Source organism: Tasmannia lanceolata, unplaced genomic scaffold (genome assembly GCF_043159265.1).
Source record: "Tasmannia lanceolata isolate RefF3 unplaced genomic scaffold, GAP_Taslan_0.1 ptg000006l, whole genome shotgun sequence".
Taxonomy (NCBI): domain Eukaryota; kingdom Viridiplantae; phylum Streptophyta; class Magnoliopsida; order Canellales; family Winteraceae; genus Tasmannia; species Tasmannia lanceolata.
In genome coordinates, this window is record NW_027518683.1 from 50,149,297 (window position 1) to 50,220,515 (window position 71,219).

The 71,219-nt window shown below is 38.7% G+C and overlaps 4 protein-coding genes and 1 pseudogene across 9 annotated transcripts in view; 2 read left to right on the plus strand and 3 right to left on the minus strand.

The window, feature by feature from the left end:
- Window positions 1-7,644: 7,644 nt before the first annotated feature.
- On the minus strand, window positions 7,645-31,984 carry LOC143880474 (uncharacterized). Of its 2 annotated transcripts, none has more exons than XM_077383518.1 (18): window positions 31,671-31,984; window positions 30,436-30,505; window positions 29,730-30,326; window positions 29,467-29,640; window positions 29,230-29,343; window positions 24,244-24,302; window positions 23,984-24,050; window positions 23,746-23,797; window positions 23,550-23,642; window positions 23,111-23,194; window positions 22,575-22,996; window positions 16,662-16,723; window positions 14,827-14,896; window positions 11,117-11,197; window positions 10,833-10,934; window positions 9,056-9,192; window positions 8,807-8,906; window positions 7,645-8,188 (listed from the first exon to the last, which is right to left on the minus strand). In XM_077383518.1, the coding sequence occupies exons 1-18, from the start codon at window positions 31,712-31,714 to the stop codon at window positions 8,075-8,077; spliced, it is 2,442 nt and encodes an 813-aa protein (XP_077239633.1). In that variant the 5' UTR covers window positions 31,715-31,984; the 3' UTR covers window positions 7,645-8,074. The 2 variants fall into 2 exon arrangements, with proteins under 2 accessions (XP_077239633.1, XP_077239634.1); XM_077383519.1 differs by lacking the exon at window positions 31,671-31,984 and adding an exon at window positions 30,710-31,575.
- Window positions 31,985-37,345: 5,361 nt separating this feature from the next.
- On the plus strand, window positions 37,346-40,574 carry LOC143880475 (pentatricopeptide repeat-containing protein At2g37310 pseudogene; annotated as a pseudogene).
- A 3,830-nt stretch (window positions 40,575-44,404) lies between these two features.
- Window positions 44,405-59,705, minus strand: LOC143880477 (mitochondrial-processing peptidase subunit alpha-like). Of its 5 annotated transcripts, none has more exons than XR_013251711.1 (16): window positions 59,556-59,705; window positions 58,270-58,346; window positions 54,006-54,245; window positions 53,589-53,885; window positions 53,325-53,492; window positions 53,038-53,205; window positions 52,814-52,894; window positions 52,609-52,675; window positions 52,258-52,355; window positions 48,859-48,931; window positions 48,696-48,766; window positions 48,527-48,576; window positions 45,103-45,215; window positions 44,889-44,997; window positions 44,641-44,695; window positions 44,405-44,507 (listed from the first exon to the last, which is right to left on the minus strand). XR_013251711.1 is itself a non-coding variant. In XM_077383520.1 (14 exons), the coding sequence occupies exons 1-14, from the start codon at window positions 59,563-59,565 to the stop codon at window positions 44,948-44,950; spliced, it is 1,563 nt and encodes a 520-aa protein (XP_077239635.1). In that variant the 5' UTR covers window positions 59,566-59,705; the 3' UTR covers window positions 44,709-44,947. The 5 variants fall into 5 exon arrangements, 1 of the variants encoding a protein (XP_077239635.1); XR_013251712.1 differs by having other exon boundaries at window positions 44,845-44,997; XR_013251709.1 differs by having other exon boundaries at window positions 44,405-44,695.
- Window positions 59,706-66,955: 7,250 nt separating this feature from the next.
- Window positions 66,956-67,706, minus strand: LOC143879126 (uncharacterized). The gene is made up of 3 exons (XM_077381311.1): window positions 67,366-67,706; window positions 67,203-67,266; window positions 66,956-67,108 (listed from the first exon to the last, which is right to left on the minus strand). The coding sequence occupies exons 1-3, from the start codon at window positions 67,704-67,706 to the stop codon at window positions 66,956-66,958; spliced, it is 558 nt and encodes a 185-aa protein (XP_077237426.1).
- Window positions 67,707-69,386: 1,680 nt separating this feature from the next.
- Window positions 69,387-71,219, plus strand: part of LOC143878685 (protein IN2-1 homolog B-like) — a 7,112-nt gene continuing 5,279 nt past the window's right edge. The window contains exons 1-3 of the mRNA XM_077380943.1: window positions 69,387-69,542; window positions 69,726-69,786; window positions 70,027-70,113. Of these exons, the coding sequence (XP_077237058.1) occupies window positions 69,472-69,542; window positions 69,726-69,786; window positions 70,027-70,113 (219 nt within the window). The 5' untranslated portion in view covers window positions 69,387-69,471. The remainder of the gene's footprint in view (window positions 69,543-69,725; window positions 69,787-70,026; window positions 70,114-71,219) is intronic.

Consider the following 71,219-nt stretch of genomic DNA (forward strand, 5'->3'; position numbering starts at 1 on the left):
TGAGCCCCATGATGCATCAGAATATCCTTTCAAAACAGGAGGATGACCACTATAACAAAGAGCATAATTTTGAGTACCCTTAAGGTATCTCATTAGCCTCATAAGGGCATCCCAATGCTCATGGCCAGGATTACTAGTAAAACGACTCAGCATGCCAATTGTAAAGGCTATGTCTGGCCTAGTGCAACTCATAGCATACATGAGACTACCAATTAGTCTAGAATAATCTAACTGATTCACACTGTCTCCTTCATTAGAGATCAGCTTCTTGGTATAGTCAAATGGTGTCTCAATCGGTTTGCACTCACTGGATCCCCATATAGAAAGTAGTTTTTCAATATAATGGGCTTGGCTAAGGTAAATTCCTTGCCTCTGAAAACTTACTTTCATACCAAGAATGGTGTCAACAATACCCAGATCTTTCATGTCAAATTCTTTACCCAAGGTTAGTTTCACGTCACTCACTACAGAGAGATCGGAACCTAGAATCAACATGTCATCTACATACAAGCAAATAATTGCGACCTTATTCGACACAAAACGATAATAAAGGCATTTATCGGAGTAACTTGACAGAAACCCAAAGCTCTTTACTACTTTGTCAATTTCTGATACCACAATTTAGGTGCTTGTTTAAGACCATATAAAGATTTGTTTAATTTACAAACTTTATTCTCAAAACCTTTCATGATAAACCCTTCAGGTTGATTCATGTAGATTTCCTCTGACAGTTCTCCATTGAGAAAAGCTGTCTTTACATCCATTTGATGCACAACAAAATTCTCAATAGATGTCAAAGCAAGAAGAATTCTTATCGTAGCCAAATGACAAACCGGTGAGTAGACATCAAAGTAGTCTATCCCACTCACTTGAGTATAGCCCTTAGCTACTAAACGTGCTTTATATCGAGCTATAGATCCGTCAGGATTAAGTTTCTTCTTCAATATCCATCTACAGCCCACAGTCTTGGCCCATTTTGGCAAATCGACTAGTTGCCAAGTTAGATTTTGTAACAGAGAGCTCATTTTATCATCAATGGCTTCTGCCCACAACAAAGAGTCCCTAGATCTCATCGCTTCCTTATAGGATGATGGATCATTCTCTAAATGGTAGGTCACAAAGTCCTCACCAAAATTTTTGGGTACTCTATCTCTTGTAGAAACTCTTACAGGAACTGACTCAGATATCAATTTGGGACAAGTGTCAGAAGTAACTGGTTCAGACTCAACCGGCAATTCTGTAACCACCTCTATATCGCCTGGTATGGTCAAACCCTGATCTCTGAGAAATTTATTCTCAAAGAAAAATGCATCTCGAGATTCTATAACCATATTGGTTGATAGATCCAAAAACCGATCAGCAGCACTATCTTCTGCACCTCCTAGGTTAACACAAGTGTTTGTTTTAGGTCCCACTTTAGGTCTCCTAGGATCTAGTATCCTTACATAAGCAATACAACCCCAAGTCTTAAGAGTATCATATCTACAAGGATGTCCATTCCATAACTCATAAGGAGTGGAGGAACATTTTGAGTGTGGCAATCTATTCAGGATGTGATTTACAGTCAAAGCTGCTTCTCCCCAATAGGAATTAGGCATGCCGGTTGTCAATAACATGGAGTTTAACATTTCTGTTAACATCCTGTTCTTACGCTCAGCTACACCATTAGATTGAGGCGAGTAAGGAGCAGTAGTTTGAAGTATTATGCCCTGAGAGGCACATAATTCCTTGAACTCTATTGAAGTGTATTCTCCTCCTCTATCACTCTTAACTCTCTTAATTTTCAGGTTCAGTTGCAATTCAACTCGATTCTTGAAAACTTTAAACTTAGCAAAAGCTTCATCCTTTGATTTTAACAAATAAATATGACAATATCTGGACATATCGTCTATAAATGTGATCAAATACTTTCGACCACCTCTAGTAGTAAAACTTTTAAAGTCACAGAGGTCAGAATGTATGAATTCAAGAAGTTGTGTGCTCCTAGAAACCTGACGAAAAGGTTTTCTAGTGATCTTAGTTTGAGCACAAACCTCACACTTGTCAAAATCATTTGACATATCTAAAGGTATATCATAAGTTTTAGCAAGTTGGACCATTTTCTTATAGTTCACATGTCCCAGTCTGTTATGTAACAACTTAGGAGCAATCAAAGGTGAACTCACTTGACTAACAGCCTCATTTTCTAAACTCAATCTATACATACCATCTATCAAGAAAGCACATCCAAAATAATAAGAGTTAACTGTTAAAGTTACTCTACCACCCAAGAAAGATGTACACATGCCAGCATTGTCAAGCAAACCAATGGAAATCAAATTCTTTTGAATAGTAGGAACTACTTTAACAGCTTTTAAAGTTAGTATTTTACCTGAAGAAAGGGCCAGGTTCGCAGTACCAGTGTGAGTGACCTCTACATCTGCTCCACTAGCCACTGTAACAGTCTCCTTTACTTGGGTAATATCAGTGAGAAGTTTCTTTGAGTTGCAAACATGACAAGTGGCACCTGTATCTAACCACCACTCAGAAGAAGTACTGGCCTTCCCTTTGTCCAACATGGCAACAAAACTTTTAAGCTCAGCCTTATCTACCATCATAGTAGCTTGCTTCTGCGGTGTGTCAGATTTAACCCTTTTAGGTTGCCTACAATCTGCAGCAAAGTGACCCCACTTCCCACAGTTGTGGCACTTGCCCTTCTTCTTCTTAAAGATAGGCTTTTTGGCCTCCAACTTAGAGGTATCACTTTTGGTTGACTTGGATGACTTAGGAAATTTCTTGGGATATATCACAGTGTTAGCAGCTGACTATTGCTGTCTAACAATTTCCAAGTTATTCCTAGTTTTATTCTCATCTTCGATTCGAATGAATCGTTTGAGATCATCCAGTCCCACTTGCACTTTCTTTCTGTACATTTCGGTTTTAAAAGAGTGCCATGCAGATGGTAGCTTGTATATAATTGCACCCACCAGAAAAGCATCAGGTAAAGGAATGTTTTCATTGGCCAATTTAGATCTCAAAATTTCTACATCAGATACTTGAGGAGTAATTTCCAGGTTCTCTTGGAACTTGAAATCCATGAATTTGTCCACAAGGTGAGTCTTGGACAATTCCTCCTCTTTTTTGAATTGAGTATCTAAATGATCCCAGATTTCTTTAGCGGTGCCAAATTTGCTGTAGGTTTCTGCAAGACGATCTGATAAACAATTCAATAAGAAGTCTTTGCAGAAATCTTCATCCTTTTTCCATTGAAATTCATCAACATCTTCTCCCGTATCAACAAAGGTACTCAGAACAGTATAGAAAGCATTCACATATTTCAAACCGAACTGAGTCTTTCGCTTCCAGGAACTGAACTCAGATCCTTCAAAGGATTGAAGTTTGACCATCTCAAAGGGAATAGCAGTCTTTTCCATTTTATAATCACAAAAACATAAATTGGAAAGAGTGCACCTGAGCTGAAGAACCAAATCGCAAAAGCCGAATCGCGAGAATCGAACCGAACCGCGAAACCGAACGCGAAAAAATGTTTGCTAACCCGGCGGCAAGAGGAACCCGAAACGATTACCAAAATAATCACTCAACCAGAGAGCCAGCCACAATAAACAGCCACAACCCACGGCCAAATTTGGGAGAAGAGAAACCCACGTTCAAACAACACAATAATCAGCCACAAGAGGGTTCGGTCAACAAAGATGGACCAACAACGATGGCCACGAACAAGAGCCAACCACAAGCACTCAGGCAAAAGACAAAATCCTCCTCCAAAACCTTCAACCCAACAAACCCCTTTTTATTGCCGAGAGTCTCACACCTCTCTGTGTGTGAATTCAACACAAAGGGGTAAGAATTGGATGAGGGACCGTCCACAAGAACCGAATATCAATCGTGAAATTCGCACCCTTCTTCCTTTGTTGCTAGGGCAAGAAATTCCCGTAACTGGTTTTAGGGTTGCTCAAAACCACTAAAAATAAACTCACGTTACAGTTAGAGTCATCCCAATCGATGGGTTTCAGCCACAAAGAAATCAACGTAACTTACTGGTTCTTGTGAGAGTAAAAAAAAAAATTGCTTCAAGAAATGTTGGAACGGTGGAGAAGATAACCTGGTTGTGCTTGAAGCATTGCTAACAAGCCATCTGGTGTGGAATAGAATGCCAGCTACTCCCAGCCCCTATTTAATCAAGTTAAATATTAAAGGGTTTTAAAAGGCTAATGGGCTCCAGCCCATATGGGCCCACTACACCTAGTCCACTATCTATTGGGCTTTTACTTAGAACATAACATATCCAACAGTCTCCACTTAGAGAAAACGGGCTCTAAGTCCTGGGTGTGACTACCTTTAACAGGCCTAACCTATATGGGTAAGGGGGCTTGGCTATGAGGCCGGAAGGTGTCGGGCACCACCTCTGTCTGATCCAATGATCGACCTTTACTTGGGAATATACCTTGTTCACCATGCATAACTTAGTTCCTTTTGAATTTTAGTCTTACCAAAACCAAAAAAATTGTGAATGTTTAGGGGGGACTGGTAGGAAGGTTCTTGGGTTACTGTCATCCGACCTCGTCTGATCGGCTCTCTAGTGATGGCCGATTGGATGACCGTTCGGGTCAGCCAGCATCAAGAGGTCTGACTGGCTTCTCCCCGACAGGCGTGAGGAAAACCACACTAACTTTCTGCAAGTCAAACTTTCTTTTCACAATCACCAAAAGTTTAAATGAATTTTTTTAGCAACTGACGAAATGCGCCTTCTGAGTGCAAGGCCCACACCCAATTAGAGTTAAAGTAGGACACCCGTGACCCTAGGTGTAACGACGGTCACATGGATAGGAGAAATGATCAGAAAGGGTCTTCGATGCTGAAACCAAAAGGGGCCGCTCCTTCCCATTCCCTATCTAGGACGACATGCCAATATAGGTGACTGCCATGAAAGTAAAGAAAGAAAGGAAATGAGGTTAACATGCACTGGATTGGTTTTCGATTGCACTCCTCAGATCGTCTGTTACGTGCTTATTTGGGTCCCACAAATAAACTGGTTGAGATATTTGTTATTTGATATTTGCTTTGTAGTTATTTAGTTAGTTAGGAGTCTTAGAGAGAATGCTTATCTAGATTAGGGAATTTTAATAAATAACTTGTACGCAGCCTTTCTTGCTCAATGAGACTTTTACCCAAAATAGTGTCTTTGCACACAAAGGAGGAACGACCCTTCCCTCGAAGTATGTCAAGAGGCTGATCTTCCCTCTGAGAGGATCAAATGGATGAGACGATAAGAGAAATCAAATGGCACTTAGCTTCCATGAATGCCAAGTTCAACAAGATGGCACTCTCGCTTTGCGTGAAGATAGAAGAGCTCCTATGTTTGAAGAAGTTGAATGAAGCATTCAATGAGAGCATTGTTGAGAAGGTTTCTGTGACAAAAAAGAAAAGAAGAAATAGAAAAAGGAGAGGAAGGAAGAAGAGAGAAATAAAGCAGATAAAAGAGGCGAAGATGACACAAAAGAGAGGTCATCGCCGAAGAGCCCACCGTTCATCTTCCCCTCAATCTGTCCAACGTAATCGAAAAGATTCTCACCCACAAGCATTTGTGCGCTATCATCTAAATCATTCCAAAAAAACGCACCGAATGAGCTTTGGTGAACAACACGATGAGATCGTTTCGAAGATGGAGTTGTCTCAACCATTGATGTCAACTATGTTTTTCGTGAAGATTTGGAACTCTGGCGGAATAAATTATCTTCTCCAATGATCCAACGTTGAGGAGAAGGTTGATTTCAAGGGGGGAGGAATGTTACGTGCTTATTTGGGTCCCACAAATAAATTGGTTGAGATATTTGTTATTTGAGATTTGCTTTATCGTTATTTAGTTAGTTAGGAGTCTTAGAGATAAGGCTTATCTAGATTAGGGAATTTTACTAAATAACTTGTACGCAGCCTTTCTTGTTCAATGAGAATTTTATCCCAAAAATATTATTTTTTTGCATAGAAAGCAGGAACGACCCTTCCCTCGAAGTGGGTCTAGTGGTTGGTCTTCCCTTTAGAAGATCAATCATGTTGCAAACCGATTCGGGTTAGTAACATCGTTGGCCAACAAGATCACTTGTGAGGATCCTGATTGAGAGCCTGATTATGTGTTTCTCGAGCTAGCCGCAATTCTTTTGTAGGGGAGGGAGAAGGGCATTTTTTGGCAGATTTTCCTCTCTCTCTCTCTCTCTCTCTTTTCTCTAGGACTGATCTCTATTTTTGCCATTTTCTAGCTATCCCTTGATAACTTCTAACTTCTCTTTCTAACGGCCTTCGAAACATCCTCATTAATGAAGTGGTGTTGACCCCTATTTATAGTTGCTAGAGGAGGGAAAATTTGGAAATGTTGGGGCGTCCGATTGGTCAGAGCCCAATTAGAGTTAAAGTGGGGTACCCGCGGAGCTCGTGCTGAGGATTGTTCGACCCTAACCTACGCTCTTCTAACCCGATTTTTCCAAATTGGGCCGGGTTTGCCTAGGGCATAAACAGATAAAAAAAAAAAGGGGAAATGATATCAGCACAACCATGTTTGGTTATATTGCATCCTGTCTTTTAGTATTTAAAGAGCTGTCAAAAGGTCATTACAGTTCCCAGAAAGTTCACCATTCAAAAAAAAAAAAAATTCCCAAAAAGCTCTAAAAACCCTTCAAAAAAGAAAAGATATGCCAGGACCGTGCAACTATTAAAACATGGTTGTGCTGATATCATTTCCCCAAAATAATGATCACACTACCAAGATTTTGAAAATCAGGATATAATTAGGAGACAGAAGTAAGGTTTGGATCGGATCAGGTTATCCATGGCATTAGCCCCCTAACTCTAGTTCTTTAGCAGACCTAGAATGTTGGCTCTAATGTCTTTGATGGAGCCCAAGTACACGCTTCTTATGAGGAAAGGAGGAGAATATGTGAGAGCCTATCCTAACCCAATCCGAGGAAATGCCAACCCAACCTGCTGTTGAACCCCATCGGTTCGGGTTGAGCCCTACCCAAATCGCAACCCTAAAATCAGTATATGCCCACAAGTTACTCTGTTTTCTTCTTTCTTAGTTTTTTCTCCCCTTCTCTAGTCACTTAAAGGCCCACATGCTAGGCTGTTTTCATTCTTTCTTTCTTCTTTTACTTCTATTCACTTAATTCATGGTAGCCAAACGTGCTCAAACAGTCTTTAGCCTAACCTACCTCCTATACTTCAATTCCCTTTAAATGCAGTTGGAGACTGCTGCTCCATTAGAAAATTGTATACATGTTACGAGCAGATTCCATATAAAAATGATACTGATATTGGCACTACCCATTATTTTTTAATTGGCTTCTGAGAGCCTCGTAGCAGTTGTAATAGTTTTTCAGAGCTGGTTAAATAATAAAAGACAAGGTGGGTTCGGTCCATTATTAAAACATGGTAGTAGCCAATAAAAGAAAACTTTAACTACATATTATTGTAACACCACAGTAAGTAAATTAATTTGTGGGACTAAATACTGTCATACTTTTTTTTGGCTATTCTACCTTTTTTTTTATATCTCTTCTTAGAAGATAGATTAAGTGATCTCTTGCAATCAGATATCAGGGGGTTGAAGTAAACATGGCTGATGAAAACAAAGAACAAATTCAAGGAATCGCATAAAGATAAAACACCACAAGTTTTTTTCTCTTTCTAATGGAGGATAAAAGGTGAAAGAAAATTGAAAACATTATTCATCCATGGATGGGATGTAGAGACCCAACATTCAGTCATTTCCTAATGTTTTTTTTTTTTTTTTCCCATCCTTTTCTGCATATAAATCACTAATGGATGCCCCAAATGCTTTTTTTCTTATATTGAACTTTTTTTTTTTTTTTTGAACAACATCTTATATTGATCCTGTTAATGAATTATAAACAAGGGAATTGCAGAGCCTATTCTGAATTGCATTTAACATAACAGAACAGGGGTTAACTAAACTTACCCCAAAACTTCTTGTAACATACAGATCTCCAGCGAGCAGAATATGGACAACGGGCAGAGTGTTTACTCCTTCGCAGTTTTCCACTGATGCACCATGTTTTCTTTTCTATTTCTGAGACTCTTGGTGACCATTTATGTCTTTCTGTAGAGTTTCTGGGTTCTGTCTCTCCTCATTGGATGTTTTTCCTTCGCTGGCCTCCTCAGCATTGGCCGGTTTCCCCTGCATAGATTTGATGGAACTGAACTTACTCTAGAGATGAAAAGAGCTCGAGTTTCATCGGATAATATTTGTCCTAATGATTTAAATATGGTTAATGTACTGTTTTCTGGTTGTATAGTGAGTTCATTAAGTTCCGATAAGAGGATGGTAAATGAACTCAATGGATGGCTAACAAACAGGAGTGCCTGAGAACCTAGGGTAGGTAGAAAATCTTGCCAATCAAGAAAAACTGTTAGTTTTTGGACAAAATTCACAAGAAAAAACGAAAGATAGTTTACTTTCTCTGGGAATTTTTCAATTTCTAAGTAGACAAAAACTACCATACATGCGGCAAGACAAAGATGCAATGCCTTCATTAGATTCGACAGGGAACCATTTTAAATTTCCATTTTTTTCCGGTAGAGCCTTTTAAATTTACTTCAAAATGCTTTTACCACCAAGAAGTCCTCTCTAATTAGCTGGTTAATGGGACAAAAACACTGCCTATCACCTATCCTTGCTTAAATTGATGGCTGGTCTGAAATATCCCAATTCCAGTGACTTATCCTCAAGATTTCGCAATGGCATAGAGGTACCTAAGGGATTTCAAGGAAAATTTGTATAAACTTTAAATTTTACCTTATTCCGGTCACGCCAACCAAGTCCAAATGGCCTAGAGAGCAAACCAATTTTTCTTGCAGGGATGTCCGGCTGGGTTGAAGGATCTGGATGCGCAGCTCTGCACAGAACGCATTTAGATAGAAAGATATGAATACAGAGGGATTTTAAGCCCAGTAGAAGCCAACCCATGCAAAAATAAGAACATAGAAGTAAGACACGTAGGCACATATAGAATAACCATTTCAACAAAGGAATTGACATGTATACCTTGGAGATTGAAGTGAAGGTTGCTGTGCCTTAACTTGGCTAGACTGGTACTGCAATGTAGCCTCCAACATTGTTTCTGCCATAACCACCCTTTTCTCCATTTGCGCAAGTGAAGCCATGGCCTCTTCATATTTTTCCTGCAGATAGCAGATAAGATTCGATAAAACACGCAGCACATCCAAAATAAAACACGACAATCAGGTCCTAATATCTCAGTAATAAACAGGGATTTAGCTAAGCATATATTACAGATACAAGTGATAATAGAAACTGGAACGAAGATTGTGTTGCAGGATTAAGATTTAGAATAACGATTTCTCAGTGTGAATAACAGGTCTGCAGCCAATAGGAGAGTGGGTATGATAGAAAGTTCCATACCTGTTTGTAGTCATGAACAGAGGTGGTCTCTCTAAGAATGAAACTAGAAAATTTTCACTAACTGACCTTGTCCAAGATTCGTACTTACAAAAATGGATTTAAATTTCAGTTACGATCCCAATTTCGGTCTTGGCCGAAATCCAGTAAAAATATAATTAATTAATCATTTCGGTAATTTCGGCCAAAATTTCGTAATAATATATATATATATATATATATATATATATATATGAGAAAACGGTTGGTGAGCTTAAGCGCACCAAACCTATGGTGCGCTTAAGCTCCCCAATCACATGGGGGCCCACTTTGTTAGGTGATCCAAAGCATTCATTTTAAAGGCCTTATGATAGATAGGGGGTGTACCAAAAATCAGCTCCATAGGATCATCCTAACCCCTTCATTTGTGGAGGACAAAAATGGGCAGATTTGTGTGTCCATTTTTGTCCTCCACAAATGGAGGGGTTAGGATGATCCTATGGAGCTGATTTTTGGTACACCCCCTATCCATGTAAGGGACTTTAAAATGAATGCTTTGGATCACCTAACAAAGTGGGCCCCCATGTGATTGGGGCGCTTAACCTCACCAACAGTTTCCTCTATATATATATTATTTTTTTTAAAGGTTGAATTTCTCCCGTAATTTCGGCTGAAATTTTGGAAATCCGATATTTTGAATTTTGCGAAATTTTGGTTTCGGTCCCAACCGGATTTTCGGATTTCGGATGAAATTTAAAACTATTCTTACAAACACTCACTATACTGCAAGGGCGACTTACCAAAATCAAGAATTGAGTACTTAGTCATGCCGCAAATTGCAATCAAAGGTAGACATCCTATCCTATGAAGTTCTTGCCTTCTAAGCGACAACTCTCAGATACTATTCTCAAGAATGAGCGTTCCACTACTAACTAACTACATCAGAATCCAGTTAATGCTGGTTCTGATGAACTTAAAAACATTACGTCCGTTATCTAAGACACTACAACCTGGTTGTAAACTCTGAAGACTTATATTCAATCAGAACTTGCGCCTAGACCCTGAGAAAGATATGGCGCTACATATATAAACTAAATTATCATCAATCATCAGATATGGAGGCTTCCTCTGCAAACTAGAGTGTTCCAACTTCCGACAACTGATACAATTTATCTGACTTCTATACTGATTTGGTTAACTGCTCTTTGGCTTCACAGCTCAAAAAATGAAAAGACATGTTCAAATGAAAATTGAATCTTAATGAATCATTTGGATACATATCATTAGAGAAGCTCCATTTGTTCATTCCTTTAAGAAACAACCAGAATTGCACCCCTACTAAGAGCCTATTTCTCCAAGAATAGAACTGACATATATTTACAATCATTTCGAGTTTAACTGAAAGCCCAAGACAGGAAAGAACCTGAAGCACTGTAGCAGCATATCTTTGAGCGGCAGCATCTTGCTCAGCGAATCTGCGAGCATCCTCTGTTACCCTCTGTTCTTGCTCTACTCGCATCAAGACCTATAGTGATTTTGATAGTGTAGTAGTTAGCAAAATTATAGATACCATTAGAAAAACCCATGAAACGCCAAGAATAAGATGGAATAAAAGATAAAGAGAACAGCCTTCCCCAAATAATCATTCAAAAAGGAAAAAAAACAGCATTGCCCAAATAGTGTGTACAGAAAGTATGAAAATGAGACCTGGAGCATGGCATGTTCTTGTTCCTGCTTGTCTGCAAGGGCTTGCCGCAGCTCAGTTACCTCCTGTTCCAACTGCTCAACCTGTAAAAGGGAGAACAGACACTAAGATGTGTTTTTTTTTTTTTTTTTGAATAGCAGACACTCAGATGCTTTAAGCAAGAACAAAGACTTTCAGAGTATGCGAGTTGAGGTTAAGGAAACCTACATGGAGCAGGCAGCCAAGTCAGAACAAAACACTAGAGTATCAGTTGCTCATCACATAGACAACTTACTTGATGGTTCAAAAAGTATCTTAAAGATCGTTAACTAGTGAAGATGCCATAAGAATTTTCATAGACAGATAAAGCTGCACAAAACCTTAGATCCATACTGAAATGCAGTTCATGCTGTTCCCAACAACCCAAGTAATAAAGAAATACATAAATATGGGAGAAGGGGAATCACTTACCTAAAAGGGAGCCATCCTAAGGAATTACTTTAAAACATAGTGGTAATAAAATGGTTATTCAACTTCGGTTGATTTCAAGAAGAATAAGAATCAAGTTTCAGGTAAAACCTCTATATAACCTATAGTAACCTCTCCTGCCATTTTTTCTGCTTTGTAGTTACAATTGAATGTTTTTTTTTTTTTTTTTGAGAAGTAACTAATCACTTTATTAATGCAGAAACCGAAGTACATTGATTGGGGAATGAGATGTCCCCCCACCTTAGGCACCTAACCTGCAGCCCACCGAACTTGCAATCAATCTGTCGTTACCTAGAATCACACGTCACCATCACTTTTCCACTCCTTCCGCAAGCTTGTTGGCACGATCGTTTGCAGACCTCCTCATATGGATAAACTCTGAGCAAACTATCGAAGAAAGGTCTAAGATTTCTGATAAAATACTTGCCAGCTTCCACAGGCTAGAAGACTTTTTGCATGCCCATGCCAGCACGTTTGCTGAGTCACCTTCAATAATTACACTTTTTCTGTTTATAGTTACAATCGAATGCATCAAAATTATACACATAAAGTGCAAAGAAAAATATGAAGAGATTATAGGACCCTGAACCCTGACATCAGATATAGAAAAGCCATGACTATCCAAACTTTGGGAAGTTCCATAAACCTCCTTATGAACATAGAAAGCCAAGTGAGACATCACTTGCCGGGTATATCAAAGCATATAAAAGGATCTATGCCACTTTCATGTTAAAGACCCCGTTAACCCATATATTCCAGAGTCCCCCCTTAGCTGTGTAAGGAGCAGCTTATTCAGACCTATCTCAGAGCCTCCACTCATGCATTGAAAGAGTCTACAACACCCCATGTAAGCGCCTCTACTTCTGGTCTCAGAGAGTCTGCATCTAATAACATGGTGCTATATGCATTATGGAACGCACCCACCAGATCACACCTGAACACCCTCAACCATAGAATCAAGATTGTCTTCAATATTCCGGGAAGAAGTACCAATCACACAAGGAGAGGGCTAACACTCCATATACATCAATGGCCAACGAGATAAGCATGCAACATGTTTAATTTGTTAGAAATGTTCAAGAATATATAAGGAGAATACAAGAATACCCTTATAAATGAAGAATAATATACAATTTGAGCTCTCATAACTAATGCTCCATAAATTTATAATCTCTTATATCCTATGCTTAGACCAGGAAGTGACATTGTTCCTACATTGGTAATTTATAATCTCTTATTTCTAACGCTTACTAGAAAAATCTAGTGATATAAGATATAAGAGATCATAGGAGAAGCTGATATATCGACCTTATGGTCGTTAGAAATAGGTTCAGTTTTGATCATCATTATCATATATCCAAGCGTGGATGAGTACCTATGATCTCCTTTCCGAGCCAAGCCGTCTCCATTGTTACAAGTACAAGCATTGAGGCAAATTAACTTTAACTTTCTGCTTATTCGTAGAGAATTTCAGATTATGAAAATTTTCATAACTATTATGGTCAAGAAAACACCGGTTAAATCCATCCATCTTTTGGCCCACATTACTCGAAACACAGATAAAATATCTTTGTTAGAAACAATCAAAAGGAAATATCCGTGTAGACATAATCAGAAGAGAAATTAAGTGTTTTCCAAACCAAGGGGTAGAGATGATTGACTTGTTTTCTAATACTTAATATTCTCTAATATTTTATATAAAATGACGCCACTGGGAATATAAAATATAAGACCTCCAACTGTAACTTAAAATCAGAGAATAACATATTTACCTAATCTGTTTGATTACTTTAGAAATGTCTGATATCCATCTGCTTCAAAGTATTCATATGGTGAACAATGAACATATCTATGGTGGTTATCTATCTACAAGCATCCTCAACTTCTAAACAGTAATTGATGGAGCACTGAGCATCACGAGTAACAGTTTAAGTACAGAGCAATAAAAACACAAACTCGGGCAAGGAAAAAAGGAGTCAACTCAGGCAAGTCAATGATGCGATGAATTTTTAACTAACTTGTTTGAGTCAAAGGAGTTTTAATCGGACTAATTGGAGCAAAAATGAGACCCGGATGAGAACTTGGAAAAGGTAAAACTGATTTGACTTGGGTGAGTTGATGATTGATTGAGCACACATTTAATATGCATAATGCAAGCATATCCCTTTTGGAGTATTTGTGCATAAACAACTAAGTGAAAGTTCCCTTCTCGTGTTTGAAGTTTGAACATGGTGGGAATCTCATTAGTAATTAGTAAATTATCATTTATTTGTCAATGAGGAGTGAAGGCACCCTAATAAGGGATCTGGGAGTAGAGGAGATGTACATGAAAAGATGGGGCATAGGAGGGTGATTACCATTATGAGGAACTTTAATGAGTTCATTAGTAGGAATGTACTCGTGGATTTACTGTGCGTGGTAGGGAGGTTCACATAGTCGAAAAATATAGAGAATCCTCTGTTAAGTTGTAGCCCTTGACCATCTCGGTTGAGGTTCTTTTACAATTTCTTAATCAATAAAAATCAACAGCCAAAAACAAAATAAAATAAAGGATTTTTTGATGGCGTGATTGGACAATTTCCTAGTATCTCGGGATTGGGAGGAGCATTTTGTGTGGACTAGTCAGAGAGTTCTTCAACGACTGGTTTCAGATCACTTGTCTACTATGTTACAGGATGGAAATGTACAGAAAGAGTTGACCTTGTTTCCTTTTGAGAACATGTGGTTAGAAGTATACAGAGTCTCAATTCACTATACATGGCTAGAAAAAGAACTCCTGACATCTTTGAGATTGACCACCAGAATTCAAGAAATTGCTATTTCCTCTCAGAGCTATAGAGACAAAATTCCATATCAGTGGAGGGTCAAACTGCACAAAAAACATAGAAAAATACTATAAAAACCAAAATAATTATAATAGAAGTAAATTTAGAGCAACATGAAGCTCTAATTGATCCAATCCTTCCCTCGCCAAGGTGCCCCATTACATAAAAGGTGCTCTCGGAATGTGCTAGTGGGGGATGGTTCCCTACTAAGATGAAAATTTCCAAAATTACATAAGTTAACATCCGGAGATTTCCTCCTTGTGGTTTGAGCTGAGAAAAGAGAATGAGATTAAGATTAATGTTGTTTTGTACCATTTTTTAAAAACCAACTGAAGGCATATTTCTTTGAGAAATTAACTGATAAACACTAGAAGCAGATAACAACATAGCAAAGGCCATTTTTTTTGCAGGCGTACTACCTTTGCACTCAAAAGCCGTCTATTATCCTGCTTGACCATCTCCATGAGTGCTGTCTCAAGCTCTTCAGCCCTGCCAAAAGAATCAAATAAAAAAATAGAATTTGAAAGTATGAAATTTCTGCTTTGTGGCAAGATAATCTGTAACCAAGATCATTTATAAATTATACTGAGTATAATGATCTTCTATATTTTTCCAATCCATAAAAAATAAGATTTCACATTATGGAAGTATTACATGTTTCCAGAGTTCCCCATTACCGTTATTAACCATTTCAAAAAAAAAGAAAAAGAAAAGGAAAAAACATGTTTCCAGAGTTCCCTACCTGTTACAGATCCTTAAAATAGTTCACGTTGCCAGAATTCCCTACAACTTACAGATCCTTATAACATTTCACGTTTCTAGAATCAACTACCATTCAAAGATCCTTATAACTACCTTTCAACTGTTTGATTCCAGAATTCTGGTCAATCAAACCTCTCCATCTAGATATCATCAGTGGTTCTGATATAATTCCTGATGGTTCAAGGTAGCCCTTTAAAAGCCTACCATGTCAGAAAAGCAATCATATGAGACAAAGGAAGTTCTAAAGCATTAGGGAGACTAAAAACTGCATGAGGTATCCAAGATCAAAGAAGCATAGCCAAATATAAGTAATTGAAGTAAAATTCCTGGTTAAACTAGGGGACTTGTTCCTGTGCAGGGCTGTTGGTGGGATTTTTTTCTCCATTAACGAACACTTTATTAAAGCAAAAATACACAAATTATAGAGGGCACAGACTTTTCCCCATGTAAAATGAGTCCCTGATCACACTGCCCATAGCAAGACAATCAGCAATTTCGTTCGTGATACGGGGGATGCTGGAAAAAGAAATAGAAAAACTAAAACTAAAAATTAAAATTTCATTTACAATCCCAGCTAACCTCCACAGACAGGTTTTCTTCGCTCATGTGATGTCGTTTTAAGAGCCACCCTACACAAGTTTTCCTTCCAGCTTCTCATCTACAAACAACTGTAGACCGATGATGCGGGCCCGAACCTCTGCCTCATTAGAGTTAGTTCTTCCCAGTGGACAGGATAAGCCAAGAAGGATGTCACCACCATGATTCCTTAAAAAGCCCTCAACACCCATCGGCCTAGGATTTCCAACAGCAGAACCATTGAAGTTATACTTGAACATGCTGATTTTGTGTGTAAACGCACGAGCGTGTAGAAGAAAGGGTCGACCATGTTTCCTTTTGAGAAACAAGAAAACAAGATTCGAGGCATTAAGGGGCCGTTTGGATACACGGATTTTAGAATCTTGGATTTCCTCAAAATTTTGGATGGGACGAGAGAAGGAGATCGTCCGCCGTTATTTGATTTCTCGGCCTTCTTTCTAACGAGTGAAAGAGTAGAAGATCGTCCCATGTTTCCGGGTATTAGATATCTTTCAGTTTTAGAAATCTCAGGATGAGGGAAAGATTAGTTGCACCAAAGAAACCATGCAACATAGATCGTTATAGGTTCCTATTAGTTGCACCGATAGAAAGGTGCAGAAGTCCATTCCAGAACCTCTACCAGGGAATTGAAGTGGGCTCTATAAATACGGTGAACTGTCACTCACTCTCAATTTGATCCAATTCAGAGGTGTAATGCCAAGTTTACTAGGTAAGTATATGGGCGGATTTTTAATTGATATTGGTTTGCCCTCCTTTCTTACATTTGAGTATATCAGCCAAAACGCTCTCATTACTCTGAGTGAGATGATTTCCGTCATGAGCATCTCACCAGACATAAGGAAAGTAAAAAGAAAAAAGGGGAAAGATCCAAACTTTACATCATAAAAATACCAACCTGAGGATAGCGGATCTTTTCTCCTCGATCAGTCTGCATAACTCGACTTTCAACCACACCACCTGGACCCAAAATGTTATTCCTTAAAGATTCAGAAAAGTTACGGGGTAATATTGACAATGTCATGCCATTACGATTGATACACTAAGAAAGATACCATACATCAATTTCTTTGCAAAAAGACTGTTATTATTGAACCAAAAGCAAAATCAGTGAACGCATATGGCATATTGAATATATCACTCATCAAAGTTTCTTGTTGGCGCTAATCAATGTCAGAGAAAATGTGTTGAATATGATAGGGTTTAGTATAAAGTACTGACTGATAAACAAAGCCAAATAATGTCCGAGATCTACAGTCCGTGATTTTTCTATGTATACATGAGTATACATACATATAATATATGTGTGTTGTGTATTATATGTATATATGTGTGAGTGTGTGTGTGCATATGAAATGGTCTCATCAAAGGTAACACCCTTATAGAGACCCTGAGCAGCCTATCATACACAACATACGTACAAGCTGATAGGTACCACCCTAATTGAGCACCCCACAATGCGTTGGACACATCCCAAACTTACATTAATCAAACAATCCCGAAAAAAATATAAAATACGATAGTTCCCTGAAACATCAATGTTCTGATTGAAACATTTCTCAGAATAAATTACGGAGTTTCGAGAAACATCAATGTTCCAATCAAAACGTTTTGAAGCATTTTGAAACACAAAGGGTCCCAACGTGCAAAATGTGATATTTTCGTGAAACATCAATGTTCCAATCGAAACTTTTCAACAAGACATCCTGAAACGTGTTTGAACGGATGCATAATAGATCATTCAAATGTTATGCATGTAAATTCTGTCTTGGTATGGGCCAAGACTGTCATTTAGTCGAAAATGAAAAAACTCATCTGCCAAGTTCTTAAACCTAGCATGAGAATATCTACCTTTCCCTAAATTTTCTTGGATTGACCTACATCATGAGATAACATGCAAAACGAGTTGGTCTTGACATGGTTTTGATCCACCCAAGGAAAGAGGAGAGAAAGAGAGGTATACACCATCAAAAAGAGGGAAAAGGGCGAGCAAACTCCAAGTGAGGATTCAAATATTTTTTACTCAAAAATAACTCCCCAAACCCTAACTTGTTTCTTCTGGATTCTCATTCATTCATCTTATTAAGACGAATAATAAAAGTCTAAAATCTCTTACAAGTCATGTGACACTAGATTCCCTAGAAAGAGCCAATCAACCCATTTCTAAACAAACATTCCTAAAAGAACCCACCTTCCAAAGAACTAATTTTCCTAAAATGGACTAAAGACTAAACATCATCTAACCTATCCCAAAAATAAAAATAAAATACTCAACTCAACAAAGCCTTTATCCCAAACTAGTTGGGGTCGGCTAAATGAATCCTTTAGAAAAATTTCATGAAGAAGGTGAAAGGAATCTACGCGACTCTAATCCTAGCTCTAGTTGGGTTCGTCTACATCTATGTTGCATGGATTCGGATTCGTGTGTCGGGATCCTACACGGATTCAAGGTCTTGGATTTGGCAAGCCCTCAAAAGTAGGATTCAGATTCGGTAATTTTTAAATAAAATAAAATTTTAAAATTAAAAATTTAAATATGTGTATATATATGTATGTATGTATATCCATATGTATATATATTCATGAAAATTTTCGTGTATCGAGGCACTAGGGTTTTTATGAAAAGAGTATGGGTTGTGGTTTCATATAAAAAAAGGCTAAGAAAACACATTTAAAGGGAAAATATATAGGATTCACATTTTAAAAGAGACAACGATGAATAGGATTCATGCAGAAAAATGACGGATTCGCCCGAAAAAAACAGGATTCGTGCGGGACACGGCTACAACAAGAATCCAGGTGTATCCCACGTGAATCCATGTCCGATTCGCATGTGGAGACGTGTCAACACGGATTCGGCATAGGGAGGCAAAGAATCCATGCAACATAGGTCTACGTGGATCATTTTCTTCCATTCTATCCTATCCAAGATCATGTTCTCTATTATGTTCCTAGCTATCAAGTCTTTCCTCATTGTTTCTACCCAAGTTGTTTTCGGTCTGCCCCTACGTCTTTTTACTCCATCAACTTGGCACGAGTCGCCTCTTCTCACTGGAGCATCCAAAGGCCTACGTTGGATATGTCCAAACCATCTTAAGCGGTGCTCTCTCATCTTCTCCTCAATTGGTGCCACCCCCACCTTTTTAAGAATGTCTTCATTTTTAATTCTATCTAACGTTGTGTGGCCGCACATCCATCCAAGCATTCGCATCTCCGCTACACTCATCTTATGCACATTTTGTTTCTTGGTGGCCCAACATTCTAAGCCATACAGCATGGCTGGCCTCACAGCTGCCTTATAGAACTTTCCCTTCAACTTGGTAGGGATTTTGCAGTCGCACAGAACTCCTGAGGCAAGCTTCCACTTCAACCAACCTGCTCTTATTCTATGGTTAACATCCTCTTCAATCTCTCCTTCCTAATGTAGAATTGAACCAAGATAGCGAAAGATATCCCTCTTAGGTACCTCATGTCCAGTCATATTTACTACATCCTCGTCCTGCCTCCTTACATTACTAAAGTTGCACTCCATATACTATGTCTTAGTCCTACTCAGTCTAAAACCTTTGGAATCCAAAGTAGTTCTCCATAACTCTAACTTAGCATTTACTCCTGCTTTGGTTTCGTCGATTAATACTATGTCATCTGCAAATAACATACACCACGGCACCTCAACCTGGATACCCTCCGTAAGCTCATCCATTAACTAGCATAAAAAGATAAGGTCTTAGAGCTGATCCTTGGTGCAGTCCTATTGTAATTGGAAACTCACTAGACGTGCCACCCGTGCTTCTGACACTAGTTACTGCTCCATCGTACATATCCTTAATCACATGAACATATTTAGTAAGCACTTTTTTCCTTTCAAAGACCCACCACATAACACTCCTGGGAACCCTATCATATGCTTTCTCCAAATCAATGAAAACTATATGAAGGTTAGTAGTCAACCTAAGGAAAAACTATATTTCAAATATGACCAAAGCAATCTAAAACATCCATATAGTTTCCTAAATATACATGAGAAAATATAAATACCTACCGTGGATAGACAAATCCCAAAACTCTTCATCAATGGATGATCCTAACCATCCAACATGTAAGGCATTTTCTCTTCGCTGATTAACTATTGGCCATTTTTTCTTTAAGGGATTTGCTAGGGACCATCGTAAAAGGCATTTTGCAGGGCGGTTGTTGCATGAGAGAGCAACCACCTCATGAATAAGACAATCTGTTGAAAAATGAGCCTATGTGAGACGGCCAGTTATTCCAAACCCTCCTCCCTAGGGGTGTGCATAAATCGGTTAAAACCGAAATAACAGACCGAACCGAAGTTGGTTGGTTATATCGGTTGGGTTAGAAGGTGGGTCGTTTCCGTTTCGGTTTTAAAAATATCCAATATTCGGTTATCGGTTTCGGTTGCGGTTTTCGTGGGAAAAAATCTCGGTTAAACCGAAAACCGATGTAGGGGTTCGTCAAAATTACGGTTTCACTTTTCGAGAACAGAATAAGCTGTACAGCACTAGAAAACATAAGGAAAAGGACAATTATTTATTGCTCTTCTTCTCTCTCTCATGCATTCATTACTCCTTTCTCTTTCAAAAGTCAAAAAGCATTCTTCCAGTCGTTGAAAAAAGCAAAAAAGCATTCATTACTCTTGCTTTCATCCTAGAAAACCTACACGTGTTTTTCATTCTCATTGTTTGGGGGAGTGTCAATATAAAAAGCATGGAGCAATAAATGGCATTTGGATGGTAATCTGCAGCCCCCAACACTTCTATCAAAAGATTCAACTTCAGGTAGAAGAAGAAGAAAGAGGAAGAAGAGGATTTGGGCATTTTTTTATTTTTATTCTTCCTCGGTCGCCTCTCGCCTCTCACCTCTCTGTAAAGAAAAGGTTAAGGCATCAAGAGCAAGGTTATTTACTAAGATAAGGCATCTAAGCAAGGCATCAAGAAGCAACTAAGAAAAGGTTATTTTTTTCGTTACTTTGAAACTACAACTTCTTCCTGTTGCTATTTTTTCCTTTACTATGATTCTCAATAACTCACATTAAAATTTGCACAAACTTAATTCGGCTATAACCGAACGAACCGAAAAACCAAAATTATTATTCGGTTTCGGTTCAGTTCGGTTATCATTAGATCGGTTATCGGTTTCGGTTACCATTTTAGAGAAACCGAAATTTTTCGGTTCGGTTAATTTAGGACTATTCGGTTCGGTTTAAACCGAATGAACAGCCCTACTCCTCCCCCTCGTGAAATGTCGGAAATGGTGCGGCGATTGACCAGCAAAGGGCTTTGGAAGGCGTGGGTCGCCGGATCTGGGGGCCGTGTTGAGTGGCCGAGGTGAGGGTAGCCGAAGATAGCGTTGGGGTTGCCGTCTGGAGATTGAGGGCTAAAAGATGGTTTTGATCGGGGTGCAAGGTTAGGGCTAGAAGGGTCGGGGTGCTAGGTTAGGATAGGTGTTTTGGGTTACAGATAGTTAGCTGGAGTAGTGGAAGGTGGTGGCTGGAGAGGTAGTGGTTGAGGGTGGAGGTAAGACTAGGGTTAGTTGGAAGGTAGGGTTGGGTTAGGTCTTAGGGTTTGGTGGAAGTGAAGAGGAAGAATGTTAGTGTGAACAATGGTGGTCTCTAGGGTTAGGTGGAAGGAGCGTAGGGTTAGGGTTTTAGGCTCTGGTGGAGGTGAAGAGGAAGAAGTTGGGATGAATAATGTCGGTCTCTAGGTTTAGACTTGGGTTTTTTGGAATGGTGGTTTAATGGGGATCTCCCGGGACAGGCGGTGGCGCAAGGTGGAGGCCGCCGATGATCGGATTCGATGGGTTGGCTATCGTGCACAATTAGGGGTGCACAATAGCATCAGGCCTTTGAGCGGGATTTTTGAAAATCGAATTCGCCAACTCGAAAGTGGTGGAGAAGTCTGTGTGGCGAGACAGGTCACACATATGACCTGATAGGGCCCACAAACATGGCACTTTTTGTTGAATTCGAATCAATTGAAACCATTGGGCAGTGTAAAAGAAAGGAAGGGGGAATGGTGAAGGTACTCTCGACTGTGGTAGTAGATGAAGAATTTGAAATGGAAGTGAAATAGTTATTATGCATGGTGGCAGCGTATGGAAGTGTGGACCTACCTGTAGCGATTGACCTAGAAGATCTTTTCTTTTGGTTTTTACTGGCCTAGGAGTATGTTCCTGGCCACCCTTAATTGATTCTATGTAATGCAAGTAGGGACCCCTTGTCCCCAATGTAATCTTCATAGCATCAATGAAATTGTCAATTTTCAAAAAATATATATAAATACCTAACGCACCCTTCGTACATTTCCCTGCATAAAATGCACGCCAAATCACTCTACGAAACAAAGTGAAATCACCATATACTTAATAAAACCAAGATTTTTCAAAGCCCTCATGATTCAGACCATGTTAAAAATTGCTGACATCACACACCGAAATGTTGATGTCCCATATCAAGAAATAGAAAGTGCAGAAATCAAGACAGAATTTTCCCTCTTAGGTATGACCAATGCTTTCTCACTGAAAAAATTCTTAGATTCACGACCTGAGCTCCAAACTTTGAAATCCTAGGTCAGGAGACAAATACCATGTTAAGCATGATTAGGGAGTAAAAACCTAATGATTAAGGATATCCCAGCATGAACATAAAATTAGAATTATCTAAAATGTTCCTGAAAGTCAACATTAAATTATATAAGGACCTTCAAAGATCATAAAAAATATCAGATCAATTATTTTCACTTTCCTGTTTTGAAAAACATAGAGATATCCTAATGAAGAACTCAAAAAGTACCTGTTCTTGGAGATCAGGTACAGAATCCAAATCAGCATCTCCTCTCAGACTATTAAGAAATTCATCGATATTATTTGAATGAGACTCTGAAATACACACATCCCCATTTGCATGGTCACCAGATCCTTCTGTTGGATTTGTTTCTGGTATTAGCGACCCCGGGTCGTGCTTGAAACTATATAACTTAGATGCGAGACCCTGGGAATCCCGCCAAACACGAAGCCCTTTAGACCGCTCCTCCATAGCCGCAATTATTGATGGTCGGTGTTTTTTCCTAAGCTCTTGCAATTTTGCTTCATTTACAGCTTGATAACCCATGCAGGCAGTCAAGACGAGTTGGCTGCTATCAAAGGTTGAGCCAGCGAGAGACTGCAACAAAGTAACTGCATCACCAGCATCCTTTGTTGTAACCAATGCGGGACCTACAAATAAATAAAGGAATGAAACTGGGTTAATTAACAGTTCAATACTTCAAAACCAATATGCCCTAAAATTTATTATTCTGATCATAAAACCAAATGTGAATTACCCAGTACCATATAACTCCATCAGCGCTAGCGCTGTCCGGAATAGCATAACACGATTTCCGTCGAACAGAAGCACATCCCACATGCGAAGAACTGAAGAAAAAAGCCCATCAGAACTAGAGATGCTTTTTTGGCATTAGATACTATCACCCCACATCTTGAAACACATGCAAGTGGAAAGATCAATATGATGACTGAGTATTCAGCACATTAACATAGAATTATAGTCATTAGTTAAAAGAGAGGAATGCTAAACTCAGGGGCGCCCTTGCAAAAATAAGCTGAAAGGGCACCTCCATTGGCTGCATGGCACCAAAGTCTTTATAAATGCACTTTGGTGAGGTGCAGGCAATAGGGGCGCCCTTTCAGCTTATTTCTGCAAGGGCTCACTTGAGTTTAGCATTCCTCGTTAAAAGATATTGCGATATGAAATAAAGTAAAACCTGACCGCTTTCCCAGGGAAGCATATTCACAAAAATGGAGAGAAACCAGGGTCCGGTTACCCATGCCACTTGCACACCCAGGTAATCCAGATGATTAACTGCACCAGAAAAATAGAAAATATGAAACTACTCAACTGGCTCTGAATGAATTTTTTTTTCTGATAATAAAAAACACACAAACTAAAATAGCAAAAGACAAACCCAATTTGGGAAACCTCTCGCGCACTAACTCCTCAAAAACAAGTTGGTCTACCTGAAGCAACAAAACAACTTATATTAAAATTCTCTAACTCCATAAGATTAGCCATTTGCAGTCATCCAGTTCACTGGTCTACTTCACTGACAGCTCTAGTTCAGAAAGAGAGAACATAAAAGAAATTAGAAACTAATTGCTAGAAAATCTCAACTGTAAATTCATAAGCAACATAATAAATGTGACCTGAGATTCAATCATTTCCTCTGAATAGTAGCCATCGAAGTAGTCATCAATGATACCCACCAAAGCCCTGAAGGACTCCATCAGAATTAGGAACAATATAACAAATGCATATATATATATATATATATATATATGAATGCAATTAATCATCTTTTAGAGTCAAAAGCCATGTCTGCATCATTCTAACTGTTCTTCAACAAAGTAACTCATGACACACACCAGTTCAAAAGGGTTTATAACGAATAATGCTGCAGAATTACCAAAAAGCATTTTCCTCGGACATTAGCAGCAGTAATAAGCCTGCAAAGAAATTCATGGCCTGCATGTGCATAAATTCCAAGAAAACACCACCAGTAAGTCTTACAAGAGGCATACTAAAAATAATATAAATGGATATAACAAAGTGCTGACAGTTGAAGAAATTAAAAAAAAATATTCGCATAGACCTTATTTCATAGGTATGCCACATTACAATATATATATATATATATATATATATATATATATATATATATATATATATATATATATATACACATATGAGGAAAGTGTTGGTGAGCTTAAGCTCACCAAACTTATGGTGAGCTTAAGCGCCCAATCACATTGGGGCCTACTTTGTTAGGATGATCCAAAGCATTCATTTGAAAGGCCCTTGCATAGATGGGGTCTGTACCAAAAATCAGCTCCATAGGATCATCCTAACCCATCCATTTGTGGAGGTCAAAATGGACAGACATTCTTTGTCCACAAATCTGCCCATTTTTGTCCTCCACAAATGGAGGGGTTAGGATGATCCTATGGAGCTGATTTTTGGTACACACCATATCTATGATAGGGCCTTGCAAATGAATGGTTTGGATCACCACAGAAAATGTGGGACCCACGTGATATTTTTATATTCTGGCACATATCACAAACATATAAAGTTATAATGACCCAGCCCAAACCTTCTATGCCTGTTTTTTAATTGAAGTATACATGTACAGACTATATGCATAAAGGAAACAAGTGGACACATTAACAAAAGACTATGCATAAAAGAAACAGGTGGACACATTAACAACTTTTTTTTTATTTTAATACAGCAAAAGAATATTGTATCATAGAAGCTTGACATTAACAACTAAATGCATGACACAACTCTCAGAAATTCTAATTAGAAAGAGAACTCTAATAACATGACTTGAGACAGTTTACACAAAATTAGCAGTGTGAAATTCAGACAATGGCTGCTTGAGAAAGAACCTGGAAAAAACATAGAATCATCAGACCCACATGCTGAGTTGTGGGTACTAGGGGTGCTACTCGGGTCGAGTTGGGTCAGGTTGAGGCCAACCCGAACCCGACCCGAACAACCATTTGCTCAACCCGAACCCGAACCGAGTTCCAACCCGACGAGGTTCAGCCCAGCCCAACCCGACCCGAGGAACCCTTTTTGCCAACCCGAACCCGACCCGACCCGAGATTTTTAGCTTAAAAATTAAAAATTTTATTAAAAATGTCGGGTTCACCTGAGTCGGGTTGCCCAAGCCCTCAACCCAAAGCCGAACTCAACCCAACCTGACTTTTTCCCAGGTTGAACCCGTTGGGTTCGGGTTGAGCCCACCCAAGTTGCACCCTAGTGGGTACTACTAAAAATACAAACAAAAACTTAATTACATAACAACACGGTCTTCTCCTAGGAGAAATAATTAGAATTCGAGGGAAGAAAGAAAGGGGGGGAAATGTTGCCACAATCCTGAAAAGTACAAATTGGCGCTGTCAGCTTTTCGGGGTAATTTAATTTATGGTTTGGAATCATAATAGCGTCTAGTGGCCAGACTCTTGGTTGATCAGGTTGGATTCTTTACTCAACCGAACTTCTAACCACCATTAAGAGTCGTAGGAATAACTCACTAGTGCTATTATAATGCAATTCTTAAGCTATCTGAATGCAAATAACTAGAACTTGGGTAAAAAATATACCAAAGAGAAAAAAAGTGAGGGGGATAAAGAAAATCACAATGTTAAAGATGAAACAACATTTTACATTAGCTCAACGTTAAAGGGAAGATGGGCTGGTCGTCCACAATATTTTGCTAAGAGTCAGATGCAATAGTGCCCGCTAACATGTTTGTGGTAGTCTGGTAAATACTGATTTCCAAAAGTTAAAGGGGAGATTGGCTGGCAGTCCAATATATATTTAGTTAGAGTAAGAGGTACAACAGTCCCCGCTAATTTTTGGCTGGGCCCTTATCGCCAACGACTGATACCTCAGGGTCCGTTTTATATTTAATGGCCCATGAGGGTTCATGCCCTTTGCCTGTTTTGAAAATTGGGACGTCTTGTCCCCGAGGCTTACCCAACCTAATCGACCTATCATATTCCCCAGTGGAGAGAAGGCAATGTTGCGACCCCCCAAAAATGCTCAGATGATCGAGACCCTTCCAAGACAGTTCGATGATCCAGCCATTCTCTTCCTTTGGAGGCAGAATGCTAATAACAGACATGGAACTGTTTCGGCCCAACCTGCAGATTTTTACGATGGAGTCCAACTCTGATGCAATTCGTCAACATCTTCCAGTCCTTCTAACATCCTCCATAAGTGGCCCGGTCGATCCAGGTACACATATCATCTTGCCCATCTCGGTAGATACTTTTTCGACCCTTGTTTCCCAACAGGATAGAATTGCTAGACATGAGACAACCTTCCCATTCATAAAAAGAGAAGTTATTGGTGAAAAGAAGACAGATCGATTGTACTGCAGCTGAGATGATTGCCCAACAAGGTGCAGATGTGGACCCAAGTACAAACGATGAAGATTTCAGAAAGGCTAATTGAAATTAGTGATAGAATATGATTATCCAAAAATCTCTAATCTAGCTATGACTTTGGTGGCAGAAGAAGACTATATTCCTTTAAAGTGGAGGGATTGTGAATGTTACGATATAGCAGACATAAGTTCTGAGGAGATGTTTACCCCTGAGCTCTGTCAAAGAGGTTTCAGATGGCAGACCATTGCCTTGGAATGTTTCCAATGGGGAGGGAATGCTGATACACTGAGCTGGGGAGAAATCGGGGTGCTTTCGTGCCCTGGATTAGATTTTGACATGGTGCGATACTTGCTTGGAGTGATTGGCCCTTGAGGAAGTGATGCAAGATACACTGGGTTGTCTCCAAAGGTCTCAGAATCCCAATGGAAAAGATTTTTGGGGGCATTGGTTGCTTTGAGCATGCTTTATACAGACCCTGTGGGGAAAGATGTACAAATCTTTGGTTATTCGGGAATAAAAACAACTCAACTCTGCTGGGAGGACACCGAATAAATGTGTTTGGAAGACTCAAGGAGTGCCCAAAGAATTGATTGATCCCTCACTGAAAGATTCAGAGAATCCACGAATGAAACATTAGCGAAATGAGCCGAAAACGGCAGGAGTTCCAGGACCCCTTGATTTGAATAGTGAGCTTGCTAGAGCACCACATGGAGAGAGACCAGATGAGGGATCTCGAGAGTCAAGGAAGTTGAAATGTAAGTGTGGCAACCCAAGAGCGGGGGTAAATTGGTTAATTAAAAATTCTTGGCTTAATTAGAAGTGGTAATAAAATTAATTTACCAATTACGCAATTATTAATCTAACCCTAGTTCAAATATCAAGATTATAAAATTAGGGTTTGGATATTACCAATCATTTATATTATCTAACCCTTGTTCAATTAAGTATAAACACAGAAGGGGGCGTAGAGATAGAAATCGATCTAGGCAGATCAGTTCAAGAAAACCCAACGCGAGGCTATAGTTCCTCGTCAAAGAACTAATATTGGGAGGAGATTTAACCATTTTTTCTCACCATTCCAAGAATCAGAATACCACCCCCTTGGGCAGGAAACAAAAGGCGCCAAATATTCCCTCATTTTTTTCCGATCGGAGTTAAGTATTGTTTCTCATTCCATTTTGCAAACGAAACCAAATGCCGAAATCGCCTAAATTGGAATTAGATAACGATACCGATTCTCGCAATCCGAACCGAACGGACCCCTGGTGTATTGGAGGGGATTTCAGTGACTAGCTTTATTGAAGGGTTGAGATGCAAATTATAAGCCCCATAAGCGGCATATGTGCCCATTAGGACTTTTACGAGTTTATTTTCATGTTATTTAATTTCTAGAACATTTATTTCCATGTTATTTAGAGAGGAATTTTGTTTTCATGGGATTTTATTTCCATTGCCTTTATATAGGCCACATGCATTAGAGATTTTAACTTTTGATGAATTAATGAATTGAGAATACAGATTTATTCCCTCTCTCTCTCTCTTCTTCTACCATTTCCTCTTCTTCTTATTCTTCTTCCTTCCCTCTTTCTCCTCTACTCTTCTCTTCTTCTATTTTTCTTCTCTTCCTCTCCTTCTTCTCTTTCCTCCTCTTTCTCCTATTTCCCCTCCCCCAGGATCACATCAGTTTTGGTATCAGAGCCTAGGCTTTGCATTATTTGGTATCAGAGCAAAAAATCCTAACTCTAAATAATATGGAAATAAATGTCCTAGAAACTAAATAACATGAAAATAAACTCATAAAAGTCCTAATAGGCACATATGCCGCTTGAAAGGCCTACAATTTGCATCAATTTCTAAGTTCTAACCCACCACCATGCTTGGGACCACTAATACCTTCTTCCACCATGAGGACCTATGAGATTGGGCACTAGGCTCAATTTTCACAAGTCAAGATAAACCAGGACATGAAGCCCATTTCTTAATCCACTTACGTTCACCTATTCCTGAGGCTTCTGGAGGTGGGAAAAGCACTGGAAACCATTAAAATTAACAAGTTCAAGTTAGGAACCGATTTATGAGAATGGTTATGGTTTCCATGCAGCCTTTGGATCAGCATTTTTTGAAGGAGACCAAAATCAAAACCCATGATTCAATTTGGAACAGATCATATCTTATCCTCTTACGAAGAGTATGGTTAATTCAAAAAAAAAAATTCTTATATTGATTACAGAAATGTGATACTGGTAGTAAAATATTCATAATTAAGCACGTTATCTTTTTTCCTACTATAACAAAAGAGAACATAAAAGGCAAATGCATACATAAATGAGCTTAGAATTTAAAGAAGTCTGAGAAACTACTTCATCAAGTTGTGTACAGGGAACAAATTTGAGGCAATCAGTGCTCCTATACTCTTCATCCACATCTAAAAAGGAACAAGAAAAAAATTGCACGAAGGAAATGACACCTAATTGCTTCAACTACCCAAGTACCTGACAGTATCCCACAGATGGATTATGCCGAGCATATGCTGTAAGTAAACGCCTCAAAGCATTTCTACCATCTTCATCCAAAGCAGGATGACCAGGGAAAGTTCGAGGCAGATCCTGAATCACAACATATAAATCAGGCCAACGAGAAACTTTACTAAATTTATCATCCAAACCAAGGAAGCACCAATGAATTCACAAGATCGAACTTTTGAGTTGAAAGTCCATGCATCTAATGACCTTCTCAATCTGCCCTTTCCATTTCTCGGGGCGGTCTTTCTTTGACTCCTTGGTGTTATTTGGAAGTAAACTATCTCGCTCCTTGTCACCATCAGCATTGGTGTCTGGAGCCAGCAGATCTTGGTAATATTTCTCCACCCTGCGTGTCTTCACTCCCACGAAAGCTTGCCATAGCTGTATTACAAAGAGAAAGGAAGGATAAAGCTTACAAACCAAGATATAAACTTGAAGAGAAGTGGCAAACCCAATGTAACTGAATTTACCTCTCCTCTAAGTGCCATTGGCACTCCTCCGCGAACAAGGCACTCCAGCTCTTCCTTCCAAGGAACGAGGGGTTCAGGAGAGGCCGTATTTGACATTGTGGATACGCTCAAATTGTCACTTGAGGGCGCCTCTTGAATCAGATCTGATCTCTCGACATCATAAAACTCTTCCTCAGAATCATCTTCGGAACCCCCCTTCAAGGGTTTTGCCTCTTCAATCGTTGCAAGATGGTTTCCACTAGGGTAATCCTGCTCATTTTTCGAAAAGCTTTTCCTCTTCTTGACACGAGAACTCATCAGATGTTCAATGCCACCAAGAGAGGGTCTTATCTGAGCCCATATTTGGAGCTTATGGATTCTTTTTACCTTTGTCACTGTCTCCTCTGAAACAGTTTTTTCCAAGCCAATGCCATTTTCCACACTCGAATTCTCCTCTTCTGCATCCTTCCCTACACTTTCCACTTCCTGCTCTTCACCCTGAGGCTGCAATGCTGCATTGTCTTCCTCCACAGATAACCCATTGATGGGCATCTGAGCAAACTCTGCTTGTCTATCCAGGAAATCCGACCATCTGTCCGATCTCTCCTCCTCTTCTTCCTAAAAGAGCAACATGAATAAATAATCACAAGAAGCAAACCTATTGGTAGGCAGCAAGTTTTCACCCAAAAGAAAAATGAAAAGTAAAAAGAACAAATCGAGGTATTACCTTGTAGATAGTAGCATACTCTCTATATCTCTGTAAGTGTTGAGGCCTCACTGCAAACCCATATGCATCCCTGCAAATTCCAAGTTCATCAGAGTTCGAAATCTGGCTACAAATTATCCTATGTACACGCCTCTCAAATACGACAAGAAAGTGAAAGTGAAAGTGAATGCCACAATATTAGGTCCTTTTCTTACAGGAATTAAAATTTATAATAACAGAGAAAATCAGAAACGAAAAGCTGGCATGTTAAAGATGACACTAAGGGTCATTTTACCTGTACTCAACTGCCATAGAAGGTCTACTGAATTACAATCAGCAAAGAATTCCAACCCTAATGGACAAGGCAGCCGCTTGCATTGCCATTAATCGAATTCCAATAGTAAACAAAACCAGATGCAGATCCCAACCGAAATGAAAAACAGTAGCTCTAAACCCTAAATTCCAATCCTAATACACAAGGTGGCTCACATCACCATTACGCAAATCCCAGTAGTAAACAAAACAAGACACAGATCACAACCGAAATCAAAAGCAGTAGCTCTAAACCCTAAATTCCAAATCTATAATGAATTACAATCTGCAAAAAAAAATCCAATCCTAATGCACAAGATGGCTCGCACCAATCATTACCCAAATTCCAGTAGTAAACAAAACCAGTCACAGATCGCAACAGGAATCAAAACCAGTAGCTCTAAACCCTAAATTCCAAATCTATACTGAATTACAATAGACAAAGAATTCCAACCCTAATCCACAAGACGGCTCGCATCGCCATTACGCAAATTCCAGTAGTAAACAAAACCAGACACAGATCCCAAAGCAGTAGCTCTAAACCCTAAATTCCAAATGCATAATTCGACAAAACAGGATAATCTTCCCATGCCTAATAAAATAAAATAAAAACTAAACAGAACTCTCGTCTATCCGATACTGCCTTGATCAAACCCTAGATGGTGTACGAATAGCAAAATCACCATATGCACGAAAATCGATCGACGAGACAATACAAAAATCGGAAGTCGCATCACGTGAAATTCTCGGAAATTAACATACCGTTAGATCGAAAAATACAAAAGAGAAGAAAAAACTGAAAAGAAAAAAGAAGAGAAACCCTAGAATTTGAGTAATTTTGCAGAGAGAAATTCGCTAGCAATTCGGAAGTGTGGATTGAAGGACACGTGATAGATCTGAAGCGTCTAAGATTTTATTTTTTTATTTTTATTTTTATTTTTTACCTCTTGTGCTCGAAAGTCATGAATGGCAAACTCTTCTCCTTCATCTTCGCTCGATCGCTTGATCAATCTGAGGTTTCTGAGATTGGATCTCCTTCACCTTGATTTTCTGCAACTGAACTCTCTCTCTCTCTCTCTCTCTCTCTCTGAAGAATTACGCACTCGTATGAGTTTTAGAACAAGATTTCGCATTACAAAACATTTGATTCCTTATTTGCACGGAATTCGAGAACCAAAATGTGGACACATTTACAGGGAAGAGGTGGTCTCGGGCATGCCGAAATTTTTCATTTTTCTTACCTTTTCTGTCATCAAAATCCTAATTATTAGTTGAGATTTTAGAGATTTTACATGGTAGACGGCTGTGCATGCAAGTGCAGACCAAAAATGACAGTGGGTCCCACATTGTTCGGGTGATCCAAACCGTTCATTTATTGGGGCCTGACGTAGATAGTGTGTGCCCAAACAATGTAGGGTCCACTGCATTTTTTGTATGCCGTCCACCATATAATATCTCTGAGTAGGGCCGGCAATTTCACCCGAAAAGGCGGGGATCTGCCCCGCCCCGCCCCGTTTGGGGAGGGGATTCCCCGATTTGAAGGGGAAGGGGAATATAAAAATTCCCCGGTGCGGGGAGGGGAAGGGGAAGGGGATGGAGTTGTCCCCGCCCCAACCCGCCCCGCCCCGCTAATCAATGCCATTTTTTTGTAAATTTTTAAGTTTTTTTTTTAAGGAAAACTACTAGAAACTCTGTGGATCGGCTACAAGATTCTCCCAAACATAAACTTAGCTTGTCTTTTCCTTTTAATTAGCTTCTGAGAGCATTTTGGGAACTATAATAACCTTTTCACAGATGTTGAAATAATAAAGACAAGCTGAGAGCCTGAGACGCTGAGTGTATGCAATTATCAAAAAATCGTAGTGCCAACAGAATTTTAGGGTTGGATTGCAGGTTTTAATTTTCAACAAGAAAAATTTAGCTACTAGAAATTTGTTTCATGTCAGCACTAGACTGAATTGCAGTTAAAGAAATAAGTCATTTGTTGATTTTGTTCTCTTCTCCATTCTCATTTCTCATGCTCATCTGGGGGTTAACATGCTATACAGAATGAACTAATGAACATTATTTTGCGTGTGTGAGCGCCCACTTATGGACTTTTGAAGTTCATTGTGACTACTGAAATAGTTACTTTTTGCACATTGGCTGCCTGTTAATGAAGGTAATCCTGGTGTTCATTTCCTATTTATCATTCCATATTTTATGCAGAAAATTGCTGAAAGATGAGGTCCTGTTGTTATTTATGTTTGTTGTCTCATCCATGCATTTCTGATTTTGTCCACCTGTTTGTTGATCACATGAATAGAATCATAGCATTCATCACAATATTGTCTGTAATGGACGTAGAAGAAAGAAGCTCTGTTTGCTGATTTGGTTGGGTTCCAAAGAGGGGGCGGGGCGGGGATTTTGTCCCCGAAGGATGCGGGGAGGGGAAGGGGAAGGGGATTAGATATTCCCCGCGGGGAGGGGAGGAGAATTCCCCACCATCCCCGCAGAGGGGAAGGGGAAGGGGAGGGGGAAAATTCCCCGCAGAGGGGAAGGGGAAGGGGACCCCAACATCCGGCCCCGACCGGCCCCGTTGCCACCCCTATCTCTGAGATTTTATACAATGTATCGCCATGGACCACTATTTTTCAAAATGTACTCTACGCGATTATCACAACCCTCTGATCTATAGAGGTTTCCATAATATGCGCTTCCTATATAGATCGGAGGGCTAGGATCATCCTTTGTAAATGTTTTTTTGTTTTTGCGGCACAACCTAGTCACATTGTGGCTCATCAAATGGACGGTTTGGATCATCCTATCGTGTGGGCGTGTGGGCCCTACGGTACTTTTTGAAAAAAATATTGGACTATATGAGGTTACACCATATAAAACTCAGGATTATATAGTTCCAACTAGTTGATTTTTTTTTAATTTATTTTGGGCGATGATTTTTTCACCCCCTACGATAATGCGGCCCACTTTTAACTTGAATTGTAGGCAGACATTCACATTAGCAGGGGGCGCATTATCCTACAGGGGGCGAAAAAATCATCTCCCTTCTATCCAGTTTGTCCAGGGAAAGGGAAATGATATTTCCACCCCCTTGCCAGCAATTCCTCTTCTTGTCTGTCCTTTCCTAAAATAAATCCAGTTTGTCCAGGGAAAGGGAAATGATATTTCCACCCCCTTGCCAGCAATTCCTCTTCTTGTCTGTCCTTTCCTAAAATAAAGGTTCTTGAGGAAAGGACAAATAAGAGGGATGTAAATGCTCTGAAAGGGCGTGGGAATATAATTTTCCAATGGGAAATTTGGGGGGAAATAAAAGGTTGGGACTTTATGAGATGAGCAGTTAGAGATAGGGCTCCAAAAAGGGGTTTCTCTTGAAATGATTACATGCCTTTTTCTATTGGCATAGTTTGTGGATCTTTCATGTGACTTTATGCATGAGAAATAAATTGGTCAAAATATTTTCATGGAATGATTATAAAGTTAGGAATGATTATAAAGTTAGAAGACCCTTTGATTCAACTAGTAATATCTTATAATTTCATTATGAGGAATTCTAGACTGAAGGGAGCCCCTGCAAAAAAGAGGTCAAAGGGCTCTCCTGTTGGCTACACTTCACTGTCATACATTAATAACGGCCGGAAAGTCAAGCATGATGGTGATATGTAGCCAACGGAGGAGCCATTTCACCTCTCTTTTGCAAAGGCTCCCTTCAGTTTAGACTTTCTCTTTCATTATTTTCTTTTTTTCTTATTTTTGAATGTTACATAAAGTGCTTTGATGATTTTCTATTTAGGGCACCCCTAATTTTATGTAAAATACTAAAAAAAAATAGTGGCACTAGGCTCTTTCCTAACAATTACATTTTAGAGCCACATAGAGTGATCAGGTCCGTTGATATGACCAACAACCACTAGTGTGAACCATAGAAATGGAGCCCACGTGTGGTCGAAGGCAAATGACACTATTGTTTACCATTAGGATAGCAAAGGTTTTTTTTTTTTTTTTAAGGGAAATGTTACCCACACTACTTAATTTTGATGAGGGCACTCCTCACTTAATTAAAAGTACGGTATGGCCAGCACCATATGATGATCCAAACCTTCCATTGGATGGGCCACAGCCTAAATAGGTTGTGCCCCAAAAATCATTTCCATAGGTTGATCCTAACCCTCCGATCTATAGAGGGTTAGGATCAACCCTCTAACATTCTAATCCTCTTCTTAGATTAAATATTAGTACTGCAAAATTAGTGAAAAGGAGACAAGATAATTTCAAAATAAATTTATCTACTCGGAACTACCAATCACAAACACATTATCCAACGATTTTTACTCCCGTGATGGACAATCACATCAGCTAATTAAATTTTTTTGTATGCTTGTCCATAGGCCCTATTTGTGGGCTCAATCAAGGGGCATTTTGCTTTCCTCTCATCTTGTCATCGTCCTGTATGTCCATTTTAGGGGTGTGTGTTTTATTATTGCTCGTTATTTCATGTCCATTGCATGGAAAAATCTAGTTTTTTTTTTGGATTGGTAAGCTGGGGGGTTAGGCGGACCCCTAAAAATCTAGTTTTATTAGTTAGTTTGCAATAGATTGTTGATCATTAAAACATGGAAAATGATACGGTTAAGACTGATGGGAGAACCTACAGCCTATGGTGCCACACAGAGACCGACACCTTATTGCTGAAAACTCGTGTTTTCGTTGCTACCACCATTGCAAAAACTTGATCATCATTCAAAATGCAGAGCTCCCTCCCCGTGCTTCCTCCCACTAGCTATCATTTGTCCCGACTTGAGATCCTTCACAACAAAATCCCAACTCCCAAGGCACCTTTTAGGTGATTTCCCTAAACCTGAGGATTGGTTATACGCCACTTGTAATGTGGTGGCAACAACCCATTTGTTTGGTCTCGTGCTTGGTCTTAAAACCGGTTTCCCTAGCATTACTCTTACAGAAATGTCAACTATGTACATAGCTAGATCGAGCTTGATAAGCAAGATAAGCTTCAGTTACACACGTAGGTGATAAGCCGCCCTAATTCCTTAAGCTAGTAGTGTAACAATTATTTCTCTATGATGAACTCCTTGTCAACAATCTTAAGCATTTGGTAAGCACCTTCATCAAAAAGGTGCCTCTATCTACTACATAAATGACAGTTTATGGTGATTAGATCTATGTTTCTAGTGGGCCACCAATAGTGGGTCCATTCTCTCGTGTCTTGTCATTATTCATGAGAGGAATTCTAGACTGAAGGGAGCCCTTGCAAAAAAGAGGTGAAAGGGCTCTCCTATTGGCTACACATCACCATCATGCATTAATAACGGCCGAAAAGTCAAACATGATGGTGATGTGCGGCCAATGGGGGAGCCCTTCACCTCTTTTTTGCAAGGGCTCCCTTCAGTTTAGACTTCCTCTATTTATGATCCTAAGCAATTGATCAGAACCTCAAAAAGGAAGGCATTTTTTTAGTATAATAGTCCACCAAATCAAAGAATATGATTACCACAAAGTAGCAGGCAATTATTATGCTAATGTCATAATGATAACATGGCCATACTTTCCTAACATGTCGTATTGCCTTCTAATCCCCTAGCCTCACACATGTGCAATGCTTGTGCAGTGCTCCGACGTTTTCCCAGAGTCAACTCACCTCAAGTGGCCTAGCCTTGTACCAAAGGCAACGGCACTTAGAATGTGTTGGGACCCGGGTAGAACTCGCCCTTAAAAGCTAGCCGTTAAGACGAGGGTGCCCATTCCCATATAAGCCCATCCACATCCTATTAACCTTCTAATATGGGACCTTTGCTTTCACGTGGAACCCCCAACAATCTCCCCCTCCACGTGGAAGCTAAGGCTTTGTTCACTTGCATTCTCGGGAAAGCAAATCCCTGGAAAACAACCTCTTTTTGCCTTGACAAGACCTTGACAAAATAAAATTCTGGTGTTCACTTGCTTTCCTGAGAAAGTAACTAGCCTAGGTGGAAAATGTCAAATAATGAAATGGAAATTGCCAAAAATGATGTGGAAATGTCTCTTTTCTCACAAGTGTGGGAAGCCAAATTCCACTATTTTGGTCGGATTTGCTTTCCTGGGAAAACTAGTAAAAAAAGGTGGGCAAGCAGTTTCTCGGGAAATCTTTTCCTGCACAGTTCATGCGCACATGAACAGGTGCGGGAAACTTTTTCCTACACAGCTTCCTTGGATTTCTTTTCCTAATGCCACGTCAGATTTCCGGAAAACTTTTTCTTTTCCTTTCCAAGGAAAACAAGTGAACAGAGCCTAAGTAGACAATCTCGCCCCTCCATGTAGTAGGAACATGGGAACTACAAGATCTTCCCCAAGGGATTTTTCCATCCTCGGAGTCATACTGGTGTTATTGGGATCTTCTTGAGGGATTTTTCCTTGCTAGGAGGCACACTGGGGTTACAACGGCCCGGCTCCAATACCACTTGTTGGGATCCTGGTAGAACTCACCCTTAAAAGCTAGCCGTTATGAGGAGGGTGCCTATTCCCATATAAGCCCATCCACATCCTATCAATCATCTGACGTGGGATCTTTGCTTTCACGTGTCACCCCTGACAGAATGCTTCCATTGCCCCCACAAAGAAAGCACATAAGAGTCGAAAAGAAAGACCTGTATTGCTCCCATGAATGCTTATAGCTTAAAGAAATTCAGAGGTTTGGAGGTGAAATTCAGATGAGTGTCACACGGCTGTGAGGATAGGGGATTAGCGGGCCCGTGATATAGGATGATCCTAACCCTCCGATCTATAGAGGGACTGCACATTATAGAACCATCTACAACCTGGTTTTCCTAGCATACATATTAAATAGGAACCCATGTAGTAGTGTTGTTGCCTCACCATATTACAGTGAGCTCGCGCCAAGAATGAATGAGAAACGCTGTAAATAAAAGACAAGAAAAACAAAACTCTCATATTTACAGTTTGTATGAGGAAAACGTGGCCTATCCAATTTCAAATCTCCAACGGCCACCTACATCGAGCCCTAGAAAGCCTAGACGGGCCCAATGGCGTGGGCCCCATCGACTACCCTGCCGTCGGCCAGCTCATACAACACTGCTCCGACCACCGTCTCTTCTCTCCGGCAAAACAAATCCACGCCCGTCTCATCCTTCTCTCAATCACCCCCAACAATTTCCTTGCATCAAAACTCATCTCTTTCTATTCAAAATCAGGTAATCTCTCTAATGCACGCCACTTGTTCGATGAAATTCCCCAAAGAAACATCTTCTCTTTTAACGCCATGCTAATTGCCTATTCCCACCACAACCAACACTCTCAAACCCTGAACCTCTTCTCCTCTCTCGCCTCGTTGGGATCAATCCTTAAACCCGACAATTTCACCATCACCTCACTTCTGAAAGCTCTGTCTTCGTTGTTTCCGTTCTTGTCCGTACACCCGAGTTTGGGTAAGCAGGTACAAGCTTTTGTGCTGAGACATGGGTTTGATTCTGATCTTTTTGTTTCCAATGCTTTGGTTACTTTCTATGCGAGGTCGGGCGATTTGGGTTCCGCTCGAATGGTGTTTGATAGAATGCCTGAAAGAGATATCGTGTCGTGGAATTCTATGATGTCGGGGTATTCGCAAGGCGGATTGTATGAGGAGTGTTTGAGATTGTACCAGGAAATGGAAGGTTCATCCGGTTTGAGACCAAATGGGGTTACAATGGTGTGTGTTTTGCACTCGTGCGCCCAGTTGAAGGATCTTGCTTTTGGTATGGAAGTTCATCAGTTCATCATAGAGGCCGGGATTGAAATGGATGCTTCGGTTTATAATTCTGTTATTGGACTGTATGCGAAATGCGGGAGTTTAGATTATGCGCGCGGGTTATTTGATGAGATGATCGAGAGAGATGAGGTGAGTTATGGTGCGATGATTTCCGGGTACATGAATCATGGGTTTGTTGATAAAGCAATGGAGCTTTTTAGGCAGATGGAAAACCCTGTTTTGAGCACTTGGAACGCTGCTATTTCGGGTTTGGTTCAGAACAATTGCCACACCGATGTACCGAAACTCGTCCGGGAAATGCAAGCTGCTGGAGTCAGACCAAATTCAGTTACGCTCGCAAGTGTTCTTCCAACATTTTCATTTTTTTCAAACCTCATAGGTGGGAAACAGATACATTGTTATGCCATTAGAAATGATTATGATCGGAATGTTTATGTGGCAACTGCACTGATCGATACATATGCGAAAGCTGGTTTGCTCCGTGGAGCACGCAATGTCTTTGTAGGAACGAGGGCAAGAAGTGTTGTTGTTTGGACTGCAATCATCTCTGCATATGCGGCCCATGGTGATGCTGATAGTGCTCTTACCCTGTTTCATGATATGCTTGCTAGTCGGACCCGACCTGACCCTGTCACTTTCACTGCGGTGCTGGCGGCTTGCGCGCATGCCGGGGTGGTAGAGGAAGCTCGGCGGATCTTTGACTCCATGCTATCAGAATATGGAATTGAGCCCGCACTGGAGCATTTTGCGTGCATTGCCGGAGTACTTAGTCGGTCAGGGATGCTTGAAGAAGCAGTAAATTTCATCTCTAATATGCCGATGGAACCAAGTGCAAAGGTGTGGGGTGTGCTTCTTAATGGTGCATATGTTTTTGGTGATGTTGAGCTTGGGAAATATGTTTCTGATAGATTATTCGAGATCGAGCCCGAGAACACGGGGAATTATATTATTATGGCAAATATATATTCTAGAGCTAGGAAATGGGAAGAAGCTGAGAAAATTAGGGAGAAGATGAAGGATAGGGGATTGAAAAAGATCCCTGGTTGTAGCTGGATTGAGACAAGCAATGGATTGCAGAGCTTTGTAGCAAGGGATACATCGGACCTACAATCGCATGAAATTTATGGGATGTTGGAGGGCTTGGTTGGGTTGATGAGAGAAGAGGGTTATGTTTATGCGGATGAATTGGATGAGGAGAGTGTCTGCGCTTAAAAATGAGAAAGACGAGGAGAGTATTACCAATCTTATGGGCATCATGTTGTCCTTAACCACACTGATAGTGAAGCTGTGGCTTCTGTCAAACTCTGATGATTCGCCTGCCCTTATATGCTTAAATGAATTTCTCTGGACTTGTTGCGTTGTTGAACTGTCCAATCCGAAAACATTGCATTCAATTGGTGAACTGAAACACATGCAGCACACAGCCTTGTCATCAAAGATTTGCTCTGTCATTCTTGGTTGCCCCACGAATGGCTGTTTCCAAGCAGCATCCTCACCCAATACGCTATGCTAAGCGCAATGATGTGATCAATTGCCAATTTCTAATAATTGACCGTTGCACCATCAATGCCAGAGGTTATATGGATTATTTTGGTCACCGTCACATGATAGATACCTATGGAAGAGTAGCCATTGCCAGATTAAATGGAATCACATGTAATTCCATCTTTTACTTCCAGTTGTATTAATGGATGTCCTCCTAGCCGAGTCTATACAAACAGGATACATACAATGTTTTCTGGGTTCAGCTATTTTCACTTGACGCTACGTATGCTGAAGCTCTAAGATTCATCAAGTTCTCAACTCGACTAAATGGTATGCCAAATTGGAATGATTAGAAGTTCTTCACTTTTCTCACAAAAATCATTGCTATCTTAGTCAATTAAGTTATTGTTATTTGAGATTTAGTTGTTTTAAATAAGATCCGAGCTTTTAAGGTGGAATAGGATTTCAAACTTGGTAAGATGAAAATGGTGTAATTTTGTGACTTTAGTTTAAAGGGAGAAAAGGGTGTTTTGTAGAGAGAGAAGGTACTTGTTTTGTAACAGAATTTGTTCTTTTTATTTTTATAGTTAAGAAAGATTTCTTTCTCCTTCTACTTTATATGGAAAGATTGATGAGGTCTTATCATTCATCAAATAGGAGGCGATTTCTGTGACTCTATTTTATTCATTACAAAGTCTGTGGCTCCTAGCTTTAATCTTATCAGTATGGATTACATAATTATCTCAAATATCGAAATTGCTGAGCAATGGAAGACCCAAATGATATGGCAGTGATATTATCAATGAAGCAGCTCAGGGAGGTGACTGTCTATTTGAGGTAAGTATCTATGTTAACTAACATAGTGGAAGATATGCAGTACCTATATCCACTTGATGATTATGTGGAAAATAGTTGTGCGGAAATCATGTTGTCGAAATTAGAGGGTATTTGAGAATTGTTACATCTTACTCGTCGAAACCCAACTTAAATGACTGCACTTGTCGGAGACATAATATGGTCAAAAATTTGTTCAAGGTTTGAATAATTGTTATTGATTATGTGATCTGCAATATTATCATGTGATTCTGTCAAAGGAATCATCGAAACCCAACTTAAATGAATGGAAAAAAAATAATCATGGGTGGAGTAATTGTTATTGATTATGTGTGATCACTTGATGATATTACAGATCTATTTACTAACAGACAACCTAAGGAGTTATCTATCTTGATATCAAGGTTGATGAGGCTAAAGTTTGTCTAATGAAATAACCTGCAATGGAAACCCAACCTAAATGACTGAAGATACCAAGAACTAGGTTGAACAGAAAAAATAAGTTGCTTAATGATTTGATTGGAGCACTATGACAGATATTAACCCCAAGGCCTCTCTCTATGGTATAAAACTATAAATAATGTTTATTATAATGTGCAGAGGATGAGTCTTATACTCTGAATGATGTCATTAGCCGATTATCAGTGGGGTGTAGAGTTATAGTACATCTTTGATAGAATCACTTATATTCCTACGAGATATAGACAAATCTCTAAAGCACTAACAAAAAAAGCAGGATAAAGCATAAGATCAACAAGTGCAAACCTGTCAGAACACGATTATACTTGATATTATCATGTATATAATATGCTGTCTTGTTTTCAAATACGAAATAATTGGCTCAAGACACAGTTTTTTTGTTTGTTTGAAAGATGCATTATTCTTAATGCTTTAAACATGTTATAACGCAGGGACAAGGTTTCCCACTGGTATGACTAACCTCTCATCATCCCCAAATACATATCTCCCGATCAGCACTATAGTTGTCATCTTACACTGCCCTCTCAGCCTCCCCTCAATTCCTTTTCGAGATCTGCCTATACGATGACAACCTTTTCTCTTTCCACCCCTTCTTTTGCCAATTTGTCGGCTACTTCATTGGTGGACCGACTCATATACTGAAATTTCGGGGCTAAGAATGCAACTAGGTGACTAATTTCCGACACAATGTCCGCAATCGCCCAAGGGCCGATCAACTTTCTAGTAGCCCACGATATTACGTTTGATGAATCTCCTTCAATGATCAAATGACCACTAACATGATTTGCGAACCACTTCACTCCCCATAATAATGCCTGCGCTTCCGCTTCATTCGAGTTGCATTGCCCCACCGGTCTAGAGTATGAGAGGAGAGTAGATCCGCTTGAGTCCCTGAATAATCTACCAATCCCCACTATACCTGAATTCCCTTTTGAACTTCCTTCAAAGTTCCACCTAGGCGCTTCACTTTGCTTCTTCTTCTTCTCACCAATGATGATCTTCCACTTTCTAAAGATCTTCTCTAAGCTGTAACTTCTTCCATCCTTACCGATGCTGCTACAAGCTATGATAAGACGTTCAAGTTCAATAAAATCTGTATTGGTGCATTAGTCTATAGACTTGTTCAAATCTTTACTTCAATTTTGAAATGGGATTTTCTAGGGTCCATCACAAAAGGCATTTCGTGGGACGTGTGTTTCATGAGAAAGCAGCCACATAGGCTCACTTTCCAACAGATTTTGTCATCATTCGTGAGGTGGCTGCTCTCTCATGCAACAGACTTTCCGCGAAATGCCTTTTTCGATGGACCCTAGCAAATCCCACGAAATCCCCCAATGGGAAAATCTTTCACATGTGTTTTGGTAGTCCTCAACTAGGTTTCCTTATTTGTGGTTCTGTCATTACATTTTGGGAAATAATATATCAGCACAACCATGTTTTTATAATTGCAGAAACTGAGTTTGTCTTTTCTTTTTAAATTGGCTTGCCAGAGCTTTTTGGTAACTGTAATAACCTTTGACAGCACTTTAAATAATGAAAGACAAGAAAGAGTTGGTGCAATTATTAAAACATGGTTGTGCTGATATCATCTCCCTACATTTTTACCATTTTTACTTACACTTAAGAGAGCCTCTCCATAGAGTCGTAGTTACATAACAAGTTTAGTCTAAAATCTATAATAATCCATAATCCTTTCTCTTTGTTTCTTCTTTTGTGTGATTTTTCTCATTATTTCTTCTGTGATTTTTCTCCCTTTTTCTTCTCTTTTGTGATTTTTCATGGGCAAGTCCTGCTTATGGTATCCGAAGGACCATCAATTGGAGTATACACACTGTCCGCGAAGGGATTGTTATATCCTAAAGACGATCAGCGCTTGAATCTCATGCTCGTGCACCTTCATAGAGTGGGAAGATGATTTCATCCTAAGAATAGCATCAATAAACACGCTCCTTAATCTGGTTTTCAGATAAATTTCTTCTAAGCATTGGGTTTTTGCTTCACTGATTTTCGTTAAGGACATCATAAGATTTACATGGTTAGTTTTCATTGGGTATGTAGATATCAATCCTCTATTGAAAAAGAAAAGAGTGCATGAAGCTAGTATCTATTGGCTGTGTAGATATCAATCCTCTTTTGAAAAAGAAGAGAGCAAACTTTCTTTTTCTTTTCCTTTTTCTAAGTTTCCACACAATTTTCCATGGAGATCAGGGATACCAAACAGTGTAAACATTACTCTCCACAATTTTCTTTCTTGAAGAAAATACTCTACAGAAATGTCCCTAGGGTTAACCGCACATACGTAACAGCCAAGGTTTCAAAGGATTGATTTCTCAAATCACATTTGCCCATGGATGATCTGAGAAATCATATATCTAGCCGTTCACAGGTCGTCAATTTTTCATTTTTAGATTATTTTCAAAGGAGAAAACTTGCGAATAAATGGAAAAAAATATGTGATAAATAAAAACTAGAGAAAATCAACTGATTAAACCCTGAAATTCTAAACAGGGGCATCATCAAATTCGTCAAACCCGTGGTCTTCAAACAGATATTTCATGTCTTTCTCAATCTCTGCAGCATATTCTCCACGGAATTGGAATCTGATAGACAGACACAGCATGTACCAATTTCTTATCATCACCATTTTCCTTCATTCTAAGAGTCAAGCTGAAGGAGATATCCTTTCAGAGAGAGAGAGAGAGTTCAGAGTTATCTATTTCTTTTCTAATTTTGAGAGAAATGCTATTTCGCGGCTCACTTTTGCAAGAGTGAACTATCAAACAGGCTCACTTTTTAGAAGATTTTGTCTCAAGTAATTCATCTGAGATTGCTGTTCTATCCTGCAAAAGTGAGCAGCCAAATGGGCTTTCCTCAAAAATTGCCTAGCAAATCCCTTATTTTCTTGGTGCCTTAATTTTGCTCCCAGAAACTCAAATTCTTTTCTTGTAAATGTATATGAGTGGAAAATGCGATTATATTGTTTATAGCATCTATCAGCCAATAAACTTTGGGAAATAATATCCACACTCCCTTGTTTTAATAATGACATTCCATACGTTATTACCCACTATTTTGCTTGGTTGTTGACAGCATCTTGAGAATTGTTACAGCCATAAAACCTGATTAGAAAATTAAAGAGTGAAGTGCCATTAGTGAGATCAGTAAATGTTTAAACATCAATTCTACAGCACTTCTTGCCACGAAAAGCCATTATATATCATATATCCTGCAAGATTAAAATGTGGATGACAAAATAAGTACCACCAAATCATCTAAACCAGCCAACATGGAAAGACCAAGAGTTCCAAACCATGCAAAGCACTGTAGTTCAGAGTGGAATGTTAAAAACTGCAAGAAACCTTCAAAGTACAGTGAAGAAGAGGGCGGACGCTGACATTTGTAGATTGGAAAAAGCTGCAAAAAAATATGTAGAAAAGAAAATGGAATATTAACTTAAGATTCAAATGAAACTCTGTCCGAGCATCGGACATGCCGGGCTGTCTCAAGCCGCCAAATAAATGGGGAAAGAACACCAATTTATTGATCCAGAGGAAAATTCTCACATAATTTCCAGAATTATTTTCTAGTCTGTCTTTCTGTTCATTACCAGGCAGTTCCAAGCAAGGCTTCCAGAGTGTTGGGGATCAACAGTAGCTAGAACTATGATTAAGCATGGAAGATGCGGCTGACAGATTCGTATCTGGGAACGTTAACAACTGCAAGATGGGGTTGTTTTTTTGAAGAAAAATGAGAATTAGTTCATCTAAATGCTAACAAAACTGCAAGTAAATGTTTTTTTTTTTTTGAAATAATGGAATTACCATCTCCCCATGCTGCCATTGTTAGAGGCGTAGAAACCATCTTCTGGGCAATGGAAGAAATATCGTTAAGAGTAACTTCATCGACAGCCTTCAGAAAATACTCGACGGGCTTCCTGCAATGGTAACAAAAACTTTTTGCTTTAAAAATAGCATGCATTACCATAGATAAGCTGACAAAAATCGATGTGATAAGAACAGAAAAGGCCCATGAATTGCATCGTAGGTATCTCCATGACCAACCCCACTAAATCTATATGTTATTTTTTTTTGTTTTTCTTTTCATAGTTGGTGAGTGTGAGCCAGATAGGCAAAACCATCTGACAAATCGAACTCAGGAATTAGATCTGTTCAATCATGAAAAACTTACAATTTGAAAACCACTTTGGTACCGTTGAAAGCTTGGAAGATTTGAGAGTCCATCGCTGACTCGAACGGAGGGGCCTTCCCAAGTTCCGAGTCGGACTCAACCATGACATAACCTTGTTAGGAACATGTTTTCTTGGATTGTGTCACAACTCGCAGTTGATTAGGTATTTTGTGAGGTTGGAGAGGATTGATTGTTATATTGTGAAAAAAATGGCTCGAAGCCTGAAATTGTCATCGAGGGGGCTGCTTATTATATGGGGCTGTTCCTCTCCAACCTCACAAATACCCAGTCAACTGTGAGTTGTGACACAGGCCAAAAGAAAAAATGGCTCGAAGCTTGAAATTGTCATCGAAGGGGCTGCTTATTATATGGGGCTGTATGCCTAGTGTTTACTTTATTCAAACCCTTCTATGTTACCATCTTTGGGTTCTGATACCTCCAGAGGTTGCAGAAACTCTTGATTATGCGTGAATTGGGTAGCAACAACACCAAATCGCACAAATTGTTTTTTCATCTCCTTGTCATGTTTTTCTCCTTGTTGTAGGACCAGTCCTTGTCGTCAGTTCAACTCCCAATGTTACCAAATAAATTCCCTAATATCATCAAGGGTTTTATTTTCTTGCCCGTCTTCACTAGTCTCAGGACTTGAGGTTTTTTTGGAGGCATAGCTCTAAGACCAAATTGACAAATGGACTGATACCAATTTATGATAAATCTATGTTAGAAATAAATTTTCTTATTTAGATGCTTTCCTTATTTATGTTATTGCCATCTTATATTAGATTCCTTTACTATTCTACTGATTCCTGTTTCCATATTTTGCTTTCCCTAATTTCTATATAATGTAGATGTTGTATGGCTTTTGAGAAAGAAATAATCAAATTAGTGCAATTAGCATATTGGAGGCCGAGTTTCCTTGAAGTCAACTCATTGGAGGCCTGAGTTTCCTCAAATTAACTCATCTTCCCTATTTTCTTTTCTGATAGAATGGGGTTCTATCAAGTTGGTATCAGAGTGGTTTACGGGATTGGTATCAAGGATTTGAAGGCGTATTCTATGGCTACAGGAAACAAGAATGGGTTGTCCCCAGAGAACTAGCCTTAAAAGCAAAGTTGGATGCGAGGAATGCGCAGATCGAAGCACGAATCCAAGCCTTTGAGGCAAAGATCGAATCGAGAACCCAACCTCTCAAAGCAAATTTGTTAAAGATGTTTAGAGATTTTCTTTCTCAAAATCCCAATCCTTCTCAGGTGATGGCACCGTCACTTGGCGTGAAGTTAGAAGAGCCTCTAACTGAAGAGTTCAGAGAGTGCACCGTCGAGAAAGCTTACACAATAAAAAAGAAAAGACAAAACAGAAAAAATGAGAGAAAGAAATCAGATCGAAGAAAAAGCAATAAAGCCTCGAAAGAAAGGGGTTAATGATTATCAGGGTTTTCGAGTCCAACAACGTCGACACTGAAAAATTTGTCATGCCTCTCAACCTTTCCAACGCCATAGAAAAGATCATCACCTGAAACCATCCGTGAATCAATCTAAAAAATACATAAAAGAAGCTTTGATGAACGGCATGATAGGATCAGTTTGCAATTGGAATGGCCTCAACCATTAATGATGGTGACTAATTACAAGACAAAGAAAAGGCAAGGAGGGAGCAAGAAAAAAGAAAATGAGAAGAGAGAAGAAATTTGGAAAGTATGGCGCAAGATCAATCTCCAACCTTGGGGACAAGGTTGAAAGCAAGGTGGGGAAATGTTAGAAATAAATTTTCTTATTTAGATGCTTTCCTTATTTATGTTATTACCATCTTATATTAGGTTCCCCTATTTTCTTTTTTCTATTCTGCTGATTTCTGTTTCCATATTTTGCTTTCCCTAATTTCTATATAATGTAGATGCCGTATGGCTTTTGAGAAAGAAATAATCAAATTAGTGCAATTAGCAAATTAGAGGCAGAGTTTCCTCGAATTAACTCATTGGAGGCCTGAGTTTCCTTGAATTAACTCATTCTTTCCCTTTTTCCTATCATCGTCTTCCCTATTTTCTTTTCTGATAAAACAGTGTTCTATCAATCTAATTCTCAAAGCCTGATATACAGATCACGGTGTTGAAATTACAGTCAAACAAGTTTTAATCTGGGATGGTTACAGTCGTGGATTAATCCTTCAAATCTATGTCGAAATATGTAGCAAAAGGTCTTCTAGATAGAAACTCCATCCAAATCCCTACAAGAGAAACAACAAAGTTCAGGAGGTGAAGAAAGCTTCTATCTAGATAGAAGCTTAATGTGCACCTCAAAAGTTATGGAGGTGAAGAAAGCTTCTATCTAGGTAGAAGCTTAATGTGCACCTCACATAAGTTAGGCTTATTTTAGCAAGAGGGGAAGAAAGAAAATTCGATGGAATACACAAAATCTAAAACCACAGGAGTGGGTTGGTGAACCCTTGGGATTAAGAACACACTGCAGACGAGATTATGGTGAAAAATCCATTCAATTCATGCAGTCAATGTGATGTCAAGGAGTCAATGTTTGCACATTGGAATGTGGTAAATGGATTTCTAACTTCTAAAAAGTGGCACCCTAAAGCCTTTTGGCTAATGTTAGATGCCTGTTTTATCAGGCTTGTTGCCCCGTAGACTGCAAGCCTTGAAAAATAGATATTTTTGCTAAAGATCAAAGTCTTGACAAAAGTTATATCTAATACCCGAATAATTATTCCTCGCAGGTTGTTCCTAAGTTGGCAACTGTATTAATGGGCATAAAATTCACACCAGGAATAAACAGATAAAATAACAATTTGGCATTCTTTAATCACAAATCTAAACCAGGTGAGGTCTTAAGTGGGGCAATCTCTGCCCCTCACTTTTTTTCGAATGATAATCTCCGCCCCACTTTGTATCTTAATATAAATAAAATTCTTCGTTATCTTTTCCAAAAAAATAAAAAAGAAAGAGAAAAAGAGGAAAGAAAGAGGAATAACATTAGAATATGAAGATGTGGAAGATACTGTGCACGAAGACTCTAATCTACAATACAAAAGCGTTGAGGTAAGACAAACCTCTCTCCATATGTCAAAATCTGGCGCCCAATATCTTCTGCAGCAACCATCTGCAAGATGAAGAATGATTAGCATGTAAAATAAACATCACTAAAAAGAAGACAATGTGGATCTGCAAACTCTTATTGTGTGTTTAAAATAAAGTGGAAAAAAAAAACCAAATGTGTACTCTTGATTCCAGGTTCATCAGCACTGCGGACTTTGTTGCCTCTTTTGCACGATCTAGCTGTAATTGATCAACTGCCCAAATGAACTAACAAAATGTAAGGCAAAAGCTAGAGGAAAGACACAGCTCACTCAGTGAGTACTGGAAGATAAAGGTACAAGCAAACCTTCTCCAGGAGTTGCAACTGAAAGAAGTTCTCTCGCTGCCAACTCAACAGCTTTAGATACAAACTCAGACCCCTAATTAAAAATATAAACACTCAAATCTTAGAAAAGCATAATAAGCAGCAACAACCAGTTAAGCCTATGTAATATTAGAAAAGCCAAGACACAAAATTCATCCAATCATTCAGAAAGAAACATGAACCAGTGACTTAATAGTGCATACACAAAAACAGATATCCACTCTATCAGCACCACCTTGTCTGTAATTAACTAATAGGGATTGGCACAGTGAACTTGTAATAGAGATTTTGGATTAAATACAGATGATATAGAAGATTTCCCCAAACGATGAAATATCGGCATTATTTCCTCTCACTTGATAGATCTTCTTTCCATGCAAGGCAGCTTTATTAATGAAAATAAAGAGAGGAGAAGGGAATGATATGTATCTCATGCTATATTTCAGTATCCCTGATGGTTTGATGGATAGATTGGATAGGATCCAAAGTGATTTCATATGAGAGTGTGAAGACAGAGGCATAGAGCATAAGGATCACCAAATAAGGTAGGAAGAAACGTTCAAATCCAGGAGGAACAGAGGTATAGTAAGGGAAGTAGTTGCCCTTATGGTAAAGAGGTGTAGAAGGTTTTATTATTTTGAACAACGATAGCCACAAATATTTGTCTGGGGATTTTTTGAGAAATTTACAACTAAGGAGATTTTAAATTTTTTGTTAGTTTTAGGTTTATATCAGGAAAATGGAAAAATAAATATTTAAAGATAGAAAAAATTAAAAAATTGTAAAATAATCACGATATTTACGTGATATTTGTGCAGTAAAAAAATGGAAATATCTCGAATAGTTTTTAAAATCTCACGATACTTTTGGGGCCTTGCCTTTTTAACCAAAAGTTGAGATAAAATCGTGAATTTTGGAAAAAGTTGGGAGATATTTGTGACTATTTGAACAATAAAGAAATTTTATTAAAAAACAACTAGAGCTACTAAATATATCATTCAAAAAAAATCTAGAGCTACTAAATGCTCATGACCAAGATGGTCAAGAGCAAGAAAAACGAAAGCAACCCGAAATAACAGCGACTCATTAAGCAACATAAAAAATATAGAAATTTCTAATGAGTAAGGAAGCTCTAGGAACACCATCGCAGGCAAGCAAATCAGCACCCGAACTGGCCAGTCCATGTGTGCTGGAAAAAGATATATTGACCTCTTATGCAATACAACACCTCTTTTATAGTGTCAATAAACCTCCACAGGAATACCTTGGATTGCAACCATCAGATGGCTTAATAGGGGATGCATGGCAACCAACGACTAAACAGTTCATACACGAAAACAGATATCCACCCTATCAGCACCAGCTGTCTATCATGAACTAATAGAGATTGTCCCATGAACTTGGCATAGAGATTTTGGATTTAATACAGATGATCTAGAAGATTTTCTCCGAAGAAGGAATATCGGCATTATTTCAGCTGTCGCTTGACAGATATTTTTCCCATGAATGACAGCTTCATTAGCGAAAAGAAAGAGATCATCAGGGGAATTATATGTACCTCATGTTATATTTCAAGATTCCTGAGGGTATGACAGATCGATTGCAGAGTATCGAAAGTGATTGAGAAAGCAAATGCATGGAGCATAAGGATCACCAAATAAGGTGAGAAGAAATGTACGAAATGTACACATCCAAGAGGAACAGAGGCATATAGATTGGAAAATCTGAGGAAGAGAAGTAATTGCCCTAATGAAAAATAGGTGTGGAAGTTCTTATTATTTTGTCTTATGATATATTTGTGATAGTTGCATAGTAAAAAAAATGAAAATATCACGATATTTTATTGAATTTTGGGACAATTTTGGCTTTTTGTAGTTTTAACAAAATGTTGCTAAAAAATCAATCTGAACCACCTGTTATAATCCTACAGGTCAGTCCCATTCCAGTTTTCCAAGGAAATGACAGAAGAGTGGGCCTCCGAGAAGTTCTCTACAAAGAGCGTTGTGGCTGCTCAACGGGGGAGCTACCCCGGTATGGTGTTGCAAGTGGGAGTAGTCCCAAAGGTAGCGACCTTTGTCTGGTTGGCCCTTAAAAGATGGGAAGAATTGGAAAATGGTGAGCTAAAGTTCAACTTTGATGATGCTCGTTGGCAGCCCCGGTCTAACCCATGACTGGAAGAGCAGTTTGGAATTGTTCAAGAAAGGTAAAGGCCCGTGCCCTCTTAGAAGGACCAAAAACTTTTTGGAAAAACCTAGAGGAAATTTCAAATTAAAAGAAGATATTAAAAGATGTTAGAGCTCCTAAAAAGAGTTCAGGTAGTTCCACACATTTAGCAGTCCACTGTCACGTAATGCGTAATCAAATTCTCTTGCAGTTTGACAGCTGGTAGAAGACATTGGTTGCATAGTTTTTGCATTGGGCAATTTCTGCTCCTTTTGTAATTCACTGTCGCTCGACAGGATTGTGCATGTAAGTTAATGCAAATTTCAATTAGATGCAACTCGAAACAAAATGAAGATTACATACCAAAAAATCCTGTATGTGAAACATATTTACCATGTTCAACAATGTGCTTGATTACAGTATCATAATATGTCCAACGCACCAAGATAAGCTTTGTAGGTTGCTTTCATATGTGTTACTAGAAGGCTATGTTATTTGTCTTGTGCCTCCTATAGATCCAGGTAGCTCCAAAACATCATATAGCATTAGGTCCGCATAGTCCAGGCATAAAACATAAGCACTCAATTGAAAACATTTGATAACAAGCAACAAAACCTCCCATAGTATTGCTTGCGCAAACTCATTCTTCCATATCCATGCAGATATGGAAAGCTTTGAAAGGGTGGGTAGGTATCATCCATGGTGCCCATGTGGCAATTATCAGACCAGAGATCTAGGGCAAAATAAAGGTATCACAGCCATTGGTGATGCTGTCTCTGTGATATACTCACTAAACTAATATTTCTTAGCTTTTACTCTTTAAACCTTAAAATTATGTATCTTGCAATCGCTCTTCCATAAAAGTATGTCCATACAGAACAGAAAGACAATTGTTTCCCCTACAATCTTCTTATCCTCCACAACATAATACAAACTAACAGTTGATTTCAGTTCATCAAAAATGATGGCAAGGATTGACATGTAAAGATATAGAAGGGTTATATTATGTTCCATGAATAAAACTTAATACAAGTAGAGCAAAACTACAGCTCTATGCACAGTGGCTACATGAATCCCGAATGTAGTTCTTTGTTGGACACTCAAATCATGAATAGTGACGGTAAACAATTGAAGCACATGTGTGCTTATATATGTATAAATCAAACAGATAACAACCACATTTATTAAAAATAAATTAGGATAAGCTGGATGCCTTACAGTGGTTGCATGAATCCCGAAGATTCCAGTGTTATTGTATATACTGTTGAAAGCAGAAAATGACTGGATTTGTTGAAATTCATTTAAGATACGAAGATCTGTCCACATTTGCACAAGTGAAACAAGATACGTGCATTCAGTAGATAAACATACAAATAAAGACATATGATGAAAGTTGCCACCATATATTTCATGCTAATGCCTTCACTAAACTATAAAAAAAATGCACAGAAAAATCCGCAATAATTCTTGATAATTTAATTATTAAACATAAACGAGCCCATGAACAAAACATAAATGAGCCCATGAACACGAACATCGGATTAAGAACGAATAGAGGCCATAACTTACATAACCGAGAGTACATCCCTTTTCCAGGACCTCCAGCAGAGAAAGAGCCACCTCCACCCATGAGCATCTGTCGGAAGAAGAACAATTTGATATCATATTCAATCTTAATTCACCACAGAAAACAGCTAGACTAATAATAAGAACAAGCAGAAAGATGGACAACAAAATGCCAGATCCTAGACATAGAAAATTCAGACTGCACAACCTGGATCACTGTCAAAGTCATAGCTTCCTTCTCATTGCGCCAACCACCGGGAACTTCAAAAGCAAGGGCAACATGTGTCATCTGCTCTTGCAAATGAAATATATGAAATGTCAAGCTTAAAAAATTGCAAAGGAAGCCATTCCCAAAAAAAAAAAAAAAACCTAATTGCAAAGGAATGTAGGATGATAACCAAATGAAACCGATAGAACACTCATAATGCACACCGTTGAATCAGCCTGACAACGATAATCGCCTCCAACATACACAGATTTTGGCACCTCGGGTGGAGGAACCTTGGGAAGGTCAGATAGAAGAGGCTCTGCAAATGCTATTAACTCCTCGTGATCAACCCCTGATGCCGCAAGTACCATTCTTGGAGCAGTATAATTCTCCTGAATTTCTCAAAGCAAACTCCAGTCTTAGAACACGAACAACTAATAAAACAAGAAATAACCAAACAATGTAAATATAGACAGATAGTGCACATAGGATAAGGTTCACTCGAACTTACAGCAACAAATTCCTCCAAGATTGTACTATCTAATCTACTTATTGCAGATTCTGGGGCTAAGAGAGGATTTGCCAATGCACCAGAATAGCCAGCAGAATGAATCGCTTCCAACAATAAACCTTGTGGATTGTTAGAAATCTCCCCTATCTCTGCCTTTACTTTCTGTAACTGCAATGACCCATAGTAAAGAACAATCAACACCTGACAGTCAAACAATAAAATGCTAAAAGCAAGATTACGAAAGAATTTTGGGAAATGCAGTACCTGCTCATTAATTTCCCAATCAAGGAAAATAGGGTTCCTCACACAATCAACAAGCAGCTCAACCATTTCAGGTAAGTACGTTTTCAGAGCATCATATGAATAACCCATCTGCTCACGAGAAGCCGATGCCGTAACATTGCCTCCAATTGCTTCTACTTCACGTACAATACGTAGATGGCTCCGGTTTGTAGTGCTCTTGAAGGCCATCCGTTCCAACAGGTGTGTGGCCCCAAATGAAATGGGTGTTTCATAAATGGAACCACAGTCAACATATAATCCTATTGAGGCAGCAGGGCTCTTCTCGATAAACCCAATCAACAACAATTAAAACCAGGAAGTGGAAGTAAATGGAACGGTGAAGACAATAAATAAAGGATTTCAATATTCATGAAATTAAAGAAAGGAAAAAACACATACTGTAGAAGTTTCAGAGGCGATTTTCACACCATTGGGAAGAGTTGTTATCTTTGTCTTGCCTAGCTCTACGTAATCTGGCAAAGGAGGTGGGAGCGTAATACCTGGGAGAGAAAAATCTAGAGGTGGGAGTGAACTAGATTTCTCCCCAGTAAGCCAGGTGAAAAGTCCTCCAGAAGAGGAGCTTCTATCAATGCTCGTACTAGAATATCTGGCTGCAGTTATCCTATTGCCCAGACAGTTCTGTGAACAGAAGCAACAGACAGATCATTCAAATGTTATGGATTATGAATGACACAATTGCAATTTTTAAACTTCTCACCAGAACAAATAAATGTATCAAAATGAGATCAAGTACACACAAAAAAAAAAACTCATCAATGTGACTCAATCAAAACTTAGGTTGAGTCACTGGGGTAACCCGGTTTCACTTAGAAATTAGAACTCACACAAAACTAACCAAGTACTCAAAAAACTCTATCAGGTAAAAAAAAAAAAAAAAAAGGGCGGCCAAGTGCACGAGGCTCTGCCATTGTGGGTCTTGGGGAGCGCTAGATGTATGCAGCCTTACCCGTACTTTGCAGAGAGGCTGTTTCCGTGACTCGAACCCGTGACCACCAGGTCACAATGGAGCAACCTAACCGTTGCGCCAAGGCTCGCCCTCTATCAGGTAGATAAACTAAAAAAATTTATCCAGTAATCAATAAACTAGACAAATTAGATTGAAGTAAAAGCAATCCAAATAACTTAAGCGTTCAACCAAGTTTCAAGTCAACTCATATTGTGCCTTTTTTTAGTTCATAAAGCATGTCATATTCGATACAGATCGAATAAGGGGGAAATTTTAAAAACCAAAAAACCTCAAAATACGGGGGAAATTTTCATTAACATTTTCATTCCATGCAAGTAGAAGGGAAGAAATGAAATTTCAATCATTTAGAATAAAGGAAATACAAAATATTAACTAAAAAGTATTGGAGATCTGTACAATGAGATTGATTTACTTTGTATTACAGCTTTTAATTCATTGAGATGCTAAAACTCTACAATCCATGTTTGGAACTGTTGTAAGTCTTATTCTTCTTCCTTTCCTGGATAAAATTCGTTGAGAGATCACGAGGGAAAATCTTGTGTGATTCCCATGAGCATTTCAAACCTAAGATACCCAGATGTGGTCGAGGATTTCTCAATAAATGAAATTGAAAATGCTATTTCCTCCATGAAAAGTGATGAATTCGGAGAGCAGATAGCTTTTGCAATGCATTTTTTCTTGACTGTTGGGGATTCAGTGTACTCTTTGTTGTTTTGGAATGACAACGATTTATTAATGATGAAGGGACAAAGCCCGCAACAAAGCCCGAAGGCTGATGTGGTTGAGAACAAGCATAACAATAACAAAGAAGAAAAGAAAGATCCAAGTAGCAAATCAAGGAGAAATGCCTGTCATGACAAGAAGTCAAGGACAATGCCTATATTTACAAGTGCATTAACTCTACCTTCATAAGTCTCGTCCAAAAGGAGGATGGAAGAGAGGAGATGAAGTACTTTGAACCCATTAACTAGGTGGGCAGTGTCCACAAAATTCTGACTACGATGTTATCGACCCGCTTGAGGAAGATAATTGATCATATGATCACTAGTCCAAGTGGAGCATTCATTAGTGGGCTTAGTTGTCAATTACATTCCAATGAGCAGTTTGTTTTTCTTCTGGAATGGAACATTTCATTGTTCTACCAATTTCGGAGTTTCGTTTTGGAAAAGAAAAGACAAAATTTTTGGACATAAAAATCTTAAAATTGAAATATAAAATAGAAGACGAGAAGAACATGGTAAAACTAAGGTAAATCATTACTACATATTTTACTAGACCTACCATTTATTAATATCATGTAAACATCTATCTAAATCAACATAAGGTAAGTGTCATCCATATAATCCATGTAAAGGGAGGTTATTATTATTGCCATTCAAAAATAGAGAGATTTTTATTATTGTTAAACAAATAGGTCCATAAGGACATCTAGATTTTCTTGAAAAAATGGTAAAAGAAAAAAGTACAAACTGGGACAGACCAGAACAAACTGGAATGACCGAAGCAGTGTCCAGCATCCGAAATTGAAAAGAGCATGGAGTGTCATTGCTTTGAAATAACTACATGATGAGTAGTGGCTGAGGAAGGTGGGTTTCAACTGCTATTCAATGGAAGCATTTTCTGTCAGATCCTTGTAAGTTATCTCGGCTATAATTAGAGAGGTGGGTGGGTGTCTTTTTCATTTAGGCCTTTTATGATTTGATTGGTAATGCCTTATAGTTCTCGTCTTTCACAGGTCCTTAACTAGTAGAGGTTGATTTTCTACATCTGGTAAGGTGGATTAAATCAGGGGTGTGGTATCCTAAAGTGATTGGCAGACGTGGTTGAAGAGGCCTTGGGTCCTGTTCCAAGTCTTTAGCCCTCCCTTTCTCATATGGATATAGAAGAAACTTGGAGACTCGCTTGCTGACAATGGGGTTAACAAACAAAAGACAGTGAGTGACTAACTCCATGTCGATGCCGAGGGGATCCAAGTCTTCCTGATTTTTTTTAATGGTTTCAAGTATTCCTGATTTGTAGATTGGTTTTGATTTGCACTACTTTCCCTCTAATTTTTTTTAAAAAAAATGTATAAATAAGCAGCCGAAAAATATTTATAAAGTTCAAATCCCTTAATAAGTATAAAAGAAGTCCAAGACTACATACTTCGTTTTTTCACAACTACAAACTTTCAATAAAGGTTTTTTAAAGTGTAAAAACTTTCTAACACAAAAACAAAACCCAAACACTCCTAAGTCAAATTTTAGCTATACTAAAGATAGCATCTTTCAAACCCAAAATCAGTCCCTAAATATTTTGAACTAAGAAGTTCCAAAATCCACCAAAACCATCTGAAATTCAATTTAAATTAAGAAATAATCCTAATATATAAAAATCAGCCAGTTTCGCTTGTGTTCTGGTCCATTTAAAGCATGCAGGCCCATGTTGAGGTCAGCATGATGACTTGTTGGCATCATCCATATGACACAACAAGGGCCAATTTCAATAATGCTTTCTGGCTTGAAAACCCCACTTTCTACTAGAGTTTCATCTTGAATTGAATAGTGTGGAGCTTGGACTACATCACCCACAACCCATTAAAACTCCCTACTAAAATCAAGAAAGAAGAGCAAGAAGGGGCATCATTGAGACCAAGAGGTGATGCCTTCTTTGTTATGTTGATGTAGGGTGGGGCCATCAATCGACATTTGTTTTGGTACAACAACTTCCATAAAATTAAGAGAAGATCATTTTGGTGTTTTTTTTTTTTTTTTTTTTTAGGGTTTCCTGAGAACCCCACTCGTGCACTGTAAAAGTGGGTTTCTTGAGCTTTTCGTCCTATTTCCAATCTGGAACTTTCTGAAAAGAAAAAGGGATAGCATGGCCTAAGACTGTGAGACAAGATAGCGTAAGATGTGGTTAGAAAGGAAGAAAGCCTCGGTACAAGTTTATAATAGACTAGCATTCCTGGTTCATACTATGCATGGGTGTAAAGTGGCGGCCCCACCGCATGCATGGATTTGGGTGGAGATGGTGGGCCCACTCATGTGTATAGGTTTGGGTAGAGATGATGAGCAATACCATATCAAAACATGAGGTGTAAAATGGTTGCACTCACCCATGCTATGCATGTGTAAAATGATGGGACTAAGTAACCTTATCAAAACATGTGCTCTAAAATGACGGGCCCTACCCATGCTATGCATGAGGTGTGAAAAATTCATCATAGAGGAAATTCCGGTAAATTTTTCCATGGAAAAATTTTTCTAATAATTTTTTTTCGATGGGAAGAAAACGAATGAAAGAAACATGTTTAATACATATTATAGATTATAAGATTTTTAATTGAACTTTCTAGAGTTTCAGAGGATTGAGTTTTCGATTTAGGCAGCATTTTCTAGTGGTCCCCCATTTTAGTTAGTTGGTTTTAGAAAGGGATTTTTGGGTCTTCGTAGGTTAGAAAGCTGGACTTTAATACGATTAACAAGATCACTAATCTATACAAGAGCAACTTTGTGGTAGCTCTTTAACAGTTTTCATGCTAGTTTCAGTAAAACTACTTTCAGCAACTGCAAACAAAATAAGACAACATGAAGCAATCAAAACTACATTTAACATCTGAAAACAAACTAAGATAAAATGTAAAAGCATTAAAATAAAAGTAAATGCAAGCAAACGTGACGAACTATCATGTACCTGAATTCTCTTTCCAGTGACCACACATTTCGGCCCGCTAGCACTGTTCTTTAAGTTTTGGAGGATAAGTCTCCCGCCTAAAACCCAAGACAACCAACGGAAAAACACAATATGAAATAAAATATGCAAATGTAAATAAATCACAGATAAAAAAAAATAAAAAAAAAAGATGCCGAAAAACACCAAATAAAACAAAAGAAGACAGCAAAAGATCCAATAAACAAGAGAAAAATGAAATTTAGAATTTACTGATACATAGAAAGATAAACTATGGTTCAAGAAAAACCTGATGAAATCGCTATAACATCATAGTTGAAGCAAAAAAAAGGAATGCAAACGAGAGAAGACTACATCAATCACAAAGGGCCCAGTCTGGACTGCAGGAATTTTTTGGAAAAAGAAAAATATTTCTAAATGAGGAAAGTGTTTCTGAGATAGAGCATGAGCTTATCTGAGCTTGAGCTCAAAAGCTCATGTGGGCCCACATTTTTGGGGTGATCCAAAACATTCATTTGAAAGGCCCTTACATGGATAGGGTGTGTACCAAAAATCAGGTCATTAGGATCCCTTCCATAAGTGGAGGGAAAAATGGACAGATATTGTTTCTCCACGAATCTGCCCAATTTTTCCCTCTACAAATGGAAGGGTTAGGATGATCCTAACGACCTGATTTTTGGTACACACCCTCCCTATCCATGTAAAGGCCTTTCAAATGAATGCTTTGGATCACCCCAAAAATGTGGGCCCACACGAGCTTTTGAGCTTGAGCTCAGATAAGCTTATCTGAGCTCGAGCCCAGAAACACTTTCTTCAAATGAAATTTCCCATTTGTTTGACACACTAAAAAATGATATGCAACTTTTAATAGTGGGCCTTTAAATTTATTATAATATCCCTCCAAATTTAACCATATTCATAACATTTACCTCTAAATTGTGGAAACCAAAAAAATTCTTAATAAAAAAAATTTCCATCACAAAAGGTTTTCCTGTAATCCAAACAGTGCAAAAGGAAGAAGAAAAAACTAGACTTTGATGAGGAAAGAAGGAAATCGTTAGGCTTAGAGAGAGAGATTTGTCTTCTCGAATCATGTCAATAACAAATGCAAAAAAAAAAAAAAAAAAAAAAAGTAACAATCGGAATCGCATAAATATGAATACAGATTACAAAGTGATTATACTGGAACATAGCCGATCGAAGCATGGCGAGATCGAGATACGCAAAACATTTCGAAGAACGAGAATCTGTAGAAGAAGAGAAGAAAAAAGAGAGATTGAATGACTAACCTATTCCCATGTCCGATAAATTCAACTGATAGCCGAACTAGGGTTTCGGTGGAAAGGGGGAGAAAAATAAGACTAGGTTAAAATACGAAGAACGTAGATTGTTCTTTTCTGTTTTTTTTTCTGATATTATGAGTCATAAGTCATTTCTAACTATCAAAATTGGGTCCCACACTGTGATTTGCGTGTGCTTATAACCGGGACCGTTGATCTAGCGGACCTCACTAGTGACCCACATTATCTTCAAATTCTCATCTGGGATAGTAGTGGAATTAGTAAAGATGGAGGAGGTAACTAGATAAGCATTGGATTTGCCTCGAATTACCAAGAAGGGATTTGCTAGCATCAATCGCAAAAGGCTTTTCGCAGACGTACGCGAGCAAATCCCTACCAGGAAATGTCAAGCAAAATTCCTTTTTTTTTTGTTGGGATTTGCTAGGGAGGATAGCAGAAGGCATTTCTGGAGCCACATAGGCTCACTTTTCAACAGATTTTGTCTAATCATTTAATTCACCATAGGTGGCTGCTCTCTCATACAACTTTTAAATTTCTACTGAAATCCGATCTATAGAGGGTTACGATCAACCTTCTAACATTCAGATCGGAGGGTTAGGATCAACCTATGGAAATGATTTTTGAGGCACAACCTATTTAGGTTGTGGCCCATCTAATGGACGGTTTGGATCATCCAATTATGTCACAATACCGCTTTGTAGAATCCGAAGGGGGCTAGCCCAGGGAAGAAGGGGGGCGAATATATCACTTCCCTTGCATTAATCATTGGAATTATCGCTGTAAATTTTGATGGAATCAGTAAGGTACCACTTTTCGACCTTCCAAATTCCAGAGTAATCTCATGAGTCTCGTCCAGCTTTCCATTTTTCTTGGGTTTTTCTTTCTCCTCTGTTCACTTGCGTTCTCTGGAAAGCAAATCCCTAGAAAACAGCCTCTTTTTTCCTTGACAAGACCTTAACAAGACATCATTCTGGTGTTCACTTGCTTTCCGGTGAAAATAGAATTACACATGTGGAATTTCTGTAATAAGTCAAAAAATGACGTGGAAAAGCCCATTCTCCCCCTCCTTTAAGGCTCTGTTCACTTGTTTTCCCGGGAAAGGAAAGGAAAGGAATGGAATCTGAAGTGGCAAAATGGAAAGGAAAGGAAAATAAACTATGATTTTCCCATGTTTTCTCGTTGTTCACTTGCCCAGAAAGGGAGGGAAAATATGCAGGAAAGTTATTTTCTCGTTGTTCACTTGCCCAGAAAGCAAGGGAAAATATGCAGAAACCCATATTAAACATATTTTGCACAAGATTTTTTTTTTTTGCATTAAATGCTACCGCATAAACAACACGTACATAGATCCCTAATCCATCCAAATGAACCTAGCAAGCTTCTATATAGGATCCTTCCATTTCAATCTGCATAAAATGAAATGTCGATATCGGCTGTTGAAATTTCTTTACGCAATCTACATTCCAATGCAACTAATTACGCTACAAATTGCAAATTAAAAAAAGGAAACAAAAAGAAATTTCATGTGGTGATAAATGAGGTAAAATTCAAAACCCTAACCTTACTCTTTTATTGTCAATCCTGAGAAATGAAAGGAAAAAAGGAAAAAAGGAAAAAATGAGTCAATCTAAGAAGACACAAGTGTGTAAACAAATTTGTTCTTCCTATTAAGATAGCAAGAGTAAATCAGAACAGCTACATCAAGTTCATTAACAGACCAATTAGTGTAAGAGAAGCCTAACTTTAAGTAAGATACTCCTCATGTTCTTCTATCTCGGTTTCCTATTCATGGAAAAGATTTAAAATATGAAAGAAGCTTGAGTGAGTGATATTCTACAGGGAATTTTCCCTCATATCTAGTGATGACCAAAATATTCTCAACCATGGTTAAATCTTTGAACTTGAAGAAATAAAATGTGTGAAAACTCCATAAGCTTTTTCCCAAAACTAAACATAAATTACAGACCAGAGTAATTGTAAGTTGGCTTAGAAATGGCAGGCGTGAAATTGTCTAAAATGATTTTTAGCTCATTCTAAAGATGAATATAGTGTAATCATGATTCTATCACTATACCAACCAAGCTACAAATTTGCATGCTATTGGATTATATACCTGCCATGGCAAAATATAGAACTCCCAACATCCTGAAGAACCCGAACTTCAATGTGCAATTTGTGCATGTCAAAATGAGACACTTAGTCTGTTGCCCTGTTCAATCAAACCCATTCACCAAAATATCAAAATCCAAGAAGAAAATCATCCAAAAGAACAAATCAATACGGATAAAGAAGAGCCTGCATAGTTCCAACCAAGCTACAAAATTTCTTTAGTTTACAACATTCCATGCCATTCGCCTGTGGTAATTAACAAAATAGAGAAAGCAGAACATTAAGAGAACCAGATCACTAAATCATTACAGCCTAAAGAACACAATTTATCACATAAATTGCAGAACTTCTTTGCTTCTATATCACAAAAATAGATAAGAGGGCACAGGCTCGAGAGAGCTATTAGATGTGTGGTTGATACACGGCGGATGAGAAAAAACAATGCAAACCTTGATTTCTAGAGTATTAGTCGATTCAGTGTTTTCCATGTATTGAAAGGAACCTAAATAAGAGAAGGGAGAAAAACCAATGTAAGAAAATAGCAACAGATACAGAGAGAAATGTGAGAAAAAAATAGAGAGCAAAAGATTAGAAATAAAGAGAGCTCATTTTTTACACATACCTTCATTTCTACAATGAAAAAAATAAGAAAACAATTTAATAGTTAGAACCCAATAATTTAGAAGAATCATAGACAATGAAGTTTTATCTGAATAATAATCATTGAAGAATCAAATCTTACAAAATGGAGCTATTGAATATGGCACGCCACAGAGTTTAAACAGCTGGACAGGACCCATTACAAATGACAATCCCACAAGAAGAGCTACCATTGAACTCTTGGAAATTAAACAGGCCACTGATATTCCCGCTACCATGTTCAAATAATGAGACGAACTCACCTTGTCTCATTAACAAAACATGGCAGTGCAAATATCATTAGCCTGTAAATGTAGGGATTTGAGACAAACTCACCTTGTCTCAATCCATTGATCAAATTAACAAGAGAGAGAGAGAGAGAGAGAGAGAGAGAGAGAAATCTAATCAGGATTTGAAAGTTGGTTGAAGATAGTAAGATCTAAAAGAGAATGCGAATGAAAAATAACGAATCATGATCGAATACAACTTTTACCTGTTTTTGTAGTAGCTGTTAATGACCACAACCACTTTAGAGGGGGGTATAATGAATTAGAGAAAAATCCATCAAGAAATCCTGCAAAAAATATGAGATATCAGCCTTTCTGATTTCTTATATCCATGAAAATCATATAAAACATGGATTTGAGACATACAAGCAGAGGCATGGAGCAAGCACATACATGACTCTGTTTTCCTGTCACTATGTGCATGGAGCAAGCATCGGTTTTCCTGTCACTATGATCCGTAGGCATAAACTATGATAGCATCTCCTCTGAAGAAGGAAATGTAGCAGTCTTGCTAAAGCTTTTCTGAGTATTTGTATCTAAAGCGCTACTCTACTTGACTTTCAACTCTGAATACATCATGCCCTCTGAATGACCTATCTCATCCTTATCCGAAGTTACAACATGGTAAAGTGCACCTCCCTGAACATCATCTTGAATGCGTAGTGTTTCATCAAAGGATCTTCCCAAGCTCTAACACCAAACCGTCTGTCACAGTAAACAATGTAATGTCGGCATCATCCTGAGACATTATGATACCAGTCATTCCTATGTAATAAGTGCCCTGCTCAATCTTAACCTGCAATTGCTCGAGTTCCTGTGCATCTACATATGAATTGAAGTCAATATCTTCATAAACTAAGTTAACACAAGGTATAGAAGCATCCAATACCCACGTGCTATGGACACAAGAATTTCTACGCATAAATTGAAGTCAATATCTTCAGAAACTGAGTTAAAACAAGGTATGGAAGCATTCATTAATTATACCATAGGTTCTGTGGACACAGGAACTGCCAATGTTCAATATTAGAAAACCATGTACCATCTGATAAGTTCTCTGATTAACCAAAGAAGACATAATAAAACTCTCTCCCAAAGGAGGGAGAATGATTGCTATGAGGACTTCGAGAAAGATGGAAACTCTGTCAGAAGCCATTTTGATTCTTCTCTTCTCTTCTCTCCTCTTCTCTTGCTTTCTCGCTGTTCACTTGCCCAGAAAGGGAGGGAAAATATGCAGGAAAGTTTTTTCTCGCTATTCACTTGCCCAAAAAGCAAGGGAAAATATGCAAAAACCCATATTAAACATATTTTGCACAAGATTTTTTATGGCGTTAAATGCTATCGCATAAACAACACGTACATAGTATGATCCACCAACAGAAATTAAACATAAGTTATAACATTTCTACCAAAGTCTTTGTACACCCAAAATATAGATATACACACATTAGTTCATATATACGGTTCAACAAAAAATACATAAACATCACAAAGCCAAACGGCGCAGAATGCGCCCCAACATCTCCACTCGATCCATCTCGTCCAGAGAAAGGAAGGCCTCAGCTTCCTTCTGATGCCCATGCAGGTGAACATAAGCATCAATGAGCTCACCCTAGCGAAACCATCAATGTTCAACACGGCATCTTTGAGGTCAGGGAGGCTGTGTACCTCACTAGTAGTAATTTTGGCATCAGTAACTATTTTAATGCCCAGTCTGCATATAAAACCATAATGTGAGTCAACATACCTCATAAAACAAGTGGAAAAAAGTCTAAAATGCTACTGTCATAGGTACTAACCCCACACCAATGGCTAACCCAAAAAACCAAGGAACAATGTGGATGTCCTCTTCACGCTTGTCTTTCAAATCCTCATGGCTCTCAATATATGCATTTAAGGCTGCTTCTGCCTCATTCCTTGTGGCATAGGAGCGATAAGATGCTCCACTATGCATGTTCACTTGAAGGTGACAGTCTGCCCAACTCTCGAATATGCCCACCTGTCATCCCTTGAAAACCACATAAAACTTATCCTTCGCCATTACCTGGTACCACATAAACAACATATAACCAATTTTTTCAACAACAAATGATAGATAAACAACGTTTACTTAGATGAGAGGCAAATATCATCCATGGATAAACAACGCTTAGCCAAAGATCCCAATCTTCACATAAATCTAATATATCTAAACATTACACCCATCCATAAAACCAATAGTTTCATCAAACTATTACACCCATAGTTCCATCCATAAAACCTAGTTTCATCCATAAAACCAACAACACATAGTTTCATCAAACAAATACACCCAAAATATATATAAACATAACACATACATAGTTCATAAGTAAAGGGTTCATAAGTAACCCATAGTTCCATCCATAACAAGACCCAAGAACAAAAAAAACCATCAATTGAAACGGTTCAAGACATAGACCCAGCCAAACGGCGCAGAATGCGCCCCACCATCTCCATTCGGTCCATCTCCTCCAGAGAAAGGAATGCCTCAGCTTCCTTATGATGCCCGTGCAGGTACACATAAGCATCAACGAGCTCACTTATGGGGAAACCTCCAATGTTTAGCACTGCATCTTTCAGGTCAGGGAGGCTATGCACCTCACCAGTAGTAATTATGGCATCAGCAACCCTATTAATGCTGGAGGACACAACCTGCAACTTTGATAGAAGTGCAGCATTAGGACGCTTCTTTGACTTCTTCCCACCACTAGCAGAAGTTGGGCCCCTGATAGGAGAAGAGTCACTGTAGCCCATGCTAACATCTACGCCAGGTGTAGATGAAGAAGTTCTACCACGAGGCGGAGTACGGAGGAAGCTGTCGTCCATATCAACGAGCCCAACCGAAAGGGTCGATGAAGAAGCACCATGTGTGTCCTGCGTCGTTTGAGCGGGATCCCTTCTTACATCTCTGACATCCTCCCTACGTGCGTAATCATCATCGCAGACAGCTTTCATTTCTTCGTAGAGGGGATACCGTTTGCTAAAGAAGCGTTGGTGTTCTGGATGCAACTGTAAAAAAAGAAAGGAATTGTCACGGAATATTATTTAAACATGTAACTTATAAATGGAGGAAGCGATATACGAAAAATAAATATTACCCTCAAGTATTCATTCTTAACTTCTTCGTCAACCGATAACTTGCATATGGTTTCATCCCAGCTAAAGCCACTGAGATTTATGATTTAGTTCAGAGTCCTATACGTTGTCTTCAGTGTCTTCAATTGATTTTTCACATGCTTTTTCGTTAGGGTCATGTTGAGGATAGTAACCAGTCCTTCGCAACAGCAAAATAAGCGCACTCTTTGAACCCAGCACCAATTTTCTGCCCCTCAGCTATCTAATTCTTAAGGGCTGCCAAGAGAGTCCCATCTATAGTCTGATTCCATGAGACATTCACCTTCTTATCCGTTGTACCTGTAGTTGCTGCCATCTCGCATGCAAATTTTCGAAACACTTCATAAAAAAATATTCAATCATAGAATTATAGATAACCAATAGGCATAAGCAATAATAGAAGTTACATTAACTAATATTGTAGCAAACATACAAATTATATAAACATATCTCAACCCAGCACACCAAATGAGTATCTATAAAAATAGTACACCACAAAGAAAGGAATATAAGCTACAGTTCCAACAAAGTACACATCGAAAATGTAATCACAGGTGCGCAACTGTTGCGACCATGTCGTTTCCTAACGACGACGACGTACTTTGAATCATTCCACATCTGATTCATGATTGTGGTTCGAATGTTACGACCTTTCCTTAAATCCTCGACCCTGGTAATAGGAGGAGGAGGAACAGGTCCTTCCTCCTCTTCCTCTTCAGGTGGAAGCAATGCTAGCTCATCGTCAACATCCTGAATGTAGGCATCGTTAGGCATCTCCCTCCTAATGTGGTTGTGGACGCAGCAACAGGCCAACACTATGTCGATTTGCTTGTCATATGAGTACATGGGTGCTGAATTTAATATGCCGAATCACTTCTTCAGGACACCAAAAGTTCGCTCGAGTACATTCCTCGCCGAAGAATGCCTTTGGTTATACAACTCCTCGGGTTTTGTAGGTCTGCGCCCTCTAATCTGATTGAGATGGTAACCAATACCTCGGATTGGAGTTATAAAATGGGACAGGCACGGATACCCGCCATCACCAAGGTAAAACTTTCCTCCAATCAAAGAAAGGATTATCCTTAAATTAGCTATATACTACGGGAACTACATCGGTACAAACAGAATAATAAGGTAACTATTACCTGGCAAAATAGGAATCCCGTTCTGCTTTGATATGGTAGATGCTAACACCCGTGAGTCCGATGCCGACCCCTCTCACCCACAAAGGATGTACGTAAACTTTAGGTCAAAGTCGTAACAGGCTAACACATTTTGGGATGGGAAGTGCTTACGACAAATATATCTTTTCTGAGTATCGTGAGATACTTTTGCAGGAATGTGCGTCCCGTCAATTGCACCGATACAATCCTATAATATGGACATTCAGATGTCAACCATCACTGTGAACAGGCCTCAATTACTAACAACCTACAGTCGAAATACGTAGCTATCGTAAACGTACCTTAAAGTAAGGCATGAAATTAGGATTATCAAGGATTGCCCGTGGTGTCTCCTTGATGGACGTACTATGAACATGTATTGCAGAATGAAAATAGCATCGAAAACCTTATTAAAATACTTTGAAACAGTTGCCCCAGACCTTCTTGTGGTTGCCCTAACAGTACGATTCCTTTTCGTTGTGTGCAATCACACTTAAGAAAATCATAACTTGTTCCTCAACAGTGCAATGAGTTGTGTCTTCCAGTAAGGTAGTGTTTCTGAAAAAGCCTACGAAGGTGCGGAAGCACCGAACATCCATACGAAGAAGAGCAACACAATGGTCCTCTGCATTCGTGATACGTCTAACAAAGGTCCTACGGGTTAGGTAGCCGCTTTCGTAAGGTGCTCTTGTAATATTCTGCTCTAGGTATAGTCGAACCCTAAGCGTAACTGCAGCTGCCGCAAATATTACTATAGCTGTAGCTCGAAGGATCAACATGCGCCTATCCGCTGGCTGTCGAGGCATGAGGGTAGCCCTATGAAATACTAAAAAAACACATAATTGAAGATAAGAACCCAACCACCAAAGATACCATAACCACAGTCACAACAATTGAAATAAAACTCCCACATCCAGCAACAATCATCCACAACGACAGACACCCACATTAAAATCCTCGAAAAAATACAAAACCCTTCTTTACCGATTGCCGAATAAAACAGCAAGTAAACTGAAAAATGCAAGCAAGCATCCACCAAGGCATTATATATTGAGAACCATGAAAGAGGCATTATATATTGACACCCTTAATTGAAGCCCTATTTTCCAAAGTACTGTAAAAAAAATTAACAGATAAACACTACAATAAACTTCAAAAAAACTGAGCCCCTACTAAAATCAATACAATGAAAACCTAATTGAAGCCCTATTTTCCAAATTCTGAGCCCAGATGTCCCAAATGCAGGCCCTATTTTTCCGTTTGCTAACCAACCCACGTTAAACCCAAACACAAACATGGAAAAAATGAAAAAAAAAACACAGAAAGGCGTAGTTGCAAAAAATAGGAAAAGAAAAGAGAAAATGAGGGGCGGGAGATGAGATCTAACCTGTTTTAGTTGGCCGGAGGGGAGAGCTCGTCGAAAAAGGTGAAAGCACCGGCCGGATTCGTCGAGAAGAGGACGACCGTACAAATCCGAATCCTATGAACCGTAAAAAAAAACAACACCCAAATCTGGATTTGCAGAAAAAAGGAAAAAAAATGACAAAAGGAGGTAGAGCTATGCGAGATCTAACCCTTTTTTGGGTGGCCGAAGGGGAGAGCTCGCCGGAGAAGGTGAAATCGCCGGCCGGATTTGTCGAAACCTTTTTTTGGTTGTCAAAACCCTAATGAAAAAAATACCCAAAACCGAACTCTCAAAGCAGAATAAACCCTAAAAGCTTACAAATCGGAGCCCTAATAACCTTAAAAGCTTATAAAACTTAAAAAAAATTCACCACTAACCCCACAGAAATGAAAAAAACAATAACGCATTCCAAATTTGAAGAAGAAAGAGAAAAAAAAAGAGTAAATGAGAGAGAGGGAGAGGAGATCTAACCTTTTTTTCCTCGCCGGAGATGGTGACGGAGCCAGTGGGTTTCGTCGGAGGGTTGCAGCGAGAGCGAATGTTTCGAGGAGGGGAGCCCGACGGATTTTCCCGAGAGTTTATCCCTCCCTTTTTCCCATCTATTTCGTGGGAAATAGATAGGAAAATTGCAAAGGAGTTGGAGAGAAAATTTGACTTTCCACGTCAATTTTTTACCTTTCATACATTTTCCACGTCCTCCTACCTACTTTTTCGAGAAAGCACGCGAACATACGAAAAAATGGTTTCTCGAGAAAATTTGGGTTACTTTCCCATCTTTACTTTTCTTGAGAATACAAGTGAACAGAGCCTTAGGGATTTTATTTTCGACCAAAAATACACGGATTTCGCTTCCTGGGAAACTAGTTCAAAAAGAAGGGCAAGCAGTTTCCTTGGAAACCTTTTCCTGCGCAAGTGAACAGTCCAGAAGCAGTCCTGGGAAAACTTTTCCTACATAGATTTCCTGAATTTCTTTTCCTAATGCCACGTCAGATTCCGAGGAAACATTTTCTTTTCCATTCCCGGGAAAACAAGTGAACAGAGTGTCGGTTTTCTTGAATTCGTATTTGATTCCTGTATAGTTTTATGCAGTCGACAAGCTGGTTGTACTTTTTTGCTCCTCTCTTTCGTATCTCTTCTTCTTCTCTTTCTCTTTGTTTGCAGAAAAAATGCAGGAGGTTCTTCCACCTGGTCTGGATATTAACTCTGAACAACCACCTCTTTTCGATGGAACAACTAGGTCAATCTATTCTTACTGTAATGTTATGTTTTCTTTCTTTTATTTTGATGGGTTTTACCCATTTTTATGTTTTTTCCACTCTTCCTTCTGGGTCTTTCAAAAAATCAGAAACTATCCAGTCTTATGTTTGTTTTCAAATTTTTCTTTGGCATTAGCTTACTACCTTTTGTTCTTTTTGTGAAGGTTGTATACATCTTACCATTGCCCTTTCGCGCAGCGCGTATGGATTGCTAGAAATTATAAGGTTTTGGTTCAGTTAGTTAAATTCATATCTTGTTTTGGTATTTGGAATCAAGTTGTTGTGGCTAATTACAAGCTTCTTTGGAATTTCTGTTACTCCAATTCAAGGTTGCTGAGTATTTCTTGACAGGCTAATTTGAGTACTGCATCAGTCTATTATTCATTTTAAAATAAGACTAATTTGAGTACTTTTTTTCTTCTACTTTTTCCTTTCCTTTTCTTTGCTTGTTGAGAGAGAGAGCAGGGATTGCAGGATATTATAAAATTGGTTCCTATGGATTTGTGGAATAAGCCTGCTTGGTACAAGGAGAAAGTCTACCCTCCAAATAAGGTGATACTCTTAGAACAAATCAGCTTCTATTTATCTTTTTGACACTTTTAACAGAGATATTGATAGAATTATTGGATTCTCTATGAATTTATTCTGTTTTTATTTTTCCCTCTAGTAGTTATGGAATAGATCATCAAGAGCTTTGCATAATGCCATAAGCAAAACGGCCTTAGAATTTTTTTTTAATTTGAGACTCTTTCCTTGTTTTGGGTCCCACTGGAATTAGAAGATATTCTAGGTTATAGTTATTTGATATTAAAAGTTGATGGTGATCTTCGCCTTCTTTCCGCTGGCTTCCACGGCGTCATTTTTTATATGTGAACAGATATAGGAACCCCACAAGTAGTAGCATATACTCATGTTTTGACAGGAAAAATATGCACAAGTAACCACCAGACATTCCTTGCTCTTCATAATGCTAGAACTTTTCACTCCAACACTACCTTTGTTGCAAGTTATTTATTTTTCTCTTTTTTATTTCATATTTGTTGTGATTTTATCTTAAGCACAAGTGGAGCCTCTGTATACTAAAATGTTCTGATCAATGGCTACATCTAATGCTGCCATGTATTGTGTTCTTAACCACAATTCTTTTGAAAATTCTCAGCCACATCATATTAATCCAAATTTCAAAGTGAGCAGACGAGCCACGGAGCAATCAGATATCATCAATGGCTATATCTAAAGCTCAACAAAGACACATCATTTTGCAGATATTGATGATTTGCTAAATGACATCAGTTAGAAACTGCTAGTTTTCTAGATTATTTTGGCATTTGCAGATATTTACCTACGTATCTCCTACATCTATGGCTCTTGAGGGCCATACTTTTCCAAAATATTTTTGATTTTGAACTTGGTATAGCCTAATTCTCAAGGAAGTAACTTGTTGAAACTTATATTTATGCACAATAAGATATTTAGTATTTAGTACCATTCAAAAAAGGTATTTAGTATTTCCTTTATTCCAGATTTCTTCTGTTTGGGCTTAATGGTTACCTCCATGTTCTGTTTTGAAGCTTACCACTCAATGACATAGTAACACCTCTGGACAAGATTACTGTTCTAATCACATCTGCATAAATTCATCTGTTCATTTTCTATTG

Coding starts and splice junctions, on each gene's coding strand:
- LOC143879126 (XM_077381311.1), bottom strand. CDS start 67,706: ATGCCTCGACAGCCAGCGGATAGGCGCATGTTGATCCTTCGAGCTACA. Junction 67,267..67,365: donor GCACACAACGAAAAGGAATC/GTACTGTTAGGG, acceptor ACATGTTCATAG/TACGTCCATCAAGGAGACAC. Junction 67,109..67,202: donor ATTTCATGCCTTACTTTAAG/GTACGTTTACGA, acceptor TCCATATTATAG/GATTGTATCGGTGCAATTGA.
- LOC143880474 (XM_077383518.1), bottom strand. CDS start 31,714: ATGAAGGAGAAGAGTTTGCCATTCATGACTTTCGAGCACAAGAG. Junction 22,997..23,110: donor AGCGCTGATGGAGTTATATG/GTACTGGGTAAT, acceptor ATTTATTTGTAG/GTCCCGCATTGGTTACAACA. Junction 8,189..8,806: donor GTTGGCGTGACCGGAATAAG/GTAAAATTTAAA, acceptor AAATCTATGCAG/GGGAAACCGGCCAATGCTGA.
- LOC143880477 (XM_077383520.1), bottom strand. Junction 53,206..53,324: donor TCTTGGAGGAATTTGTTGCT/GTAAGTTCGAGT, acceptor TGAGAAATTCAG/GAGAATTATACTGCTCCAAG. Junction 45,216..48,526: donor ATTTTGACATATGGAGAGAG/GTTTGTCTTACC, acceptor TTACCATTGCAG/GAAGCCCGTCGAGTATTTTC.